Raw genomic sequence first — 72,089 nt, 5'->3', positions numbered from 1 at the left:
TATAATCGTTCTTTCTTATTGTTAGCGCTTGGAAATGTATAAATGTTCCCTGTATGAATGCAATTTGAATTCTGATGTCAGTGGCAGCGGCGGTGGGCAAATCATCCCCCTCTTCTTTGAAGATTTTGACTTCAGAGAGACACATTTTGGAGCACATCTCATCAGGCTTTATGGTATTTAGATAAGTGAGTTTGCATTCACGTTGGACCCCCCCCCCCCCCCCCGATGATATCTGAGTTGGACACTTTGATTTGCACCAGTGTCTTTCACTCCCTTCAAACCATGACAAACAGATGCATTAGCTCCCTTAATTGCTGAGATTACCAATGAGATGCCTTATGAGTTACCAGGGTTGCCTCCCTAGAAATGAAAGCCCCGACCAATTTGCATGGGAGGTAATTGAATCGCCTGGAGTATGTAGGGAGAAGAGGGGGACGTGCTACGCATTACAGCCCAATTGGATTCTCTAAAAAGGTGGCATGAAAAGCCATTTTCAAGCACCGAATGCCAAGGGTTTGCTCTCTCATTCATGTAAAGTCCACTTCTCATAGCCTTTCCCATCCACTCCAGCTCCAGTTTGTCCAGGGCCCAGTTGATGGTTTGCTGAATGGGGTGGGTGGATGGATGCTAGGGGGAACTATGGGGTTCCTCGTACTTATGGGGAAATGAACAATCAGTTCTTCGTGTGGAAATCCTGAGAACAGTCGACGAAGAAGAGATGGAAGTCTGGGTGGCCTGCGTGTGTGTGAATATATAATTAAAGTAGCCCGCACAGTGGTGAAATGTGGATGTCACATGTTATTTACATGTGCAAATTGAATAATGATGAGGTAAGCAGACTGCTTACAGCTTCACACAGCCACTGCGGACATTTGTATCCCCTATAATGCACCTGTCATACAGGGATCTCTGCACCCTGAAAATATATAAATCCTTTACCTCATAGCATCATGTTTCCTGCTTGTCTCTATGGCAACAGACTATACATTTGGAATAAAACCTAATATTTGCAATCTATATTAAAAATGGCTTTAATCTGACTCGGTAATCTGACTCAAATCAGTCTGTATTTTAGCACCCTTTAAAGGAGCAATTTGTAAAGTCTGTATAAAATGTATAGTACCCTCCTCCAGGAGAGGGCACTGTTGTTTTGGTAAAGTAGTTGTGAGATCCTTAAACTTTTATTATCATGTTCTGTGCTATATTTGTATTTGTATATTTGATTTTGTTTCAATCAAAAGAGAAATATAAACTGTGAAGACACCAGCAAAAGAAGCAAGCTCTGTGTGTTTTGACTGCATGATCTCATGAGGCGACAAATCGCACATCAATATTTCCTCTAACCAGAAAAGAGGAAGGTAGTATCTATGTAGTGCATGTAAAAAAAAATGTGTTGTTTAGGGGGAGACTCGTCGCCGTGGTAGCTGAAATGACAGACAGAGATTAAAAAATTTGGATTGTAAAATGTGTTTAACATAGTGAAAGCAACTGTTTAACCCAAACCACAATCTTTACCTTAACCTAACCAAGTCGTTTAATCCCAAATCCTAACTTTTTAGTTCTGCTGTCTCAATCTAACTGAGAATTTTGGATATCCAATTGTGAAGAGCCTGCAACATGGCCAGATGCGTCATTGTTGCCAGGCAACAACATCTCTAGAAGGCGAAAAGTGACCAAATGAACTGTTCATGTGTGAGGGTGTGTTGTGTTAACCACTTAGCACAGAGCCTCAGTCAGGAAGTATTAACCCAGCTGTAGGTCGGAAGAAACAAATTATATTACCTCCCTCTATTTTAACTGAGTTAAGTATGAAATAATGATGTTAATCCGAATTGATAACTGTAGTCTGAGTGACTAAATTTCAGCAGATTAATTTATGTATCTTTGCTCTGCTTGTTTGTGAAATCATCTTGAAAATGTTTACTTGTACTAAAGTCAAAATTTCGTAAACATAATAGTTCTCCTTTATTTTTAACCCCAGCTGCAGTCCAAACACAACTGGAGAAGCTCAGCCTCTCCCAACACACACACTGTTGGTGTCAGGCTTCAGGGATTCTTGAACAACTTGTTGTTGTTTCACTTCCTGCCTTGTCAGACTGTCAAAAATATCTTCCTAAATCCTTTCCTATCCACTCTTTCTTAACCTCAATGGAAAACAAAAGACACACATGTTGGAGGATTAGCAAAGGACAGTGTCATTCACACCTACCTAATAATAAAGGAAGCACTGCAGCTCCTTTCCTTAGTATTTCGAAAATTCAACCAGCTCTCTCTCATTATAAAAAAAGAGAAACCAAAATGATCTAAATGGTCTTAAAAAATAGTAACACTATAATCCAGATTATTGAATGGACAGAATGGACAACCAGCTGTCAAAAGTTCATCTTCTGGTCATATATGGACAGGCCCTCACATGTTACAGCTTGCTGAGGTATCCACATACTTTTTGCGAACATACTCTTCTCATTGATGTTCTGCTTGTACATGTGTCTATGGTGAAGATAGGATGTCAAATGAAATAAATGAAGAGATATCTCATAGGCTTCTGAGCAAAAGAAGTAATGTGAGAGTAAGAACAATATTCATTTCCAGCACTCCGTGCATCATCCTGATTCCTGTCAGCATGGACGGACCACAGATGAGAGTCTTTATCCCTTCCATTTGTTGTCTCTGCATTTCTTTTGTCAACAGACCAACAAAAAAAGAGAGAAACACACCCCTCTCTTATTTATTTTTAGTCCTGGGCCTCAAATGGGAATGAGGCCGATTACACTTCCAAGATTGACAATTTTATGCTGCCAAATTAAAAGAACCCTCTGAATTAGCGAGATAATTGCATGCAATCTCCCTTTAATGGGGCTGTCAGTGATTACTGGCTGCCTCGACCAACCCTATCAGTGGCAGGGGAGGGGAGTGTGCTGAAATGAAATGTCAATCATATTAGCATAAATGAGTAAATTAGCGCGAGTGGCTCATTGTCAGAGCAAATCAATGCTGACGTGCAACCCTCCGACCCGCAGTGAGGACTGACACTGCGAGGAAGCTGAGGGAAAGAAAGAAAAAAAAGCAGAGGTAGAGAAAGGGAGGAGTAACAGAGACAAAGAAATTACATGTGAGCACATGGTGCTGACAGTTTATGAGATGTACAATTATTATCTTCAACTAGTGAAGCACATCGACGTGGCAAAGAGCAGTTCACAATCATTTCTCCTCATCTGCTCCTGCAGCTGCAGACCAAGCTGAAACATTCACAGAAGTCCTGAGCTAAATGCACTTTACTTAAGATTATCCTCTCCTATATGGTCCCTATTTGTTTCTTAATGCAAGTCTTACTTTATAATATCAGTGTAAGATTAAGATTAGGATTAAGAAAACCTTTATTAGTGCATAAACATGAATAAAAGGCTACACAGGGTGGAATTATTATGTATTAATAAGGTACATAGACACACAAAGGGCACCAAATGTCCTCAAATCACAGTGGTAAATTGACACATCTTACAAAGACAGAACCAAACAGTGACATCAGGGGCTGAAAGTGAAAATTTGTAAGTCTCAAAATCTGTAGTTCCCCCTATGACCACTTGAGGGTGGATTATTGACAGTTAATAATTATTATGAAATTACGCATAATTATTAATTATGCGTAATTTCAAGTCTAAATATAATTTAAAAAATTAACCCCCCGTACAATTGACACTAGAAGAGAACTTATAAGACCAGAATGTTTTTTGTACCAGGCTGTAAACATGTTCATTTCTGCTGTGAAGTGGGCCATTTTAACATGGGAGTCTATGGGAGTCTATGAGTCGCTTCTGGAGCCAGCCCTCAGTGGTTGTGGTGTGAACTACAAGTTTTGACACTTCCACATGAGCTTTAAGTCTGAGCCCTGAAGGTTGCCGCTTGGGGTGGATCTAAAAGTTACCCTATAGCTCCTACCTCAATTCTTAAAAGTACAATCTTACAAAAGAAATAAATATTAATTTATTAATATTAGTATTAATAAATATTAGGATTGACTCACTTTTGAAGCCAACCTCAAGTGGTGATTAGAGGAACTGCAGATTGGATCATATGTCAGGTTGCTGTTGATCATGTCCTGAGTCCCAGCACCACCACCAGTTACCTAAGCAAATTATTCTGGTAGTGAGAACTACAACCATCTCCAATTATGTGAGAAAGAGCAGTTAATGGTTTATTAAAGGCTTTCAGTCGGACCTTATACAATTTTCTTTAACAGTTGAGTATTGACTCATAGTGTGTGTGTGTGTGTGTGTGTGTAATGTTGATGCAGTTTTACAGCGATACAACATAATAAGATTTGATGCTTTTCTTTTGGTTTACAAATTATCTGCCTAAGTTCTATCACTCAAAGATCATCTGCACACACACACACACACACACACACTGAGCTCCTTTCCTACGATTTCCCACAGGCACTGGGAACTGAGTGTAAATCAAGGCAAAATTCCTCTGGTTCGACAATTCATTTGTCCACAGGCTTGTTAGGCAGGAAGAAGGAGGAGAGGGAGCGCGTGTCAATAAATCATCTGACGCCTGGCTATATTTATGCCCACAGCAATGAGTTTAACAAGGAGAGCAGTCCTTGAAGCAATATCCTAAGTGGCACTTCATCCCTGTCTCCTTCTTCTATACACCCTCCTCTTTCCTTTCCTATTCCTCCTCCTCCTCCTCCTCCTCCTCCTCCTCCTCCTCCTCCTCCCTTAGGAGACTTCTGATTGTGAAGTGGCAGAGGATGCTTCATCGTGCAGACGGAGGAGAGGAGAAAGACAGAGACACCCGCCTCACGTCTCTCTGCTAAAATTATCCCATGAGCCAGAGATTTGGAGAACTTCATTTCCTTGTTCATAATTAAACTCCTCAACCTTAATCTGACCCAGTCATTCTCCTGCTGGAGCCGAGCTGGGAGCTTCCTGCGGCACTTATTGAGCTCTACTTATTACAGGGATCAGAATCCATCCTCCACTTCAGCTGCCAAGTGCGGGTCACCCTATATTTTTTTTCACGATAGATCTCAAAGGTGATGCGTTCAAGTACTGGGAAAAACTTCAAAATTTCTGAAAGTGGTTTAATTCACACAGTATCTGCAAAGAAGCATCAAAAGCTGTTTTTTCCATGTCACGCCATGCACTGCTTAAGCATCACCACTAGGTGGCAGTCCTCAACCAGCCCTTCTCTATCCACCCTGACTCTTTCCCACACTATTCCACCCACTGCTGCTTCAATTACTGCCATAAAAAAGGGAGCTGTTTGTTCACCTAGCTCCTCTCAGACTCTTCTCAAATTGAGATAGACACTTTTCTAGTTTTGCTGTCAAAGCAGTTTTCAAATCAAGAATAGCCTGGCTATATCATTTTTTTAATACTTTGAAAAAATAGCAGCTGCACGTCTCCCCCTGACCCTGTTAATCTTGTAAATATTGTAAAAGCTATTAAGCTCTGCTCCTTTTCCCACAGTCAAACATGCAGGTGAACATAGGTGTCATAACCGCCGCCACCGCACCTTATGACCTGCTAGACAACATCCGAGAACATGCGGGTTATCAGGTAGGCACTTTCACCAGCTGTGACAGAGAGATAGCCTGGAAGTGTGTCTGACACGTTGGCAGTATTAGTAGATTTGTCAGTGTCAAAGCCGCGGTCCCTCAGCTTCAGTTTAATTTCAGAGAGAAAGACAGAAAGGAAGTTAACCCCTTAAAACTGTTAGCAGCCAGTCTTCACACCCTCAGCGCAGACGTGTGTCTTGATTTGGGTGGAGAATGGGATACAAGCTACAAAGAAAGCCCAGTCAGGGTCGTGGTGTTAAGCCTCTGACCTCTTCCTCTCAATGGGTATTGTGAGGGGCCGTGGATTGAGGGGGCCTAAAACAATCCATATAGGTTTAACAGGCATGAAGAAGGGAAGGATGAGGCTGCTGTCTGAGCCAAAGGGCCTTGCCCTCGGCATGCTGCAGGTCAAGGGCGGTGGGGTATTCTGCAGGGTGGGGGGGGTGTCACAGGATGAAGCACAGACACACACCTGTCTAGCATTCTCACTTCATACACACTATTTAAACAAAAGTACGTATGTGCAGCTTTAGCTGTTTTTAGCTCTAAAGGTGGGAAAACTTATTGACAGACTGCCGTCAATCAATGTATTCTGACACTGTATGAATAAAACTGTGGAGTATGTGGTGGTGTGGAAGAACTTGCCTGTCCTCTCATCACCCTTCATCAGACAAATCAGAAAAAGGAAGCACAGCAACCACAGACTATGATTGCTCAAGGCTCCACCTGCAATATACAGTACAGAGCCAGACAAGGGGATTAGCCTGATGTGACCTGCTTTATTGTGTTCATTCATTATTTCAAAGATCTCTTTTTTGTGAAGAAAATATCAGCTATATATTGTTTTGATCTAAAAAAAAATCAACCTACTGCAGGATTTGGCCCTATGTCAAATGAATTCAGTTTATACTGGGCTTTTGGAACAGATGGCTGTTTCATTCAGGACTTGGGCTATAGTTTTGTTGCCTGGCAATTTCCAGCCAAACCAAATCAAAGACCATAAATTGTCACTTAGGGGACAGCGGAATCTGGTTTTTGAACGTGGTCTTACTAGCAGCCTGCAACATGGACTCAGAAATTAATTGATGCTGGGGATGCGAGGCCCGATAAGGAGCAGCAAAGCACTAAATTTAGGATCACATAGAGCTGATAGGAGATAAGACAAAGGGGCCACAAAGGGATTATAAACCACCCTATACTGATCAGGAGTTAAAGCACCAAAAACTATAATTAAGCTTTAAATGTCAGTTTAAGAAAATGTGCTTTTTTTATTTATGCACATCTTATTTATAATTGTGGACAATTTTCGTGTATATTCATATTTTATTATTCTATAGTGTGATTACTGTGTTCATTAAACCCAGCAAACTTGATGTCTATTATGGAATGAACTCCAGAGAGGGTGCTGCTGTGGGCCTGCTTGTTTTATAGGGCTTTTCCACTCTCTCTCTCTCTCTCTCTCTCTCCCCTCTCTCTCCCAGTGTCTGTCTACCTCTCTCGCTCATCGAGTCAAGGCGGGAGTTTACAGGAACAGCAGGCAGGCAGGGCCTTGTCACACCGCGGAGCAACACTGGAATGTATTGTATGCGTTAGAAAGACAGGACAACTGGGACGAAATAGTGCGCTAAGTTCCCCAAACCCGTTCTTGGAATGTTTTAATGCCTTATATTAACTATTCTGTGAAAATACAATCAAAAGGATCTATTTGTGTTTGTTTTTTGCGCCGTACCGTGTAGATATTTTTACCGTTTCTGCGTTGTAAAACAAGAGTCACATACACGCACACACAAGTGAGCCGCGGAGGAATCCTTAAGGTTGCCAGTGAGTGCTACGGCACTGAAAGCACACACAGTAAATTGAGGCTCTGGCTACGCGGAAAACACGGACTGGATTTTGATTTTAATCTCAAACAAAAACACATTTTAAAAGAAATTAAAGTGCAGCAGAGGACTACATAGTCTCACAGGTTTATTCTACCACAATATAATAGTACGATGTGTCATTTTCAATCACGTTTCTGCTGTCTTTAGCCTGTGTGCGCTAATGAAGTGGCTGCTGGAGGGAGGGAGCGGTTGCTGTACTATGACCTCTATCTAGACTTGACAATCTTTAGCTCAACGGTGAGAGCGGCAGACAGCACACACACAGGCAGTGGAAGTAGGTATACAGCAGGAACATCGTGTATTAAAAACGACACACACAAAAAATAAGGCATAAATGTGTGTTCTTCTATGAGGTAAACACAATTTAATAGTAGATAAGTGTTTGCTAGCTGTGACGCTAAATTCTTGGACTACTAACTTTCTGTACTAGCATGCCAAGCTGCATTAGTGTATGTAATTCTCAATAAATCACTGAACAATCATATTTTTTTGATCATAGACTGCATAAATTATAGCTCAGCTTCCATGATAGTTGCTGGGACCAAACTACAAACTAGTACTTCTCAAATCATTTTTCAGAGCTAGTTTATAGCGTGTTAGCTAGTTCTTATCACACTAAAATGTGTTCAAATGCTAATGCTAATGGAGCAGCCAAGCTATGCACAATGTTGTGCGTGTTTTTAAAGTGTAAGGCTTCACCTCTCCATCTTTTATCTTGCACTCTGGTTCCAAGATGGTGTCTGTTTCAAAAATAGTCTACTTTTGTACAATGAGTCACATGGTCCATCTTTATATACAGTCTATATTACTGACTCTTAGTCTCAGCTGCATGCTTTCACGAATTCCACTGAGGAGTAATCACTTATTGTGGAGCACTTGTAGTCGCATTCAGTTTGGCTAAAGAGCACGCCGAAGGCCAGGTCTGTGTGACCACAGACATGTTTTAGATCTCCGCTATCTAGACGCCGGCCCTCATCCCGCGCAATCTCTCCTGGAATGCCGACACTGACAGTGACTCTCTTCCCTGGGACAACAGGGAATTATTTTTGAAAGGGTGGCAAAACCAACACACCGTCTGTCCATTATCCTTCCCCCACCCCACCCATCCCACCCCATCCTTTTGGCTCTGCCTTGTGTTCAGAGAATCAAAGCCCATCCATGGGCCCAAAGAGAGGTGATGCACAGTTTAATCAAACGTTTGGATACCTCTGTTTTTGGGTGTCATTTGCTACTATTTCAAAGAAATGACATATTGAGAGAAACAAAGGGCAGAATTCACCTTCTTTGGAGTGAGGAGAGTTCATGTGTGCTCCTTGTAGAATCTGAGATTTATATATATATATATATATCGCAACGTGGCTCAGCACTTGTTATCACACAGACACAGCACATTACATGACATTTGATAAAGGATCTAGAGCCAATGCTGTTGTGATTGTGGACTCCATTGCTCCCTGCGTTGTGACTGTATGTACCTCTGCCTGGCCTGATAATACCTTTTCCCTTACCCAGGGCCTTTTCTTAACTGTCACGTCTGGTTGACACAAAGTGCTGCCACACACGGATGGGGGATTCACCCCCTCCCCTTATGAAAGCCCAGCTGTCAGTGGTTACATAATAGCGGAGCCTTGTTGGGCTCGTCGGACGGCTTTGTGCTCCTGTCACTGAATGTGATTGTGGGTAAGATTAAGCGGCGGGTGAGAAGCCACAGTTAAGGGGTTCCTACCTGGTCTCCAGCAGAGATGACAGAGAGAAACAGAATCAGAGGTTTTTTGGAGAGCTCTTCACCATGTGTAGATCACACATGGTGCATTGTATTGACGAACAGCGTTGCTTGCTTACATGCTTGATGTTTTATGTATTGCCTGAGTAAAGACCTCCGAGGGAGAAGCTCAAGGCTTCAGGGGGCGACCGATGAACTGAGCATCCAGCGGTCATATATTTGAACAAATGGCATTAACCAAATGCCATTTTTCAACATGGATTTAAAGCTGTAATACAGTTCCTGCATTCCAAAAGCAGAGGCTGCATGTGCTGGATTCTCTGCCCACAGCCACAATCAATAAGTGCTTATGAAATATCATGTAATGAACATAAAATATTTGAACCCAATATCATCACAGCTAGGACCAAGGCCTGCGCATGATTCCAGTAAACATGATTTAATAATAACTAGCTTGAAACCATAAAAATCATGGTTTAATGCAGGGGTAAGGTGGGCGGGGGGGATTGCCAATTTTAAGGCAGAGGCCTGATTTCCCCAGGGCTTGTGTTGTTAATTCAGCACACTGTTGAGGCTTCAGATAGGGTGCTGTCCCTCTCTCTTGAGAAGTGGCTCCCAAAGAGCCAGTCGGGGCCCCCACAAATGGGGTCCAAGATCAAATCTTTTTCTCCTTTCACCTTTTTTAGGAGAAAGTCCCGCTTTTCCTCCCTCCCTGCCAGTCCAGACCAGCTTTTTCCTCTCTCCTCCCTGCTTATAACAGGAGAGCCAAGCCTTACATTAAATCTGTGTTTCTGCATAACCGGCCTTGTATGTGTGTGTGTGTGTGTGTGTGTTTTCCTCAGTCTGCTGGGCCCTCTTCTGTCTCTCTTTTTCTCTTGCAGTGGAAATAGTCACTGCCAAGCTTCACAAGGTGCTTCGCTATCTGTGCAACCTGAATTCTTCCAACACATAAACAGCCATGCTGATGGGTGTGTGTGTGTGTTGGGGGGGGGGTGCCATTTAAAACTGTGGCTATGGAAACCCCTCTGTCTTCCCTCTTAATATGTGTTTACGTTGCCGGGTTTGACTGACAGATAAAGGCACACTGGTGGAAAGAGCCTTCTTTAAAATGCATTGTCTTCAGCACCTCCTCCCTCTTTTTTTTTCTCTTAAAATAGGCCTCTCCGGCAGGTTAAAATGAGGCAGAATAAATTACTCCAGCTATGTTTTTGCCCTTTCTCTCCCTGTACTATCTTGATTTGTACAGTTGCAGGACAGAAATTGCTCTCCTCTGTGCCTCAAATTAAACATTGCTGTTGTCCCTGAATGTGTTCCTAGAGCTCTTCTTTTTTTTTTATTGTAACAGTGTCTCAGTGAGGATTGCGTATGTGGCGCCTGCTGCTATCAAACGAGGGATATCAAAATCTCTTGGAGAGGCATTCAGCCAAATCCTCCAGTAAAGAAGGTTCATGGTAAAGACACTGTCACTCTGGCTTTATTAATTGAAGAGATCTTTAGCTTTAGTTCTGCTCACCTGCGCTGTAAAGAGAATATTTTTTCATTTTAGCAAATCCATAAAACTTTATATTTTCATTGATTTTTTTCTTATTAAACCTGATCCAGCCAGTCGAGGACAAACACAGAGCCTGTGTCCATAACATTTAGCACCTTTGCTGTTATTTATTGATCCTCACCTCCTGCAGAGACTGGGAGCTTTTTTTAATAAATCGCTTTCAATGCTTCTGTAACCTAATGCTAAGTTGTGTTCGGGCCAGTTGTCTGGAGGAAGACAAGCCATACTACAGAGACACATGCCAAACAAAAAACCCTTGGTTGGCACTATGATGTGGGCATCATGCCTCTGCCAGCCTTCACTCCACAGGGCCTGTGCCAACCTTTTATAAATGCCCTATTTGGCAAGAGCCGTGCCCAGCAGTGTCTCTTAAGGTTCTAGTTCAAATACCCTCTTCAAATGTGAACCTGATCCAAATCCTAAATGATCCAAATGATGCGTTCCAAATTGTAAGCTCTTATATCGCATTCAGAGGAAAAACCGTGGATTATGTTTTATCAACTCCGCTGGCAACAGATGGAGAAAAACTGGAAAGTCATATGCACGGCCCCGTTTTTTTTACTTTATTGTCACACATTTTAGTGCACTTTATTTGGTAATCTCAGCGTCCTACTCCTGCGTGGAGGGGGGGGTGGCAGCTGCACCATGTTGATGGTATGTTTTTTCTCAGCATTCAACCTTGGAGGTGTGTCACCCAGAATTACAGCAAAAGAGCAATTACAGCTGAAAGTGCTGTCTTTCATCAGCATTTCAATGCAAAGATTTGAGATCTGGCCCCCCCAGCCTTCCAGCCTCCCCCTGCAGGCCCATAATCAGCAACAAAGAATGGTTTCTCCTCCCTCCCTCAAAAGCCCTGCAGTGCTCTATCTTTGCAGCCTCCCCACAGAGTCCAGATAAAGTTTTGTTTTCACAGTTGACTGGTGGTGGCCCCTCCACTACTCCCCCCTACTGATGCAAAAGGTCACTCCTGAAGTGTGCCGTCACACATGGGGGCCATGTTTTATTGCACCGGATAGAGGCCTGTCAATCCATACAATGAGACTTGGAAGTTTGTAAAAAACAAACCCAGAAGTATGACCCAAAGTATCAGCTGCTTGTCAAACAATTGCAAGGTAGACAAAAATGAAAACACAAACAATCAAATAAAATACTTACTTACATACTTTGTCATTTAAAGAAAGTAGACCAATACTCAGACTCATAAAGTTGGTTTATTCCGATGTGTTTTCCTAGGAGAACCACCAGGAGTGGTCTATCAACACAGACCCCGTTCACACTGGGGAAATCAATCCGGCTAGAGCGGGATTCAGGCCGTATCTGGATATATCCAGATTGTTTTTTTCTGAATCTGAACAACGCAAATCTGAATATATCCGGATTGTTTTCAATCCACCTCTCGGAGGTGGATCTATCCGGATTGGACTACATCTGGCTTAGGTCTGAACGCAAATGCACCTAGCGAACCCCGCTAGCGACGTGATACTTCCAAATTCACAGGGACAGTGTCCCGGCCTTTCGACAGGGCTGCCTTTTGACAGGGCTACAAAGGAATAAACTGCTTTTTGAATAGAAAAAAATGAAAAAACGAGTGACACTCGGCTCTAGCACAGCCTGAACGGACTCTGAATTTTACGAGGTGCCACCTAGCAGTTTTGAGGACAATAAAGAAGCCGGATTAAGCTGGATTGAGCGTGGACACATGTGTGTGTGTAATTTGAAAATAGGTCTGAACCTATCCAGCTTAAATGCTATCCAGATTCAATCCCACTGTAGCTGGATTGACTTTCTCCAGTGTGAACGGGGCCAAAGACAACTCCTATCCCATCTCCGAGGCATGGTGTTGGTAGCATCATGGTTTGAGCCTGCTTTTGCTGCATCTGAACCAGAAAGACCTGCCAGCATTGATGGAACAATGAATGCTGAATAACATCAGTGATTTGACAAGGAAATGTTGGACATCTGTCTGACAAAGTGGGTCATACAGCAAGACAACCCCAAGCATACAAGTCATTGTTCAAAAGAACAAAGTTACTATTGTGGAATGACCAAGTCAAAGTCTGCTGATGTTTTGGATCATATTTTTGCAGAAATATTTTTCTATTCAATTTTCTAAAGGCCTTACAAACATTTAAGTGCCACGGTATGTATGTTTTAGGTGCCTTTTTTGTATTTACTTTCTCTATAACAAAACACTCTCTTGCTGTTTCATCACCTATCTCATACCAAACACCTATGCTAATGGATTTTCATTTGTTTTTCCTGTTTCACTTCATCCTTACCCTTTGTAAGTTAAGGTAATCATGCTTGAAAAAAGCACAAACATAAGCCCCCATAAGAGGCAAAGAGTTCAGGCACAACAAAAGGCGCATCTGTAAACAATAGGCTAAAAGAGTGGGACAAGAAAATGATTCAGCTGCTAACAGCTGAAATACATCCAATTTCAATATATGGGAAGATTGGTCTCATGTGCATCTCGGGGGCCCTGGGAGTGAATAACATCAGCCGTTTTTCAATATAATGTCTTGTATCAACATGCTGATATTACACGCTGAAAATGGTTTCTCCATAAAATGCTCCTTTGGTTTCTACATAGACTCTATTTTCTGTGCTGGATAAGTACAGCAGCTTGCAATTCTTTTTTTTTCCACATCCATTCATTCGCATCCAATTCATCTCTCAGCCTGCCACAGTTCATATTGATATATGCTCAGGGGCTGTTCTGTAACAGGTAACTTAATCACTCCGTCTTCAACATGTCAATTTCACCCATCTCTCTCTCTCTCAGCCCACTCCGCTCTTCATCATGTCTGCATTACAGTGAGCTATTTCACCTCAAAAACTGACGCAGGTCCCTCGACTGCTGCCATTGATTGCAAACGTATGGTTTCTGAATCCCTAATTCAAACATGCATATTTAGTTCAATTAAAGTTTTAAATATTCATAACATTACTTTCTATCATGAATGGACTGCATCCGTAGAATGTGAACTGCACTCTATTATCCGCACAAAAGGGCAGAAATGCAAACATTAAAACATGGCATTTTCAACAGTAAATGAAGTGTTGAAATTGTAGAAACAATAAATAATCACATAACAATATGTAAAGTATCCAATTATTTAAAAAAAAACATAATTAATTACATTCTTCTACTGCCCTTTATTTGCACAACACAAATTTCTGAACATTTCTATAGCCACACAATGAGTGATGTAAGTACATGCGTTTTGATGACAATGAACTGAATTTTAAATGTAAATAATGACTTTAAAAAAAACACAGACATTTATAGTATTTTATAGTCCAAACACAGCTAGTATTTACAGGTATAGGGAGCTTAAGTACCTGCTAACGGTAGCTAGGTTAACTAGGCTGTAGAGCAGGGGTCTCAAGCTCAACTTACCTTGGGGGCCGCTGGGGGTAGAGTCTGGGTGAGGCTGGGTATTCCACAAAAAAGGGTTTCAAATATTCCAAAAAAAGTACAACTGGTCCAATCTTCTCAATCTTTATTAATAACAGGGGGCCGCAAGTTTGAGACCCATGCTGTAGAGTGTCAATGAGGTAAATACAAACAAATCTTCCATTCCTTCAGCTCCATTGTTTAGAATACATACACTGCAGCACATGTAGCAGTGTTAGCATCATAGCTGAGCAGATGGTGGTGCGGTGAGACCTTCAAAGTGAATTGCCTGTAGTAGGCTGTAAGGTACATGTATGTAATGTAATGTAAATTGCACATATGCATTTTTGGCTCTCTGAGTCTGTGTGCTAGGATTCATGGCTTTCCACTCAACAGTGATGAATTACGATTGACAGGCCAATGAAAAAATACACAGCACGAAGTCTTTCTGACTGCATCTGATTAGACGATTGCACTTTTACCATGGGCTGTCTACCAATTGGATTTCAAACTGGACCAACATGGTGGCTCGTTTTAAAACTTTCTTGTGTTCACCAACACGATGTCTTCCAGTTTGATCCAAAACATCTGTTTATAACTATTTGGCTGGTATCTAGTTGCACTAAACATTATAGCTGACCCTGAATTTTATGCAAATTAATTTGATAGCTCATCTCTAAACTTGTAACACATGGAAGACATTCCATAGCATTTCACATATACAGTGAATTGGAAGTATGAAAACATCAGATTCCTGGTTAGGTAGTAGGGTCACATATTTTTGCATCATATTTAGAGTCTTTCCTTTCTGTTTATTTTAGGCCTTCCTCACAGTCAAAACATAGAACATGCAGTGTGATGTACAGAGATGGGACTGTTATCCAGGTGAAGCTCACACACTGGGCTCCGTGACCCACAATGGGACATCTCCCAGTATGCTGACCGTGATGAGTTTCCTCACTACAGAGATGATTCCCCACATGGTTTCTTTTTTATCCCAGCTGAAAAGAGAGGGAGCACTTTTTCTGTCTCCGTGGGGTGGACACTATCATTTTGAGTGCTCTTAACCTTACCTGGCTTTGTTGAAACCAGTGGTCTTTCCTCCAGTTACTGTTGAACATGCTGCTGTGTGTGAATGGAGTGTTTCAAATTCTTCATGAATTCAGAGAGTTAAAATAAAATGCCCACCAGCAAATTACCATCCCGCACACACACACACACAAAATAGTGAATAAAAGTCCTCCAGTGTAACCTGAATATGTCCTATCAGCTTTGATTTGAAAGCCCGTGGTGGGGCGCAGAGGTCCCTTAGTCTATTTTCACCTAAGGAACAGAGAGGATTTCACTGCTTGGGGAAGAATAATGCAAGAAGAGAGAGAAACTGATTGAATGTCTGCTGAGCAGTTGATGGTGAGCTGTGAAAGTTTGATCCCATTTGATCAAATCAGGTAAGAACAATGGCTATCAGATTAATATGAAATATGACCTTATAAAGCAGTGGAATAATTCCCCAAGTGCTTTTTAATATCCATAAACTGTATGTTTGGATTAAACGTCTACTGTGATGAGAATATATTTTTTAAAAAAACACATCTATAAAGGAATCCATCTATTGGACATTCCTTCCTCCTTCACTGTTTACAAAGCGGTAGGTGTGTGTTTGTCAGGTGTATGTTTAACCAGCAGGTTCTACACACACACACACACACACATAAAGTGTCTGGGAATGAGCCGGATGCACTTCGCAAAGTGGCACTTCCTTCCTCTACACACTCCAGACTATGCGTTGAACTGCTGCCTGGCAACCATCTGGACAAGACCAAACAGTTTTGATTGTGTGTGTGTGTGGCCAGGACAGTCTCACACACTCACGTTTTGGTGCAAGCAAGCGTTAATGACGGACTTTTGACGGCCATAAATTCTCAGTTGTGTACATTATTGTCAGGTACGGGTCGTGTCTGGCTTATTGTACGCGTGGGTGTGCTCCGCTGATGTGTGTCTGAATTCAACTCCAGTCTTGTTAGGAGATTCCACGCCACATTATTGTGTTGTCTTGGTGATTGTATGGCTTCATTCCCAGACTGGATCCCAAGGGATTAAAATAATAGAAAAACTCCAGAATGATCAGTCACCAGTTAACTCAGCAGAAGTGACACTTTCACTGTCCAAAGATTGAGATTAATAGAAAGTTGCTACATTAAAAATGCATATTAAATAATATCAAAGGCTTGAAGAATTGAACAGAAATAGAATATTTTTTGGCATGGGTTGAGTTTAGTAAAATATTTATGGTATTAGAAATTTCTGTTTTGCATTTATAACCAGATTTGATGACATGAATAATGAATCTGTAGAGGCTTCCATTGTTACTTTTCTTCTAATCAACCCCTGATAATCAATTTAAAGTGATTACAGAGGGGAAAAAGAAGGCCGCTGGATGAAGTCCAAGCCTGCTGCCTTGGTGACGGCCGGGGAAAGCCGCGGCACCGTGGCCAAAGGTGATGCATCATGGTCACCCTCGCAGGGAGGCGGTGGCGGGGCGCAAGTAAACACTCTTAAATCATCATCCTGGGACAGATTTGGGGGGGGGGGGGGGGGTTGAGGAGGAGGATGGAGGGGGGGATGAGGGACTTCAGTGCTCCCCTTAACACACACACACACACACACCTACCATCAACGGTCTGAGACAAATGTGACAACATTTGTGCAACAACTTGTAAATTCTGACTTTCTTTGTTTGAATGATTGCGACATAGACAAAAGACAGACACTTGTGGGAAGTGTGAATCTTCTCCTACACGGGCCAGACAGGATTATGACAAGAGAATTCATTTTTTATGGCAACAGTTGGAAGCATGATGTCTGTAAATCAATGCTAAACTGCAGTAGGTGGCTGATTTCTGATTCAGTTTTTTCAAAATAAAAGCCTCTCCTTTCCAAGTCCATGTGTATCACTTTCATAATGTCCCTATTAATTTGGCTCTGCTGTTTTGCTGCTTGTCCGAACAGGCGCCGTGGCATTTCAGAGAACACCATATCCTTGTAAAACAAGAATCACATAAATAAATGCATGACACTCTTCGAGCTGCACGGGAGGTCTTTAGCATCATGTTGTTGCTCTCCCACAGAGATTTTAACATGTGATCTTTTATGCCACTTTGCAGCTACACACAGGCGCATGGAAAACACATAAATATTTTTCAAGGTGAGTGCTGAAAACACAGCACATATTTTTTTTTGAAGAATTCTTCTAAAATAAGACAGCGTAGAAAGCAGAATGTGGAAGAGAGACTGCACCCCATGATAATAAACAGCAAGTTTATGCTAAAAGGAAAAAGAAGCTCCCTACCCCCTCCTCCCTTTCAGCCTTCTATCTGCGCTTTCTGCTAACACACACACACACATGCACACACTCCTCCCTTAGCCTATATAAGCAGACAGCAGCTGAGCTGACCCCCTCCACCCTGCATTCTCTCCCTTATTAAACACACAAAGAGCTGTCTTTGCAGCTTTGAAATACATATGGATAATTTTGTTGTTTTCTAAGTTAAACTTGGTGTAAAAGACGACCTGTTTTCCACAGACAGAGTGAACAATATGAGCAGAAAGGCCCGCATTGTAGAGAGAAAGGGGCTGAGTAGAGCAGGGCGCTGCTGCTGCTTCCCATCCCCCACATTCACATAGCAAAGTTCTGCTGCTTTTGCAAGCGGCGGTGCTGCGTTCACGGACTACGACAGAGGCTCGTGAATCTGCAACGTTAGAAGATTCAAGCGCAATAAACTTAAATCCTGCATCTCAGACTACCGCACACAGGGAAATCACAACTATAATGGGATGTAGCTGAACTGTCAGTCATTTCAAGTTTATATTAGCCCAATACCACATAAAACTTTTATTTATGTTTCAATAATCTAACAAATGATGTGTTTACATCTACTTTATTTAACAGATTTTTCTTGGTACGTCACCATAACCCCATAAAGCACCTTAAATTAGATTTTCTTGTCAAATTTAGCTGCATATTTTTTTCCGCAGAAGATGCTCTGTGTTTGAATCTGCAAAATCCCGACGACACTGGAAGGGAGCACGAGGGCTGCTGCTGCTGCTGCTGCTAGGAGAGCGCGAGGCAGGCAGGCAGAGAACACGAAGAAAGGGGGTGGGGGAGAGAGAGAGAGAGCGGTGAAGAGACATAGGGTGTCTGTTCCGATTAATTGTATAGGGCGACTTTACACTTTCTCCAAATACAGCGTGAGATTTGAGTGTCAACGCATCACATGTGATGCGTTCAATTTCACTGACCTATACACTGTCACTTTTACCAGCACTGCTTCTCTTTTTCTATCTTCACTTCCTGCTCTGTGACGGGCTCTGTCCATCCCCCATCCTTCTTCCTTCTCTCTCTCTCTCTCTCTTATACACACACACACACACACACACACACTACACAGACATGCACAGGTTGTAATTTCATGCTTTCCCTCCACTTTCCTCCTCTCATTTGCTGCTGCAGACACATGGAAGCAGTCACTTCCACCCATTAGCAGTCGTACAGAAGGTGACAGTGTGGCCTGTTTTGTTCCCCTCCTGATAAGATAGTCAGAATAACACGAGTGCCAAAATGACTGTTGCAAAGAGGTCACATGGTCCATGATGCATTCGTGCAAGGATAACTAACTTTTAAGGCACAATATATGGCACTATAAAGTCTAGGTAGGCTACTTGGATGGGAAGGTTTGTGGATATGAATATTAAGGCTTGGTGTGGGATGGATAAACACCATAATATGTAATTTTAGAAAGTAATATTGTGATGAAGCACGTGAATTTTGCAGAATTTGTTGAGGTAAGTAACTTATTTCTGAAATAAACAAACAAATAAATAAATACGAACTAACTGTATAGTTCAAAAACCTAATAAAATGATATTATGTTGTTATATAATACACATTTAATGATGAACATTTTATAATAATTTAAGTTTTCAACACCCATGTTGTAAATGTTGACAAATTTATTTGCTTCTCTTCGCTTTCATTTGTGACAGCTCACCTGTCTGAAGTGAAGAAAAGTTTGGTAACATTTGCTGATTAATCCATCTCATGGATAATTCATTATAAGTGGCCTAATTAATTAAATCTCTGCTTTTGCGCGCATCTCTCTCTTATTTTAAGTAAACTAATATATTGGCATTGACAATTCAGTGGTTGCCATACACATTGGTAGGGGACACGTCCCTCCCGTCCCCTGCCCTGCTCTCTGCGCCCTTGGTTACATGCGAACCAGCGCAGGTCCCGATCCAGTTTCACGGTAGATTCCAGTCCGTGTTTTCGTTTTCTCGCGACAGGTCGGTAAGATGGCTGTGTCTCGCGGAGCCTCGTGCTGGTTTGGTTGATTTCTAGCTCGCGCTCTCGTTCTGTAACAGAAGCCCCCCCTCCTACACACACACATACACACACTCACTTGTGTCGGTGAAATTCATTCCCTGGCTCTGTATTTATATATTTTTTCTTCCACAAACTTTCCCCTCTCTGTTTTAACTTTAAACGGAGTCGCGGTGGATTACCGGATACCGGTCCGGGCGGAGGGCAAAGGGGGGAATGAACCGGGACAACGGGTACGTTGTTATAAATATAATTGTATTTATATTCAATGGTTATTCGGAGTTTGCTTGTGAGTGAGTCGCCGTGCTGAGAGAGAGAGGTAGAGAAAGAGAGGGGGAGAGAGAGAGGGATATCATGGCCGCTCAGGTCGCCAGCGTCGCCACTCTCAACACTAGCCCGCCATCCGAACTCAAAAAGCCGGATCGGGACACACAGGAGGAGTCGGTACCGGGAGAGAAACAGCATGAAAATAAGGAACCGGGACCTGACGGTGGATCTCCTGGCCAGAAGGAGCTGCAGGACGGGACCGATGCTGGAAATGCTGGGGGAGGAGGGGATCCTGACATGAAGAACGGCAACGGGAATTTACCCAGGGTAAATAATAATAGCAGTAATCAGAATGATACCGGCGGGCCCGAAGGGAATAATCATCCCGGGATGGGACACCACCATCCGGGCCCCTATCCTCCACCTCCTTACGGTTACAACCAACCCTACAGCCGGGCCCCTTTTCATCAACATGGCGGACAACAAAGCCCTGGCATGGCAGCTGCATCGGGGCCGGGCATGATAGACCCTTACCCCCCTAATTCACACGAACACGGCTACCCCAACCATTACAACAACTACAGCCCGTACCAGAGCAGGACTTCTTATCAGGGCCAAGGATACGGGGCCATGAATTCCCCGCGTAATAACCAGCCTCCGGCGGCTGGGGGGCAGCCAGGCAAGCAACAGCCAGCAGGAGGAACCACAGCTATGGCTGCCTCTTATAATAATCAGAGGTATAACATGGGAAACCAACAACCTACGTCTACGCCAACTTTAAACCAGCTTCTGACGTCCCCCAGCTCTGCCAGGAGCTATCCGAATTACCCCCAAGGAGACTATAACAATCAGGAAGGGGCCAACAAGGGACCAGGAGATATGGGCAGCAGTCAGTATGGTGGGGTCCATCCGGGTTGGCAACAAAGGACCCACCACCCGCCTCCCATGAGCCCGGGAAACACTGGACAGCCTCCAAACAGAAATCAGGTAAACTCCACTTACTGCACTGACACACTTTGACTGAGTTTAAGTCACTCTGTAGCTGAGAAAAAGCCCTGTAGAGTTGCATATTGCATTGGACCAGCCATTGTCTATGTAGCAAGAGCTCTAAAATGGCTGCCTCTCTCTTTCTCCCAATACCACCCCTGCAATAGTGTTTAGACAGAGAAAGAAGCAACATATCCCGTTAGAAATAACTTTCTGAGTTGTGGGCGTTAGTGTGTGTGTCCCTGCATGGTACAGGGCAAGAGTTTGACTAAGTAGAGCAAGAGTTAGTGAGGAGAAAGTGTGTGTATGTGTGTGCATTTGTGTGTATGTGCGTGCAGAGAGAGATAATTTCTTCGCAGTGCTTCTTCTGCTTCGTTGTTAGCTTCCAGTGCAGCCAGCTAAGTTATCTTCTGCTAGCTTCCATTCTATCAAAGTTGTGTCAATCGCTGTCAAGGAGATAAACAAGATGCAAATGACAGCGCTAGCCGTTAAATAACATTTGCATAATCATTAAGAAACGGGCTGTGTGTCGGTTAAAGCTGCGTGTGTGTCTCTAACAAGTGTTGTGTTGTTGAATGGCAACAATTGCAAAGTGTTTACTTAGGATCAAAAGTGTGATTGTGACCGCGATTGATTCACCCTGACGGGAAGGCTTTTCATTCATTGCGGCTCGGTTCGGCTCGGTTCTCTTGTGTTTCTGCGGCGCTTTGCTCCGTGTCAACACGGCCACGCTTAGATCGGAGTTGGCAAAGTGCAGATTGCCTTTGCTTTGGGATTTGAATTATGGAGGTAAAATCCTGCTGTCAGAGCCAGGAGACAGTTGGTCTTAGGTTGACATGCGAGCCGAGATCTGATTGGCTCCCCCATCCCTCTGCTCTCGGCCATTTATAATTGCATCTAATGGAAGGCTGCAGAAAAACAGCCCCCTCTGCTCAGCGATGTGTTCTTCCACCTTTTAAAGACAATATAGTCCCACTATATTTTTATGTTTTTATTCATTTTTTCAACGCTGCTTTTTTATAGCTTTAATATTTATATATATGTATATTTATATAACATCCCTTTTTTACATTTAAACCGAAATATAAACAGAAATAACATGCAGGCATGTTAACTTTGTTTTTGTATTTATAGAAAGCATTCTGAGAGCACACTGACTTTGCTCAGTTCCTCCCACTGCAGTAATTTGCATGATGACTGTACCGTTGTAGCTCCACCATTGTTTTGATTTTGTTTGATGAAACCCCCGGCTCACATGTGCTTAGTCACATCTCTGCTGTCATTTTCAGCCACTGACCTGAAGTTTGTTTTAGTACCGAGGTGCCACCAAACCCACCAGCTCCTGTTCAGCAGATAGAGTAGGTGTGGTCACGTAGCACCCCCCCTCCCTCTTCTCCCCAATCCTGTTGTAGCCGTAGCAGTGTTTTCCACTATCCACATCAGGATTTGAGGAGGCTCAGAACGTCCCACGGCCACGTGAGACGCTGGCTGCAGTTGTGTTTACAAGCATCTAAGGTGTCAGCCAAGTGTCACACCGCCTTTTTTTCCTACAGGTTTACAATAGCCTAATTTACTTGCACTGGCAGACTGTAACCATGTCAGCAGTGCTTACCTACATCTCTCTCTTTAGAGATAAGAGCCAGCGTAATGTTTTTACTATACAGTTATGTGTCATAGACAAGGTAGGTGGAGTGTGGTGCCACGAAAAGATTTATTGCAGGATTTTGTTTACTAATTGAAATTACAACAGGTCTGAAAACGATGTATCGCTTTAAAACATCCAGCATTGTCACAGGGGAGGGATTCCTTTCACACAGCAAGAGACATTTAATTACTTGACTTCTACATTTAAATGAATTGACCTCTTTGTGTTTAATTTAAGTGTTTTTAGTACTGTCATCTGTACACTGCTTTTTGCCTTAAGGTGACAGTGGATTGTTCCAAAAAGGCAGACTGTGGACCCTTAAAGCTGCACCGTGTAGTTTTGCATGAGTGGTGGCAAAAAGTGTGTAGCCTTGTTTGTTAAATGGGCTGTGAATATAAACAAAAATATATCTACCAGAAAGGATGAGTGTTGTTACTCTTCAGTATTGTGAATAAAGTTTGGATTTCCTGTTTTGCTCGAGTCATCATATGGACATGCAGAGATGTGTCTGGGGTCAAATATTTGCTTTAAATGCTGGAGAGCTGCCCTTACTTCTCCTAATATTAGATGTCATGTGTTTTTATGGTTATGTGCTCATGTTGCATATGCTCTGTATCGATGTGTAGCACACATTTGAAGCCAACTTACTGTCAATAGAATTTAGTTTTAGGGTATGTAGTGTTATTTCTATGGATCTATAAAGGCAGAAAGTGAATTTGTTAACACCCTGATCTGGATGAAGACTAATCCAACAAGTGAATCAGTGTCAAGTTGAGTATGGATGCACCATGTTATTGGCAGATTTCGGCTAATGTAAGATGAAGATATCGGCAGATGAATTGACACTGACAAAGAGTACAATTACATTAAGTATGTCAGTACTGTAAACACTTTTGAGTGTCAGGAATTGCTCAGATGTTTGCTTTCTGCTGCTGGTGGCTTAGCATTGGAATTCCTTCAACACTGCAAGTTTATCTGCCCAGTTTATCAAGTTATTTACACTACAGGAAAACCTTGATCCCTGTAATTAAGTGGGAAAAAATATGTAAATGCATCTCCAATCTGCCAAAAATTGTTGATCAGTATTGGCCAAATTTCAATGTCCCTAAATCTTTTTCAATGATATCTATTTTTTATCTTGTTCAGCCACTTTTTCCTCATTTTATGGGTTGACATACATTCATACCGGTGTCTGTGATTGTAACGGAATCTGATTGGTTTGGCAGATATGTTCATGATTCTGGAGGACAGATAAACATTTTCGGCACATAAACTTGAAGTCATCACTCTGAAATGTCACATGACGCCACAGCTACATGCACGTAATGTTTAGTCAGGGAACTCACATGTTTGTTGTGGAGGCCAGCAGAGCAAAGTTCAGCTTTTTCACAGGCTATCCTCGACACGCTGTGAAGTCTGAGTTTATTAAATGCTGCAGCTTTTCATTCATCAGCAGCACATCGATTGTTTTTTAATTGGCGGATACGTCTCCACTGATAATTCTGCAGATGATTGTTTTTTTATGGAGCCTTTCACCTGCCTCGGGCCACCTGCTCAAGTTGAATTAATACCCTAATTGAGTGCTGGATGTTACAAGCATTATCACATCTCACACACAAACACTCTGAATTGGATTGTTGCGGGGTTGTTTTCGATGGTGTGAGCCAGGTGTGTGCCCCCCCCCCCTTCCTCTTCACCTATGGGAGTGAGACATCAGAGATGCTCAGCAGCACTCACTTCCCACATTGAGTCTGAATGAATTCACAATCAGACACTTGATGAATATTTCTTTGAAGAAGTCCCACAGTTGAAAACATAATGGGAAAAAAAAATGAAGGTGTAATATTGCCTGCTGCTACTGCACACACAGCTCTGCAGCTGATGTACAGAGGAGGCCCTGCTCAGTGTAACAGATCACTGACAGCTTTAAACTTACAAGAAATCAAGGTGGAATATATTTAGTATTTAACTTAGATAAGGCAGTTTTCAACAATTATTTATTTAGGTCATACTTAAAAAAAAAATAAAAAAAAACTTACCAGAGGGTAAGCAGCCCCTCCTTACATGATGCCATTCAGCCTGCTCGTTTTGTAATGTTTTACGAGTTGTTTGAACAGATATGCAAGAATTTGACAAATTATTAGTAAAAAATAAAGTCTCCATATTATTACAAGCTTATTTACAGTGGTCTTTTTCAGCGCAATATCTGGATTTTGCATATAGCCGTGATCGATGTGGTGCCATTTCCTTTGTAGATATTGCAAGTAGCTGTTGAACTTGCCATGTTGTTCATATGTTTGTTTGTGTGCTTGTGATACATGGTGTAGAATTGACTAGATCTGGCCAGTTATTCATTCCATTATCCAATATCTACTCTCAATATCTTGTCAAAATCGGGCCAGATATCCAATTAATATTGAACAGGTGGAGTATGACGACAGTTCGATTTACAACAGCAGTTGACAGTCACATGAGTATGTGAATGGTCAAATAGTTAGGAATTTTGTGCTGTTATTGTTGTGCTGAAACAACACATCAATGGGAGTTAAGAGTATTCAGATACCATTTAATACAGCTGTAAAGGGACACATCAAGTGTCACCGAAGAGCCTTACAATTATTCACAGTGTTCCTGCACCTTAAACACAACAGGCAGTACCATGAAAACATACACAGCAACTTCCAGCGACTGTGCCGTTCGGTGCCATGGTGAAGAGGAAGGCTGAGCATTCAAAAAGGAAGTTCGCTCTCGCCTCTTTAGTCTACACTGCTGAGTAATGATTCTCCACAGGCCACATGGACAGCATGCTGCCTCCTGGCAACTGTGTGTGAGTGTGTGTGTGTGTGTGAGGGAGAAACGGTGTCAGTGATACCCAGGGGAGGAGGAGGAGGAGGAGAAGGGGGGGGTGTTTTGTGAATGATCTTCGTCTGCCCCTGACAGCTGTGTGTATTTGTGTATAATGTGCGGCAGTTACTTGGTGCTGGTTGTATGCGTGTGTGTGTGTGTGTCTGCCGTTGCCTCAGGAGTCTCTCTGACCTGCTCTTACTCCACGTGTCACCAGCCATCCGTCTTTCTTTACCAACATCAGCCCTGCTGAAGAAGAAAGGCATGCGCTTTCCAGTTTACAAGTTTGTTTTCAGTAACATTATCCACAAAACACCCCTAATCTAAACTTTTTATTTTTATTTTTTTCAAAACAAATCATCTCTAGATTTATTTGTCAGGTTCATTGACTACCACAGACCTTTGCACGCTATCTGTCCAACTGATACTGTTTAAATCTTACACACACCCCACCTGTGAAAGCGACTTGATCTGAATAATTGTATGTCCTCTGTTGCAATTGAAAACACACAGAGTAAAAAAAAAAAACAAGCTCCATGTGGACAAATGTCAGGCTTAGGCTATTGCATAGGGGCATGCTGGAATGTAAAGGTAATTCATTTCTTTTGACATTTACCTTATAAAATGCTCCAGATTAGCATAGTAATATCCTTCTCTGAGCCTGTGTGAGACTACGGAGTTCATTTACATGACGTATGGTGTGTGTGTTTTTATGGAATAAAGTGGTTAACCTTTAAATGGGTGCAGTTGTTGATACTCAAAGGTAGAGAATGATGCTTTCTCCCAGCTCTCATACAGTACTCTTCACCTTTGATCTCCACAAAAGGCTCATATTTAAAGCTTAAAAAAGGAACACAAGCACACAAGAAGCACCTAATTTTCTGCCTTTATGTCTTTTGTGGTACTCAGTTGTGATGTGTGTTGTTTGGGGATTGTGCCCTCTAGTCATAGCCTCGCTTGCTATTTGCCTTTTGTGGGGTTGACAATTACATTTAATAAAACTAAAGCTGTGGCACTGGTGGAAAACTCAGATGTAGACTTTATTAATCAGATTAAACCAGTGAGGGATCAACGATTAAATCAAGGATGCAATGAAAATCATAAATTGTAGACATGTGAAACATTAATCAGAAATGCATGAAAAACATTATTATAATTTGATATTTGTTTTCAGCAAAAATGCCAAATTTTTTCTTATATTTTGTACCCTGTTAATCATCTGTTATACAAGCATACAACTAACCTTTAAGGCAGACTTTTTTCAGTCATTGTGAATTTTTCCACTCCAGTATAAAGTCAGTAACAGCACAAACATGGTGAGAAGCAGAGAACTCCAACATGTCTTTGTGCTGTTATAACAAGCCATAAGTAATAAAAAGTTAAATATCTTTCAATATTGTTTTTACAAAAAAGTAATTAAACTAGATTCCCTGCATACAACGTTACAAGTGCACACAGCTTTTATAAAAAATAGTTGAAAGACTATGCTCCTCTTGCTGCAGATATTTAAGTCTTTGCATTTAAATACCCCCTTTCTCTCCACTCTGCACATGAAATGAAGAAAACCTTTAGATCATTTAGATATTTACTGAATTTTTGTCATGTGACAGCTTGTCAAACAGTTCCTAGTTAGGCAGAGGACAGCAGAATTGTTTGTTTTTATTACAGAATCAAGTTTATTTTTGGATAATTTATGATTATAGAAATGACGAAATATTGCAGTTCTTAGCTTAAATTTGCCACATTCACTTTCACATGTTATTAACTCTACAACTTTGTTTTTTTCATATATATATTGATTAGTGCACTTTTGGGTACTATCAAAGACCTTTTTTACAATAATTTTGTGCGTGTTTGGTTTTGGTGTGATCGGCTAACGGTTAGAAAAAACAACAAAAAGAGCAGGCGATGGTCAGCAGGGACAACGTTGCACAGACAAAAGCATGTTTAGAGTGTGTTTTTTTTGCTGGCTTGCGTGACAGCTGGCAATAATTTATGCTCCAAAGACACATTTGAACTGTAATTGAGTCCCGCCTGATGCTAAGATTAGGCTTTTTTTTGTGCGTGTCACTTGAAAGTGTTGTTTTGTGGCTGTAGAAAAAGCTGTAGTGGGTGTTGGCATGCTTCTCTGTCGACCAGAACATTTGCATGTGTGTGAGCAGCTGCCTTTTCAACGGGACAGCGCAAAATAACAGTCCAGTTCACCCTGTCCCTCATTTGAGTTTAACCATACAGGATACAGAGCTTCCCTGTAGTCTAAATAAGTTAATTTTCAACACTTAAGTTGGTAATAAAATTGGATGTCCTCCTGTATTTCGTCTGTGATTCACATCCATGAGCATGCTTGTTTTCTTCAGATCCTGTGTGTGTGTCTGACGTCAGAGTTGTGACTCTAACCATGAGGCAGCCAGTGACCCAGCCAGGTCCTTAAGTGGCTTCGTCTCATTCAGTAGCCAGGATATTTTTGGCATGGTAGTGAGTGACACACTTATCGTAATGGGTCGTCCAGGGTGCCAATGGTCAGCCTGAATAAGCATCCTTCTCGGCAGCAGCCGCCGAGCCTCGGCAGCGTGATGTAACTGATCACTGTCTCGATGCCCGCATCAAGTGGCCTTATCTCTTGAGGAGAGCACTTTTTCTTCCATGAGCTCTTCTGGTGAAGTGCTCATGTGGCCACTTTTAAACTGTACTCAAAATATTGATTTAGATTTCAGCTTTGAGGTGTAGACATCTTTAATATGTTGTATTTGTGGAGCATTCATCATTTTGCCTCTGCTAGTGCACTATTTATCACTTGGACATGCCCATTATACCACCTTTAAATGATGAACATCTGTTTTGCCACATACCGTTTGTCACTACTAAGTGCACTCTACCCACCGGCCCTGCTCTCAGCCCTCCTCCATTCGCCCCTCTCGTCTCGTCTCACTCCCTGGAATCAGCCTCTGTCACCTGGAAATATAAGTTTGGCCTGACAGGTTGACAGCCGGCAGTCAGGGCGAATGTTCACTCTCTTGTACCTACCAACCTTAACATCACCCTGACAGGCCTGGCAGCAGTCAGCCCCCTTTTATTTTTTACTGGATGGTCTCCACAAGCTGTTCTGATCTACATCACGGCTGACTGTTTCTTTTTTTCATGCTGATCAGCACAGCATGGAAACCAGTTAGCAACTAGCAGCTATGGTACTATTCATCAGTAAACTATCAGTCTCATGGGCTTTTATATTAATGGTATATTTCAGCAATTTAATCCTCAGAACCACAAGTACTTTACAGGCGTTGGCTCATTTTTGACTGTTTCTTTTTGAAATGTTAATTAATAAAGTAAGTCTTAATTTTAAACTGTGTTTTTCACTCTGCATTGCACATTAACCGCAGAAAGTGTGCAGATCACCTACAAACCCGCTGAATTTTTCCCACGTGACTGCTGGTCACAAGTGAGTCCCTCAGGGCTTCCTCATTATGCCAAAGAGTGCAGATTTATTTTAAGAGAATCATCTTATTTCAAGCAGATTAAAGTAGTTTTGCTGATGAAATATCTCAATTTTAACTGTAGATTTGTAACTTCACAGCACAAATGTTGCATTCAGGGACCATACGCAGGCAGTTCAATTTGAAAATTTTGAATTAGTGGTCAATATATTCAGTTTTTTAGTTCCAAACGGTGCAGTTTTTTTTATCAAGAAGTCTTTATTTGAATATAATGTACCCCATGTAATGGTGTTTTAATGAGCTCCACTGTTACACCTTTTTCACAATACAAACCACTTCTGAAACCAACAAATTAAAAACATTTACAGTATACAGTAGACCGTTAACAAATCTTGTGACATTTCTCATGTATACAGTTTGGCAGTTTGGTCTTCCTCAGAAGATGGAGCTTCCTCTTTTCTTGTTGTAGTAGTTCACACGTATTGAGTATTTGAACTCTGCTGTGGGATGCAGTTTGAAGCTCAAAAGCTTGTAAGTGCACCTCTTCTTTTTTTTTTTTTTTTTGTCAAACTACATCGCCATTAACTGAGTCAGCAGCCTGTGTAGACAGTGCACGGTTTATTTCTCCCTGCGTGATTGTTAAATGTCAGAGTAAAGTGGAAACTACAGAAAGAATCCACTACTTTTTACCTTCCTGCAAAGGTTCCACTATAAAACCAAATTTTATCAGACTTAGAAATATAGATAATATCCATATTTATCTTCATTTGCCTGCTTTTTAATGGGAAGAAAGGCTCTCAAAATGCAACTGACCCTGTCAGTGACAATTTTTTGATTGTCTTTGATCTGTCTCTTTATCTGCGCTAATTCACGTCGGAGCAGTGCCTTAGTTGTTTTTTTTGTTGGGAATATTCTCAGCTCTTAGATGTTGTTTCTGTTTATTAACCTTAAATAGACCTTGAAGAGCTTTGCCTTTTCCCTCATCTGCCTGAGATGTGAAAGCAGTTCTTTCCTGTTCTACCTCGCCTCCCTGAACATCTTTAGAATTAAGCTTTAGAAAACATCTTTAGAAAACAGCTGGGTGAACATCTGGGTGAGTAGGGTGCCGTTGCCTCTCCTCAGAGTGGATGATGGCACCAGCAGGCGCGGGATAACGCCGCCCTTGGCACAGCTAGTCCCTTACACTGGCTTAAAGTCAGGGTCAAACTCTTTGCCATAGCTCACAGGTATAGATTTGTCTAGCATACTTTTCTATAAAAGCTCATTTAACAAATGTCCCAATTGTTATTCTCACTGCTGCTGGGTCTTTGCTGTTTTCTGTACTCCCTGAGGAGAGATTTAAAAGTTCTAATTAAATTAAAAGGAAATAATGATGTGAAGTGTTGTGCGTTGTATGTAACAGGACTTAATAAAAATAATATTTCCTAGTGTCAGAATGTAATTAGTCTTTTTGATATCATCGGTATATAAAGTCTAAGATTGCAGCTTAGAGCTGGCCCTGGCCTTCAGTTATTCAGTTAATTTAAATTGTTGGTAAAAAATCTTGGTTGCACACAGTTGTGTTAAAGTTTTTCAATGGTCAGATAATGGTTTGTGCTGATGTGCATCAGACAAATATACATGTTTTGAAGCTTTTATCATCATAGTAACAGTATCAAAACATCCAAAAGGTTGATAAGTTGAAATAAAGTTTTTAGTCCAAAACTGGAAAATCTTTGTGTGTTTATAAATGAAAATAGATGGAGCAAAAGCCATTTAAATGCCGTTAAAGGCCAGAAACTCAAACAATGGTATGATGTAAAAATAAGTAAGAAGAGTACAAGACCACAGAATGTGTTGTGAATCTTTTAAAAAGGCTTCTATGTTTTAAAAAGTTGTCTGCCCCATTATTAAATTGGGCTTGTTTCAAAAATTGCAAAACGTTTTCTAGTTGGCCCTAATTATATGGGAACTTAAAGTCTTTTAGTCTTGATACAGATGCAGCAGATAAGGAACACTGTCTCTTGTTTTGGAGAAGAGTATTAACCCTTGACTCCTTCAGTGGAAGTGCTCAGGGCTTAAACAGTGAAAGACTGGTCACACTGGGCAGCGCCCACTGTGCTACCACTCAGAAGGATTCTTGGAAAACAAATCTCAGACTTGACATTGATGATAAAGATGAGGATATCCTGTCTGTCTCTGGTGTTATGTGTGTGTGAGACTCCACCACCATATGAGGGCGGCCTTAGCCGGTGTGTGTTACCGCTGGTGTGATGTTGCGTGTCGAAGGGCTTTAAGGCAGAACAATGGTGTGTGTGCCGAGCCGAGGCCATGTGGCCGTGTGGCGGATTAAATTAGCAGCAGTTGTTTATCGTTTGTCCCCCCCGGTCCATCTGCTATACTCAGCCCTGTAGACTCCAGCTCTGTTCTCAAGAACACCCCCCCCCCCCCCCCCCCAAACCAAACCTACCACGCAAACCTATTCCACCCTCCACAACCCCTTACAAATCCTCGTCCCCCATGCCACACACACAGTGATTTTGAATAGTTGCAATATCCACCAGCAGCCTAGCCATGACACAATATACTCAGTGCAACCTCTTCTGCCAAGAGTGCTCTGGCTTTCCTCTATGCAGATTAGCCATGTGCTAATTGCGGTTTATTTATTTTTTTTTATGGAAGAGAGAAAAAAAGGGGGGGGGGGGTTTCTTCCAGAATTGATTAGATGACTGAGCAAAAAAAAGAAGAGACAGTACAGTGGTGTGGGTTGAGATGTCCTCTAGCTTAGATGTTTGTGGAAATTTCTTTTCAACTTTGAAGTCCTGCTGAGAAGGGAACAGCATGTCAGGAATATTTAAGCCTGAGGTAGAAATCAATTTAAGTAAATAAGCACTCAGCCTTGAACCGATGAGAGGCTCTTAATAGGCAATGAGTACATTTCTAACCTTGGTTAGAAGGAGTATTTTAGTGATCCAAGTCCACTCTAATGTTATTGAGGAAATACCACATAACAAGTTTTTAGAAATGGAAACATACCATGTTAATAGCAAAGATGATTTTTCAAGCATGAAGTGTGACATTTACCAGCATCATGTAATAGCGTCAGGCTAGCTGCTAAGTTGAGACTATAGACCTAACAGTCTGCTCGATATCAGTGGACTTCAGCTAGGCATGAATGACCCTGAAGTTTTGCTGCTACCTGATGTGCCGATATTGTTGCACTCCTTTTGGCTGATTTTGGATACCAAAAACTGCACATACTTGCACATATTCCTTGTGTTGGGACAGCAACTATGCTAACAGTTTGGACACTGAAAACGTCCACACTGCAGACATATTTGTCATTTTTGATGCCTCCACTGGAGGCACACCTATCCTCATATCTAATTGGTGTGGCTGATCGATAGGTTTAAGGCTAATATGACATCTAGCTTATAACATTGTGCATACATCATACAAGGTTTTGTGTCGTCCTCTAGTTCATGCTGTTGCTTTAACATTGAATCGACATGTAATCTTGTTTTGTTGTGCCTGGCAAAGATCATGATTGGCTATTTCATGGCAAATATTTTGGACAAACCATAACATTTGAATTTTTCACCAGTTTGATTGTGGAGAATTGTAACAGGTGTTTCTCATTATTTGATGGACTAACCGGAATGGAAGGCATTTAAGGCAAGCTGCCTATTTATCAGACTAGTTCATTCAAAATCAGTTTGTTTTCCAAGAAAACAGATTCTTGTGTGAGACCTTGGTTGTAATCTTTTATCTTTCTAAGGTCAAGATCTTACAATGCTCAGTGGTATTGCATGCCTTATCGTTTTTCCACTGTGCCCATCTTGCCATCACCCCATTTACTGTTTAGCATTCATTAACATGTTGTCTATGCTTTTCAATGCGACCCTTTTTTAAATTACAGAAGAAGACTTGGTGCCTTTAATTGCCTTTAGTATTAATGCCATATAATACTTAATATGATACTACTGGTAATTGTATCTTTGTGGCTGTGATTAAAGTCTCTATTCCAATTTTAAAGCATGGTAACATAAATTCAGCTGCTCAAGGTGTTCAGTCGACAGCAGCAGTGCTTAGGTCTCAGTATTACCTTTCTAAAGAGCAGAGCTAGTTATTCTGTGAATAAGAGGAAAAGGAACAGAGCTGTGTATAGCTGTTCCTGACCTCTAGATGCTGTAGATTTACACACACACTCGCACACACTCGCAATGGCCTCAGCCAAAGCTGGAAAATGTGTAACAGTGTGTCAGATGTGAACAACTTAAGCAATGCAAGGAAAATACTGGTAAACAGATCAATGAAGACCTGAACAGCACGCTGGCCGGAGCTATCTCCTGGCTTGCAGCATGTGATGAAATGGTCCTGAGGTGTCAAAAACAAAAACAAAACAAAACAAAGCCTCCACATTTGTGCAGGGCTGCAGACCATATCACATTTAAAACCACCAGGACATGTAATGAATCCTCTTAGTTTATATATAGCATGAACCATATGCTGTGTTCACGTTGGCATTTTATTGAATACTGAGTGCCAGTTATGATGATTCAGTGATGAAGCAGGCATGCCTTTAATGATAAATCAGGTTTATTAGCACTACATACTAATGATTGATGATTGCATTGTATCAAGAGCTGTGACTAATTTTTAATTTCAATATTGATTAACCTGTTGGTAATTTTGATGATTAATAAAATGTTAGGAAATAAAGAAAATAATATTCAGTCATATTCATCTTCAGTTAATTAGTAAACATTTGAAATCTGTGTTTTTGTTGTTGTTTTCTTTTTTGATGTAAAAGTGGTCTTTGTTTATTAATTCAGATTATGAATTATGCAATTACTCAGTTAGCTCTGCTTTCGTTATCAGCTTTTACATGTAGCTCGGTTGTTTTAGGAATGTGCTAACTGACAATAATGAGAAATACTAATCAAAAGTATGCCATCTACTCAAACTTTGTTTTGGTTGCTATCACACACGAATAGGCCTGTCGCGATAAACAATAAATCAATTAATTGCACGATAAATTAAATGGGCTCGATAAGTTTTTCGGCCGCGATAAATTACATTTGCTCTCTCTCCCTGCCAAAGAGGCTGGATGACAAAAGGCGTCACTCCAGTGCGTCGTAGCATATAAAGTGTGCAAAGTCCGGCCGGCGGACTTTATATGGCCCACGGCTTCTGTCTTAAAATGTGTCAAATCAACAGGTAGTTCTTATTTTTTAACTCATTGTGTAACGTTTACGTGATGTTCTCAGCAGACCACGGTCAGCTCGCTGTCTGCGTCACCACGGTGCGTCACAGCGCTGCAGGGCTTGGACACTGGTTACAGCAACACAGAGAGCTCTGAAGCTGCACAACACCGGTTCAACAATTCGACACAATTCACCACAAGACTAAACTAAAAATGTTTATGTATACAACCTGCTATCAGAGAGAGTCCGCGTTGTACGAGTGAATCCCTCTGCCTTCTCACTGGCTGCAGCACCACCCAGTCTAGTTCCCTTGGCCAGTCCTCTTGTGCCATCTCTGCTATTTTATGTGTTTCTGTCTACATGGTGGCGTTTTTAAAATTCACTGCAGCTGTCTGCAGCGGCCTGATGCGCATAGACACACGTAAACGCGTGCGCACACAAACACATGTGCACAAACATGTGAGCCCACTCCCACCAGCAGGTAGAGAGTGCGTGCTGTTTGGCTCTGTTGCTCATGACGTGCTAGTTGGTTTGACTTAACTCCATTGACTATGCTCAGATAAGCCATGGTAATAGGCCTACCGCTACTCATAATAATAATATCATGACTGCCCATATGCCTTAATTGCCGTAATTTCAATTTTAGGATCTTGGATAATACCATATTAAATATCAGGGAATATGTCACTATTGTACTAGCGATAGCTGGTTTAACGCTGTACAGTACACACTTACCTTTGCTGTCTAAACACCTGGTCAAATGATCATCATGACCATTAAATGAGCCACGAGGATGAGATGAGCTGTTATTTTGGGTGGCAGTTTTTCTCCACGTGGCTCTGAGAGCTGGAAACCCCTGATGTAGTCGAACTGTAATGACCCAGGTTGCCAAACTGTCAGGCTACTTAATAGGAAAGTGAGCACGCAAGCTGGTGTAGAAATAGTCAATGACAGCAAAATATCTACTGGAATTGGTAAGAGGGATGAAAAAAAGTTGATTGTTTTATAGTCCCCTCGTTGCTGTGAGATTTTGTCTAAAAGAGAAATAGGTTTTACCTTTACTGTGGCTGTGCTGTAGTTTGTTAGCATACTAGTCATTTTTCACGTGGCTTGGAGGATGTTACCGAGTGAATCAGGCCTCAGCGGCACACTTTACAGATGACACAGGAGACTCTGACTGCTTAAGCAGCTAATTAGGAGAGAACTATAGCATATTTCTATCCAAAGTAAGAACTCACTCCTGCTTTGTGTGTTTAATTTTTTTCTTCTTGCCATAATTGGATAAATACACCTGTCTGAAATGGATTGAAAACCAGCAACAAGATGCCATGTGCTGCCAAATCCTTCCTTCAGACATGGGTTAAAAGTGCATTAGAGGTCACAGGAGATCGTCTACCGGGGCCTGTTACCTCTTCCCCCCTATGGTGCGGTCAGTAATGACCCAAGGGACTGTAGTAACACCCCACCACCACTCCATACACACACACACACACTTCTACACATGCAATGTAACACCCACACATACACACACACTCCTGTAACCTGGAGGAGCTGAGGAGAGAGTGGCCAGGGGGAGGCTAAAGGGAAAATCTGGAGTGGAATATGTTATCTTGGATAATGCTGGTTGACCATACTGACAGCTTGTTGATTCACTTACACCCCCCCAACACCTACAGTCTTCCCCGATACACACACTTGCATGTCTTCGCACACGCATTGGCCTCCTGCTGAGGTGCCCCCTGCCCCGACCTCTTCTCTCTCTCTTTTTCTCTCTCTCTCTCTCTCTCATTGCAGCACTGTCATTCATAGAGTGCCAAAGCCTGCTGCTTTATTAAAGCCCAGGAAGAGCAAGGCCTGGCCCTGGTTCAAACAGCAGTGCAGCTGGGACCTGTTACATTTTCGGCAGACTGCCCTCTCCGTCTCACTGGCTATAAATAGCCCCGGTGGTTGTCTCCCTTAACCAAGGAAAAGAGGTTTTTGGGGGAGGAAAAAAAACACACACACAGATTAATAACCGTGGGAAGCAATGAAAGCTTTGTGTCTGCTGCCCGAGGTCAGCAGGCCAGGAGGTGTTGCTACTTCAAAGCCTTCATTGTGGCTCATACTTTGCGCTGCATTGGGTTTGATGGGAACATGCAGGGGCTGCCAGCGGTGTGATGGCATCAGACAGCGGCGACCGAGCAACCTCCTACATGGCCCTGCTGTCATTTTTATTTTTAGATTTCTGGTTGATGGCCAGTTCATAACACTGAAAAGGAACATTTGTTTAGTCCTTGTTGTGTTTTGTGGGGGGATTCCACCAAGCTCATCTCTTATGTACACACACAGCATCAGACACTTTATGACCTTGGCTCCAGCTGTTGACAGACTCATTATAACCCCCCCATCTCCGCTTTCCTCCCTGGTTCTTGAGCCAGAGAATGCTGTCTGGCCTAGTAACACTGCCTGGTCGGGCCATGTGGATCTCTTGGAGTCCACGCTGGCCAAGGTCAGCCCTCACCACCACCACCACCACTACAACCCTGCCTCCCATCCTGACGTGGCTCCACCAAAGGGGTGGGCCCAGCTCCAGCCACCGCAGACACTTCCACTTCCTTAAGCTTATTTTCATAGAAACCCTCCCCGACGTCTCCGCCGTAACAGTATCCACCCACTGGCTCAATGATCTCCTGGGCAGGGAAACGCTCCTGGCGGATGTAGTGGGCTCATTCATTCATTCATGGCCAATTTTTTCCCTTTCTAGTGGGAAAATATATTCACTACTGTTTTTTTCCTCCCCCTTATGCTTGTAGTTCTGTATTTACTTGATTGTAGTATGTCTGATTTATGAGATGTTACTTGCAGGACAAGAATAACCATCTACAACTTGTTGCCCTGCTGACTTCACAGCCTAAGTTTGACATCTGAGCTCATTATCTATCCTTTATCTGTGCCCTGCAGCCTCCTAGCCCTATGGACCACGTAGGGAAGATGCGCGGCCAGCCATACGGAGGACCCAACCCCTACTCACAGCAGCAGCAGCAAGGGCCTCCTGGAGGTACTGGACCCCAACAGGGAGGCTCTTATCCTGGGCAGGGCTACGGACCTCCAGGCCCTCAGAGGTATCCTATGGGGATGCAAAGCCGGACACCAGGGGCGATGGCTGGCATGCAGTATGGGCAGCAGGTCAGTGATTTAATGACTCTGTTCTTCATTGCAGCTCTGTACAGCCAATACGTACACTTAGCCAGCAGACATAATTCTTGATTCTGTCAGAAAATACTCTATACCTCTTGTAATACTAAGTCCTCTATCGGCACACTTCGATAATGCACTACTACTCATCTAAAACAGTATTTCCAGTAGTAAGAGAGTGTCTGAAAATAGTTAAATAGCCCTTTAAACTGGAGGTGGTGCACCGTTGCTAAGCTCAGGTCCAGTCTAATCCAGAAGGGTTCCTTCCTGCCTGCTTTTTTGTCATCATCTGTCCAATAATCCAGACAAAATGACTGCCATGTTTATCGACGATGCACACTAATTTACATACTGATCATATCAGATCACAAGCAAAAGGTGCAGTCTAAAGTGATCATGCAGAAAATGTATTATATTAGGAACAGAGGAATAGTACAGGTGCTGGTAGGTTGCCACTGGTGGCCCAGTCTGGCTGGGCTTCAGGCCACAGTGTAATCTGAAGCATTTCAGAAGCTGAGCAAGGTCTGTCTGGTTGAATTTATTATGAATTTACCCACAACTTACGGTAGAACGTCGAACAAATTAAATGCGTCTTTGCCTCTAAATGTAATTGTAGTAGTGTGATGTTCAAGCCAAAATGAGTGCATGATGTTTTATTGCGAAAATCAGACTTGTGACTTTCTGCCTGCCCGATCAGCTTGGTGGAAACTGACAATACTCAAGTGCAGGTAAACGCCAAAATAGACTCAGCCTGTAATGCAGCATATCTGGTGGGATCTCACATGTTGACTACCACCTCCTAGCCAAATTGTGGCACACCAGCACCCTGTGTGACCTGGGTTTCACACAGACCCAAGCTAACGCAAAGTTAAACTAGCCAGCTGCTCACTGTAGCTTTACATAATTATGCAGACATCAGTACATACAGTATTCAGAGCTGGCCCCAGCAGGGTAAAGAAAAGCCCAGCATAAACTGAAATTCAGCATCCCTTTTTCACCTTAATCCTCAAAGACACTAAAGAGGGCCCTTCTAGGAACCGACCCAAAGAGAGCAGTCTATCAATTTTTCACCGTCTGGTTTATTTTCATGCCTGAAAGCAAAAAGATGGGGAAAATTCAAGCTGTGTCAACGGGCACAGTGGGCAGCACCTTCTGACAGTGTCATCCAATTGAAAACTGCAAACATCCAGTGTGCCGCAGCTACTTACTCATAGTGAGGAATAAGCCTCTTCTTGAACTCTCTCAGTCAGACAGTCCATCTTCACAGAGAAATGCGTGCAGGGAATCCCATAGAGTGAAGCCTTTTCTTCTACGTCCGCTGCCTGTGGTCTTGTGCCCATTGTGTGGTGTGATTATCTCATACTGGCCTGCCTGGTGTCTGACCATGGACTCGATAAGTGCCCTGCCGAGAAGAAAACAGCTTCCCTGCCTTTGTCAGACAGATACAATACAGCCACTTCATGTTGTTTTAAACGTGCACCAGTTTTTGACTATCCTGTGTTTTCTTTGAATTCTTGAGAAGCAACCCCCACCCCCAAAAAGGCTTTTTTTCTTTCTTTCTTTCTTTTTTATTTTATTTTTTTTACAGTGCTCACAAGGTCAGCGCTTTCTCCTTCTATGCTCCTTGAGTGTAATGAAATGAAAACACCGTATTGAAAGGCATGCTGCTCACAGGATCGTGCAGAATATGAAAAGGCTCATATTGAAGTTCAAGGAGATGGAACTCAAAACTCAATTCTTGTTTTCATGGCGGTAATTTAAAGCGCTACGTGGCTGAATTCCCTCACTTGGATGTTTTTTTTCTATGTGTTTTGACTGATTAGTTTATAGTGAGGAGCGCACCTCTCTGACAGAGAGTCGTCTTTCCCTTTTATTTTGCGATGGAGATGAAGAGCTGCTCTGATACAGATACTTCGCTCAGAGTGAATGGTAAAAATAGGTGACTATGAATACTAGGCTTTTTTTTTCAAGAAATCTTGTCAGTACACTTAATTCAGGTCAGGATTGTATACCTCACAAACTCACAGATTCTCACTCTCAGGCATGTTTTGAAATGCTGGTTTCTTTTTTTTAATCACTAAAATGAGAGTTTGGAACTTGAACACATCATGTGTGACATACTCTTCATTTAGAGAATGTAGCCAAATCTTAGCTTAGATTTTATCACCACTAAACTTTATTCTTCATCTTAACTAGGTAGTAAAAACTATGTGGTAGAAAAAAATGTAAATATTCAAAAAATTCTGTGCTTCTAAGTGCAGCAATGAACACACGAATGATTTACTTGCAACAATTACTCATGTGTAGAGGGTGTCAAAATGTCTTTCTAACCACACAAAGACATATTTGAGTCCTCTCACGATTGTGCCATTTCCAACAGAGTTGGTGGATTTTATGTTGCAGTGCAAAACTAGTCACAAAAATATGACTGGGGTGAAAACACTCAGACCTTGCCTGGAGTTTAGAGGTTTAAGGTAAACTGCTGCTAATATTATTCTTCTTTTTCCAGATGTCAGGCTATGGACAACAAGGCCCGGGTACCTATGGCCAACAAAGCCAAGGTTACTATGGTCAGCATGGCCCACCTTCTCACCCTGGCCAGCAACAACCTCCGTACTCCGGCCAGCCGCAGGGCAGCTCTGGACCTCCATTTCCCCAGCAGGGCCACCCTTCACAGCCTTCTGGCCCACATGGGCAGCCAGGACCCCCATACCAACAATCACAGGGTTCTCATGGCGCTCCTCCAGGTCAGCCTCCCTATAGCCAGCCCCCACAATCTCAGCCAGGACAGCCACCCTATGTCCCTCCCCAGCAGCAGCAGCAGCAGCAACAGCAGCAGCAACAGCAGCAGCAGCAGCAACAACAGCAGCAACAGGGTCCTGGTCCTCAAAGTCAGCAGGGCCCTCAGGGCCAGCCTGGGTACCCACAACAACCTGGACCAGGGCAACAACCACAGCAGCAAACCCAACAGCAACAGCAAGGGCCCCCACAACAGCAGCAGCAGCAGCAGCAGCAGCAACCAGGCGGTCCACCTCCTCAAGCCCAGCAACCTCCAGGTCATGGCCAGCAGGGTCAACCATCCCCTTACTCCCAGACACCACCTCTGCAACAACAGCAGCAGCAGCAACCACCACCACCACAACAACAACAACAACAACAACAGCAGCAGCAGCAACAGTCGCCATATCAGAGGTTCCCACCTCCTCCACAGGTAAAGTCCACTTTAAACTCTTTGTAGCAGTGCGCATATGCTTCATATTAATTTATTTTTTTCTATGACCCAACAATCCAAAAGTGTGGCTGAACCAGGTGTAGACATAAGCAGGGATGTCTTGTTGCTTAAATAAAGTTTAATTAAAATTAAATTGATAGTAAGGGCAACTGGATTTAAAACACACTACATTACAATGGAGTAAAGCTTTTATTTATTTTACAATCAGGAACTCTCCCAGGATTCCTTTAGCTCCCAGTCCAGTGCTCCTCCTTCCAACCAGCCCAACAAGAGCGGTCAAGAAGACAGCATGCAGGGGAGGCCATCTAGTCTGCCGGTGAGCTTTTCATCTTATTTACTATTATCTGATAAGTAAATGCTGACTTCCCACAGTGTGACTTCATTATACATGTGTATTTACCTCACACATAAAACACCATGTTTAAGCCATTGGTGTAAGACTGAAGTTTTGTAGCCTGGCCAGTGCACTTAGAGTGAGAACACCTAACAATGTGGAGTATATGTGGCCTGTGGAGCCTGCTGTGCAATTGATTGCCATCCCTGGATTGAGCTGCAATATGCTGGACATATAAGATACTTTTTTTACAATTATGTAGGTATTCTAATCTTTACTAGAATATAGTCAATATTCTGCTGTTTTCATGGCTGGAAAAACTTTTTCCCAGTATTTTTCTTCCTCTGCTGTTTCCAACTTCACAACAACAACAAGCTGATGTCATGAGCGTTAAGCTGGTTAAGCAGCAGTCGTTTCTGCTCTGTGAGCAAGTGGGGAAAAATGTTTCTGCCAGGAAAAGGATTGTTGAAAGTGAAGTAAATCTGGCGTCTGATAGCCCTCTGGCTAAGATAAAGGTGAGAGAACTCCCCCCTACCCCCACTACCTCTCCCTACCCCATCCTCCCCGTTAAAGAGGTGTCTCACTGTAACACGTTGCAGTTTCCATGGCAGTGTTTATAGGTCAGACTGCGGAGCTAACCTCATTCTGGGCCTCAGGGAAGGAGAGTGAGAAATGAGATCATTAATGAGAGAGAATGAAAGTGAGGGAGCAGAGTCGGCGATGGGAGAAAGGGGGGTGGGGGGTGTGAGGGAGTGCAATCAAATAACTTCAAATAGTGTGAGTGATTGGTTGGAGTGGGAGATGCTGAGAGGCAGGAATGAGAAGCAGTGTTGTCTATGCCAGAAGGGGATGCCCTCAGGATGTGTTTCCCCTCTTCTTTTATTTATTTCTCTTATTTATTTATACATCTTTCTATGGGCCCAGCCATTGGCCGAACAGGCCAAGCCGGGGCTATTTTTATTTATTTATTTTTTTCTGTCTGACTTCTCAGGGATTCCCTATTGGGGCTCTGTGATTGGCTGAGAGAGAGCCATTAATCTGGCTAAGGTAGATGCAAACCAAACTTCGTTCTCCTCCTCTCCATCCCTGCACATGGTACCGATAACCTGATGGCTCAAGTCAACTCCTCTAGAAGTCTAGAAATAAAAGATTTTACTGATCTTTTTTGTTAAGAATAAAAGTTCAAAACTCTCAGACTTAAAATTATCTGTTAGAATGTTCGGAATTAGGCTAAAAACGTCAATCAATTGAGATTACAGCCAAAATACAACATCGGCAAAGATAAAAAACAGCTACGTCACCTCATATTCAAATATGTTGTGTGTCATTAAGCCCAAGAATGCTGCAGATGTGTCTCTGTTTACACCAGTCCATGTGTCCTGTTACAGCACAGCTTTAGATGAAAAGATAAACAAACTGACACTAGGATCCAGTGGACTGTACAATTTTCAGGTTAGACCTGCATACTTTACCTTGTGTGTACATATGCCCACACATTTCCACGATTAGCGTACTATTTTTATCCTCTTTTGACAAAAAAACTCACTAAGACCCACTAACATCTGGCTGCAATGGGAAAGGGTAGAATCGGCACACAATCCTGACTAGAGCCAGACTAATATACTTTTTGTGCAGTAAAATATGCACATCCTTATACAGTATATGTACCTATATCAACTATTATTCTATATATATATATATATATATATATATATATATATATATATATATATATATATATATATATATATATATATATATATATATATATATATATATATATATATATATATATATATATATATTAGGGGTGTGCGATTTGACGATAAATGATCGTGAAGGATTTGAACGTATCGGCGATCTACCACAACGGAGAGATCGTTTTATCGTCCATAGAGCACCTTCTATTAATTGCAGTTCTATGTTCGCGCAGAAGCATGAGTTTTTTCACTCGTCCAACTCTCAGTGCGCTTAATGTGAACATGACCAACAAATGACAGCCTCCCTGTTAGGAAGCTACGGCTGAAAACGAAAAGAGAACGGAGGAACTGGACCCTAAAACGAACTCCACCTTTATGTTCAGCAGCAGTGGCGCGTCTTCTAACCCTGTGTCTGTGTGCGCGCGACGTGTGTCGCAGTGGAAGGGCCGCGTGTGTCCAAATGTACGCGCCCACCTCTCTGAACAATACCAGCTCGTTATATTCAGGTTCGCTGCTGTTCTGCCGTCAGCAGCTCTTCTACACCTGTGTGTGTGTGTGTAGTGGGAGGGCCGCGTGTGTACATCAGATGCAGACAGAGGCAACAGCTAATGACGTCACCAAAACAATAAGGCATTTGATGAAGTGGCTCCATATGAGGACTCTGGTAAACGGTGGACAGAGCTGACAGCAGCAGCTCCGTTTGTCCTTAGATATGATTCCCATTAAAGTTTGATCATTTGTTCTAAATCACATTAAACTTTAGGAGTTAGTCTCAATACTGTATTTACTGTTTAACCTTAGGAGGCACACTTCAGTCTGTTTCAATGACTGTTGAATAATACTTTACAGAATTGTATCTAATTAGTCTTCCTTTTAACCTATTTGAAATAAAACTTTATTTTGTTCTGTAATTGTTATTTAAATTTTCATGTTTATTGAAAACTAATACTGAGTGCACGTTGTTTGCCTTTAAGATCTACTGATAGTTTTTGAGAGGTGACAGAGTAGGCTACCTTAAGTCATTTACACAGAAACATGCAAATTAGTGTCAATGTAAAAACAAATCGTGATAAAATCGAGATCGTGATTTTATCATTAAAGAATCGTGATATAAAATTTTTGCCATATCGCCCACCCCTAATATATATATATATATTTTTGTCAGTAAGGAAAAAACAAACTGCTAGCAACTTTGTGAGGTGACACCATTATCTATGATGTTCTATATATAAGTAATTTTAAATAGAATTGTGTTAATTCTATTTAAAAGAATAGAATTGTATTGTGTTTCACTTGTGTTGTATCAGCTCTATTGACAATTAAGGAACCAATAGGTTAAAGACCAGTAGATGTCTGTGCGGCTGATTCACAGGACATTTAGTTTTACCCATCAAGCCATGCTGGTTAAAGTCTAGAAGTAATATGCATGTATGGAAAGGGCTAAACAGGAATGTTTATCAACTCCAGCTCCACTTGGCAACAATGTAAATATACAACTAGGGCAAAGACACTCATTTCTGCACACTTTTCCAGCGTGTCTCCTAAGCTAAAGTCAGTTTGGCGTCAGAGCCACATTTTGTCACCATTAAATCAGCAATCACGCATCACTATCGCAGGGCAGGATTGCTAGCAGATGAAGTCATGCTCTTGCAGAGTTATGATAAATAGATAAAAATGTGGGAAGCACTATGTCCAACAAAGCACGGGCAACTTTAAGTAAGGCATCAACAACTTTATTGATCTAGGATTTTACAGTAGTAAACTGTTTATAATGAACCCATTAGTAGGTTTGTCCAGATACATGATAATGTGGCATTAACTGCATGTATCTAATCTTGCATTTAGTACCATTTTCTATGTGAAATTGCACTGACAAATTGTTGTTTACATTTTAATTTGTGTTTCAATATTATTGCGAGACCAAGCAGTGATTTGTATGGATGCATTCCTTCTAGTCTGCCTCAAATCCTGTCTGAATCCTCATCCAATAGCGGCTGAGAAGTAAACGCCATTTAGCTACTTGAGTAGCATTGCCGCACAGAGCCAGCCAGACATCACCTCATCCAGAGCACAGATGGGTCTGTTTGAGCCAGGTGCTTAAAAACCTCGGCGTCTGTTAGGCCGCTGCTGAGGTGGGAATAAAGGTATACAGGAGGCACGGCTGGAAGGCGCAGGTAGGAAAGCAACAGTCAGCTCAAGAAAAAGGCTGTGGAGGAGGGAGACGGGAGAAAACGAGCAGTGATAGTGGAACTAGCTGAGCAGGTCGGACTGGTTCCTGGTTTTTCACTCCAGGAAACACACACACAGTTTAACTGCACTGCTAATTTGGAACATCTTGCAGTGAAAGCAACACAAAAGACAATTGTAAAAATAGTGGTCTACAAATATTCCACTAACCTTTAACATTAATGACATTTCTTGCAAAGGGAATTAAGGGTTTTGGAAAGGAAAAGAGAGGGCAGTTTTTACTTAACTGGATAAAATGAGTCATATTGTTGACTTAAATGAATAACCATAGTTGATGATTAAATGTTTAGTTCACAACCTGTGAAACATAATGCCTTTTAAGGTGCAGGAGGAAGCTGTGCAAAGTTCCACTGACCAAATTATCTGTTCACATTCACCAGGTTTCTCAGTCTTGTTTTGTGATGCTGTATGAGCCCACCTCCTCCTGGCGTCTTTACTGTCACCCACAGGCTTTCACACTGGAAGTGACACTTCCTCTCCTTGGAAAGGGAGGAATAGCTCCTCAAACCACCACGGACCTCTGTCCCTCCCTCCTACCTTGCTTCTTCTCTGTTCTTTTTTTTAATCTCCTTCCTTGTCCTCTCCCAGATCTTTTGTACACCCTTTCTCCACTTTGGGACTAATCCCACTCAGGACCGCCCACTGCTTGTGGTCTCTCCTCTTTTCTGATGTGTCTGAATGTGCTCCAGACTTGAGAGGAAGGTCACATGTTGGTCACACACTAACACTCGAGTGTGTTTTTCTGTCCTCCATCCTCCCTTTTCTTTGGTTTTCTCATGCTATTACCTTAATCTAGAGGGCCTTTATTTTAAAAATGTAGGTTGTTTGTGACAACAAATGATGTAGTCATGCTTTTCTTTCATTTTATATGATAGATGGTATTCTGGCTTCTATTTTTTTGTCTTTCTTACCTTTCCAGAGCAAAGCTAAAGGACCACCCACATCACAACAACATTCCCCCCTCGTCCACCCCTCCCTTAATGACCTTTAATGTTATGTGCCAAGCCTCCTGATCTGGAACCAAGGGATCTTCCACTCTTGCTGATCAACTCTTGCGTCTCTCTCCTCCCCCCTGCAATCCCTGTTCCCTGCTCAGCCCAGCCCAGCTCTGCTCTCCTGCGGCAGCTAAGCTTGTTTTTGCGACATAGCTTTGGAGCAATCAGCCTGACAAGGCCGGCCCACTTTTTTTTTCTCCCTTCTCTCCTACTCAGCCCAACCCCCTCTGTGCCTTTTTCAATATTACACTCTGTTGTTTTTGCTGCATTTTTTTCTGCCTTTTTATATATATATATATTTATCTATTTCTCCTCTCCTCTCCTGCCTGCCTCTCTCCTGTTCCTCTTTCTGTCTAAATTCTCGTTTTCTCTTTCCATCGCCTGTGCCCCCCCCCCTTCCATTCCTCGTTCTCTCTCTTCTCTCAGTAAATCAGCTTTCATAACGCTGTGCAGCGCAGCCTTGTTTTGCGAGGCTCTGACGCTGACGGTATTCAGATTCCGGGGCCAGTTTCCTGTTGCTATTCTGGGGCCCTTGCTTCCTGTGTTGGATGTGTCTTATTCAGATTCCAGGGCGCCTCTCACTAGCTCTCACCCCCCCTCCCCTCCCTTCCAGCAGCTCGTCTGTTCCTCTCCCCTGCTCTCTATGTGTCTCACCCCTTTTTCTTTCCTCTATATGATTTTTAATTAATGTACTTGAGAAAATTCAATTTGCTGACAAAGAGTGTTGTTTTGCATTTGCTTCAGTAATTTGTGCAAAAAAAAACAAACCCTGTTTTGCTCTTATGAGCTTGTTCACTCTCTCTCTCTCTCTCTCTCTCTCACACACACACAGGCAGAACACTCTTCCTCTCCCTTTTGCGCTCTCTGCTCACTCTCACACACACACAAACTCACTCTCCCATGCCCCTCCCCTCTGCCTCCATTTCTGCTGGGCTGAGCTAGTTTTGCAGCACAAAGACTGTGGCTGACTGCAGCACTGTCTGTCCTCTTGCTTTCTCCTGCTCTCGCTGGAACGAGCCACTGAGCCCGTATGGATGAAACCCACCTCACAATGAAATTAACTCTCACTCTTTGACATATCCTTCATATTATTATGTTTTTCTCCTTGCCTCACTTAATTTGCTGATGGTTGCTTAGGTAGCGCCCTCTAGACACACACTGTGTATGTGAGTGTGTGTGTCAGTAGGAGGGGAGGGGCGTTGTTGGTCTGAAAGCAAGCAGACTGGGTATAGGGGTCTGGAGCCTCCCCACCCATCCAGCCCCACACCCCACCCACCTCACCCCGCGGCCCCTTCCAAACCCCCTCGGCCCTCCGTTTCCCAGCACCCTAACCTCGGGCTGGGCAGCTGCTTGCCTCACTTGGGCATCTGTGTGCTGCCCTGGGACTCCCCGCTACTATTGTGATCTCTACAAAAGGCCCCCCCACGCACACACCATCTCCCCATTATTCACAGCAATCAGAGCCCCCATATCCTCCTCCCCCTCTCCACCACCCTCTATCTACTCTGTGTTAGCTACACACAGACTGCTGCAGTGTTTGTGTGCACACCTCCTTTTTTGTTACCCCCACAGTGAAGCTCAATTAGGCAAATGTGGAGCATTTAAAAGAGACCTCCCTACTTATTGATTAAGATTCATAGTTGGCCTTGATTTTCTTTTTGACTGCGAGCCTGTGTCACACAGGAATAGAAAGCAGATCAGCATTCTAAATTGCATTTAGCTGACTGTTTCTTTTTTTTTTTTGTAAATTCTGCTGCTTCACTCTTTCATCTCGCACTATTTGGTCCATGTTATTATCCTTCCCACGTGGCTGCTGGTGATAAAGTAGCAGGGTAATGGTGATCTCCCGGGAGTTGGAGCTACCTCATCTGTCTGTGGCACCGATATTACAAGCAAAGTTATCTGTGCCCAGCAGGGAACATTGTGTCACCCTGCTGCTGTTGTTTTCCTACATTTTGGTGGAACTGTTGTGTTACATTCAGACACTGACTATAGTTTTTTAAGCATCGGCTCAGCGGTGCACATCATGGTACGAATGAAGCAAGGGTTGCGTGGCACACCTTTGGGGTGCTCTGATGGTGCCTAGAGAGTTTTTATTTCGTCAGCTTGGTGCTGTGTGTGAAACCCTGTAATGGCTGCTGCTGCTGCTGCTGTTTGAGGCAGGGGCCTGCCTTGCTTCTCCTCCTTTCTCCAGTTCTTCCCTTCATAGTGGGATGGGAGTGCCCCCTTATGGTTGAGCTCAGCCCTGCAAAACTTGAGCCAGGGCTGGAGCAACATCTCTCTACACCATGTAGTGGACTTTCCAAAAGCCTCAAGTACTTAAGGTGGAGATGGGACACCTGCCTATGTGTCACCTTATTTTAGTATTTCCTGCTGGAAATTCATAGAGCCACCACAGGTGTTTGACAGGCGATCTGGGGGTAATGTGCTTGTTGGCTCAGTTATGTCAAGCCAAAAAGAAAGGTGAAGAAAGAAAAAAAGGGACCCCTCAGAAACTCAGGAGAAAATTCCACTTGATCTTAAAGAGATTCCAGTCCGATATTAAAAGCCTGCTGTGTGTGAGCGTAAACACAGAGACTACACACATCAGAAACTACTAAACAAAAAGTTTCTGCTGACTTGTGTGGTTGTCCACTCTCTATGTCTCTGTGTGTAATCAAAGCGATGATGTTGGTGGCGGCATAGGAGCAGGAGTGTAGGAGTTTGAAGGGGGGGAAGGCGGTGGCAGCGGGGTGTGGGGGGGGGGGGGGGGGGGGGGGGGCACACAGCTTTGGTGCGTCTGCGTTTCCTGTAACAATGACGGGCTTCTTCTTTTGTAGTAGCTGACTGCACCGTGACCCTGCCAGGCACGCAGGGAGGCTGCTGAGAGAGAGAGAGAGAGAGAGAGGAATGGCAGCAACAGGGGGGAGGGACTGTGTCTGCTCTAATGTGTCAACCACGTGGATCACGGTAACCATGGCAGCCCTTGAGATGCAGCCAGTTTTTAGCCCCCTCCTCCCCTCTCCACACACACACTCCGTCTTTACTTTGTGTACCATGTGTCTACTCTGGACTTTTTGTTTGTATTTTGTGATTAGCATCTGGATCCCTGAGAACCCTGGATGAGGTCTGAGAATGACAAGAGGAGAAGAGTGGGTCAGGGAAAGTGTGTGACTGAGGGGTGAACTCTGCCCCGCCCTCCTTTTTTCCTCTCCTCACCACCGCCAACCAGATCTGGTTACACTACTGGCCAGGGTCACACATTCCAGATATGTTTCATTATCTCACGGCCACTACGCTACCTCACTTCTCCCACTTTTTGTTTCTGCAGAAGTGTGTGGGGGGTGGGGGGGGGGCTTGGCAGACTAATGGCTCTGGTCGGGCTTGATTGATTCAGTGAAGTAATCTGCAAATGGAATACATTAGGATGGCTGAGAGCATAGCAGATGACTCAGAGACAGCACACGCACACTCAGAAGAGCAGTGGAGAATATGGGAACAGTAAAGCCTGTCTGCCATTTTTAACATTCATGTATAATAATTCAGTTTATTTAATGAAGTTTCATTATATAAATATGTAAATATGTTATTGTGCCTCTGATTAAACCCCCAAACATTATGGAAACTGCTCTGTAGTTCTCATTTCTGAAGTTCCATGTTAGGCAGTGCTGGGAAAAACACAAAATGGCTGCCACAGAGAGAGGCTTCTACAGCTCTCTCTTTCTCTCTCCACAGCACAGCTCTCACACATCCACATTCTCCCCTTTCCCACTGCTTGTAGGAAAAATAAACGTCTTCCTGTGTACTCTCATGTCATCACCTCTTAGGCTGGCTATAGATAATATCGCTATGACCCATCCTCCAAGCTTATAAACCCCCCAAACATACACGCATAACTCCAACTTAGCCATGCTGCCGCCCCATCTCCTCCCCATGCCTGATCCACACCCTTCTCATCATTTGCCTTCTAATAATAATAATGAGTGAATAGCAGAGCCTCAGCAGCATCAGTATCACCAGCCGATAAGCCCACCTCCCCCTCCCCTTCCTCCGCCTCCTCCTCCTCTCCTCTCGCTGGTCCAGCTTGTGCAGTCAGCAGAACAGGCTGGTGCTGTGCAGTATTGAGCCGGGAAAAATCAATGACTGCAGAGTGGGAGTAGGTTGGAGCTTGTGTGTTTGTGAAATTATTCTGCCTATCCAGGCCGAGGAATCAGAACTGTCAGTTGTCAGATATTTGCAAGATATTAAAGAGCTTGGCCTGTATGCAGCATGTGTGCCACTAGAGTATTATTATTGGGTTTTTTGTTGCTGCTGACGACACTGTTGTTGATGAACCCCAGTAAAGAGTATTTCTATATTTTATTGTTTTAAAAATAATTTATGGTGCAGTGTCGGGTGTTGGCAGTGTTGAAATCCATGCTTTAAAAGGAAAAAAACACAAAAAATCATAGAGACAAATCATAAAAACTGGCAAAATGAGACTATACAATGGTCCTTGAATGCACCGTGTAAAGTACAGTTTTATGGGGGGGGGGGAAGCTTTAGGTTGTGATCTTCATGTCTATACAAAACAAATAGAATAAAATAAATAATTTGTTCAAACAATATTGTGTAAAAAAACAAAAAGTTGTGCAGTACTTAGCAGAATTTTAAGCTAATCTACAGTTCTGTAGGATGTAAAATTTCTTTAAAGAATTAGCTCATGGCTAATGAAAATGTGATGAGAGTTTCAAAAATTGCATCCATTTGATCTTGCGGCACTTTATCAAATCAGATTTGTTTTCATATCAGACCTTCTTAGTTGTATAGTTTGAGATATGGGAACATGTCGATTGCTCCTTAGCAGGTTGCCCATGCTTATTCTTGCAAAGGTAAAAAGAACACGGTGGGAAATATAGTAATTCCTTTTCATCAATCCAGTAATTTAAACCTACTAAATCTCCTCTTAACAACAGCAGAAGGTGTGGTTGTTGCATAATCTGACAGGTTGCAGAATACACTGTAAAACTGACTATTCTAAGGTGAATTTTCTTGCTGGTCAGGATCCAGAGGTGGTCATTGTGATGGCCCTTCAGACCGAGCCCTCTGTCAGATGACTAGTCTTGTGATGTCTGCTTGGAGGTGGGGTGGGAGGGGAAGGGGGTGTGTGTGTGAATGCAGGTCATCTGACAATGCTGCTAGAAAAAGAATCCCGTCGTGCTTGTTTAAGCAAGGAATGTCACGCTGTTTGATCTCTGCTCTCTATTCCAAAGCATTAAGATCCCAGTGCTCCGTGTCTTCCACACAGCGTGGCTCTGTCTTGTCCTGACCTGTTTTTACATTTGTGAACATTAATTGGATGTTCAGCCAGTGAAACACTTTGGAGGGTGATACTTGTGCACAGAAAGCCCTCCCGCCGCGTTTTGGTGCACATCCCCTGTGCAGGTCAGAAAGTCTTTGCCGAAGTGAGAGAGGAAGAGATGGGGGGGGGGGGGGGATTCTGAATCAGCGTTCTCCTCCTGTCACTCCCTCTGGGGTTCCTCCATCAGGTCACATCCCAAAAATAGCAACGGGCGCCGTTTCAAGTGCAAAACCGCCGGCTTCGGGGCAGTAGCCAACCTGCGAGTGTGAGATTTCTATGGGAATAGTTGGCCACCTTCCAATGAGTACTTTTTTTCCCTCCCTCCCTCCTCTCCGCCTCCTCCTCTTCCCTCCTCTTGCCCCCCCTCCTCCTCCGATGTGACTGGCAGATGAGCTTGCATTTCTGAGCAAGCACATGGACTCCACGTGAGCGGGGCCAGTGTGTAAACATTCACCTTCCCACAAACATAATCATCGCCGGCTGCCTTCCTACCTTCCTGCAGGCCTGCCTGTCTTTGTGTCGCAGCCAGCGAGGCTCAATAACAACACCACATGGCACCAGAGCCTGTGCCCAGCACCAATTATTTCAACTGCCTCCCGAGATGACTTGCTTCAAACGTGTTTTTTTTTTTCTTCTTCTTCCCTTTTGCAAGGCACACAAACAGTTCTCCTTGCCAAGATGGATCATTATCAGCAATGGAAGTGATGTGGATTATTTTTATAAAAGAAGCCATTAATGAATGTTTGCGGCCTTTTATGAGAGAATAGAAAGGCAAAGATTGATGTAACGCATCACTGACTCTTTGGATTGCCACTCACTTCACACCTGACATTGACATGACTCTGAGATAAAACGCTCCCACCGTCATCATGCAAATATGTGCAAGAAAATCCTTTTTTTTTATCATGATCCTACTTTTTAGAAGCTTTAAGCCACCTTATTTATAAGTCTGATAAGTCTTTCAGATCATTTGTCTGTTTATCCACTCTTTACTCGCTCACTCCCAATTGTACTTATTTTTTTATCAGGTACTAAACGTCTTGAAATAGTGCTTAAAATCATAACCTCTTTTCTGTTTCCTCTTCTCCTTCCAGGATCTTTCTGGCTCCATCGACGACCTGCCCACAGGTACGGAGGGCGCCTTGAGCCCGGGCGTCAGCACTTCAGGTGTGTCCAGCAGTCAGGGTGAGCAGAGCAACCCCGCACAGTCACCCTTCTCCCCACACACTTCGCCACACCTCCCAGGCATACGCGGGCCCTCCCCGTCCCCTGTGGGCTCACCTGCAAGTGTCACTCCATCACGCACCGGCCCACTATCCCCTGCTGCAGTGCCAGGTAAGCCTCATTTTTTTAAGTATTTATATATCTTAGAAAACTACGGTCTTGTCACATCTTTAGTCACTGATGACTCCTTTTTTTTATTGCAATATAAAAACCTGCAGTGTAATAAAGTCCATAAAAAGGCTTTTAAAAAGAAGCTTATATTTTTGATTATTGGTTTTACAAAAGTAAAACTAAATATTTTATTAGCACAGCAGTTTTCCAAGTGCCTAAGTGTTGCCAATGAAGGGGAAAAAATTGACAGCTCCACATATTATAGATAGTTAACTTTTTTCACTCTTCTTCTAAGCTGCAAAAACTTTGCTGATCAGCCAAAAAAAATTTTGTCACATGAATGTTTGTCAAAACTGGGTCACACATGGCGTTCTAAAATGCAACATGACCTACATGGTTGAATTTTGTTGTAACAATTGGAGAGGGAAGTGCAGTCTGAAAGTATTATTTAGGTGTGCAGAAATGGCAGAAACTGGAATATTTATTCAAGAACATGTGGCACTATAAAATAACCGAAAAAAATTTGGTCCAATTCCTTTTTTGTCACCTGTTCAGTACGTTGAGCCAGAATGCCATCTGAAACATGGAGTAAACAAACAGAAGACAGATTTAGAGCTTTAATTCAAAACTCAATACAACAGATCGCATTTGGAATTTATGAAGCCACTTGCCAGATGGGGGACATTAAGTTCCTCCTCACACGATGAAAAACGGAAGCAAAGATAGCAGCACAGTATCACAGTCTTCTTTTGATTCTTTTATATCCTCAGCATGTCAGAGTTTAAGAAAAGTTCCCTGAGTCTAAATATTACTGCTGTCCTTGCAGGTAATCAGATGCCACCCCGGCCGCCCAGCGTCCAATCGGACAGCATCATGCACTCTTCCATGAACCAGTCAGGCATGGGCCAGGACAGGGGTGAGTGCACCCACGCTTTTAAGAAATATTCAGAAATAAGCTTCACTAAGTAGCCAGCAGTAGCGCAAGAATGTGTTTTACATCCTCAGCAGCCTTGAGGTGTAATTGTTTGCATTTATATGCCTCCTGTAAACACTCCCTCAGGCTGCACCTTTAAATAAGAATGTGTTTGTAGTCTACTTGTCAGGTCAAATGAGGGTCACATACACTGTACAGACAGACACATTGTATTCACGTGTTAGGAAGCGAAAAGATGCTTTTAACACAAAGCCACAATGTGTTATGTAACCGTATGTCTAAGCAGATGCAGTGTGTTTATATTTCCATTAAGTGTTTACAAATGTGCATGTCATTATATTACTTTTTTCTACAAAGTAGTTCCTGAATGATGTTGGCTCCCTTTTCTCTCCAGTGTACATGCGTAACCCTCAGATGCCTCCTTACGGGTCCCCTGGACAACCTGGCTCTGCCTTATCTCCACGCCAGTCTTCGGGAGGTCAGATGCATAGTGGGATGGGACCTTATCCCCAGAACAATACCATGGGAAACTACGGCCCCCAGGGGGGTCAGTATGGCCCACAAGGTAAAACATCTATCATTAGTGGTTATGAAACTAACTGTAATTATGCAGTTGCTTGCATGCCTGTACTTCCCATGTGCTCAAGCATTGTTTACTGTTGTGTCACATGCTTTGTTGCACCACAATGGAGATACTTGGCTTTTGACACATTTAGCGAAGCTACAGCTAGATGGTTGTAAGGGGTCATCACAAGCAAAACGGCAATGCATCAAGGTAAATTGTCAAGCATGCGCATTATTAGCTTTAAGATGCTAAGTAAGAGCTAGCTGGTTAACTATTGATTTTGCAGGGCTAGTAGGAATCAATCATTGGTTTTTAATGTGGTGTCCACACGTATATTAGCGTGTGATTCATATAGACTGCAGTGATTTGCCACCATTTACAGATTGGAGTATTGCCAGGTACAGTAGTATGCAAAAAGAAGAAGCCTAACCCTGATGAATCATGCTAATGATAGTATTAAGTAAGCAAGCTAAACTGTTTTTATCATGTGTTAGCAGCTTATAAAAGTAACATGCATATAACAGAATGCTAATAATGATACTACAGAGCAAGCAAGCAGTAAAGCAGCCATGTTGCATTTATCTTGCATTGTTAGAATTAACCTGTAAAGAACAAGCTAATCAATTTAGAAGCCAAATCAGGCATAGCAGATGAGACGGAATGATAACCTATGTTTAGCCAGCCTATAGAATGTAGCTACATTTATCTAGCATTTGCGGTATGAAAATAATTTACAAATGGCAAACCAAATTCTTACATATGGAACCTTTAACAGAATATTAAAGAAGTGAGAGCGCTCCGTCATATCATGCAGGATTTTTTTTAAATGCTAAAAATATTATGAATGAGTTTACAGTAGATGTCCCACGACCATCACAGTATTATAGATAGCCTGGATTTTTCAAAGTGCTTTGAAGTTTCCTCTCACTTCATATATTAATGAAATTATACCACTTCACTTTGAAGTCTCAGATGGTTTCTGTGGGCTTTGAAGAAGTTCTGCCATGAGTCATAGCAGCGAGCAGCGGGGGCCAGATAATGCCCGCTTCATCAGGCTGCTTGTCAGAACAGGCAGCGCAGAGGTAAATTTAGAGCCGGACTACATCGTCAGGGAGAAATGAGCAGAATACTTCTCTGTTTTTCACTGAAACACAAGTGTGATACTTTACTTACTGTATTAAGCTAAATGTTGATCTGTAACACTTCCAGGTTACCCCAGGCAGCCAGGTTACACAGGGATGCCCAACACAAACTACCCCAGCGGCCCTGCCATGAGCGGCTCCATGAACCCCATGCCTGGTCAGGGCAGCGGAGCTCCCTATGGTAGCATGGCGCCTGGAAGAATAGGTTCTGGGCAGATTGGCGCACGACCCTACGGCCCTGGCATGACCTCCAACATGGCTGGCATGCCTCCTCAGGTGGGGTCTGGCATGTGTCCACCTCCAGGCATGAACAGGAAAGACGGAGGCCCCACCATGCACCATGGACCCACAAACTCTATACACAACAGGTGGGTGCAGTTGAGGGCTAGCACAACTCATTATATTGTAACAGTCTCCGCCGGTTTGGAGAGTTTTTTCCCCCTCTTTTATAGCCAAGGGTTTATGGGTCCTTACTGGTTGTGTGACGATGTAAGATGATTGGTACTTCCCACATGCAAGCCGGTCTGTGTTGGTGGCAGTAGACCAAACACTTATCTTTGAGAGGAAAAGAAACCCAAGGATTGATAGAGGAGATGGTCTCAGTGAATCACATTCATCCCAAGCAAGGATGCCAGCTCAGCCTACAGAACAGCAGCTTGTGGGCTCGGCAGTTGATATATAATCATATGACGTGTATTGATGGAGAACAAAAACATACACAGACAGATTTTTCTCCTTGTAATTATAATGTACTTTTATTAGCTAGTAGTGTCTTAGTTTCAGCTGCTAAACAAACATTCTCTTCTCTAGGCCACCTGGCTATCCTAACATGTCCCAGGGCATGATGGGAGCAGGCTCTCCATACGGCCCAGGCATGAACAGCATGCATGGTATGATGAACCAGGGAGGACCAGGGCCTTATCCGATGGGAGGAAACATGGCCAATAACACCCCAGGTAAGTTACACTAAAGGTGTAGGCTGTAGTTTGGCCCCTGAATAGAGATAGTTTTGAATGATCATATTTGGTTTTTACACTCAGGAATGGCTCCCAGTTCGGAGTTTAACATGGACAAAATGAACCCTGCCCAGAAGGTGAACAACAAAGTGGAAGGGACTCCCAAGCCTGATTCCAAAAAGGTACAAATGCAGAGGATGAAGTTTGTGTTTGTTTAACAAGCTTCGTTTTTAATTTTTTCAATTTCTTTCACTATTCTACCAACAGAAGTCGAGCTCTTCCACCATCACCAATGAGAAGATCACTCGTTTGTATGAGCTTGGCCCCGAGCCAGAGAGGAAGGTGTGGGTGGACCGATACCTGGCCTTTGCAGAGGAGAAGGCCATGGGCATGAACAACCTGCCCGCCGTGGGTCGCAAGCCCCTGGATCTTTTTAGACTTTATGTGTCCGTCAAAGAGATCGGTGGCCTAACCCAGGTGTGATGATAATGACGATGTGGTGAATATCTCATCTGGGAAATTGTTGTGTACAGCTCTCTGATCCTCCTCCTTCGTCCTCTCCCGCCCACCAGGTGAACAAGAACAAGAAGTGGAGGGAGCTGGCCACCAACCTGAACGTGGGCACGTCCAGCAGTGCGGCCAGCTCACTCAAGAAACAGTACATCCAGTGTTTGTACGCCTTCGAGTGCAAGATAGAGCGCGGCGAGGACCCGCCCCCAGACTTCTTCAACACAGACACCAAAAAGAACCAGCCCAAGATCCAACCTCCTAGCCCAGGTGAGCACTGAATGAATTATTTCAGATTACTTTTCCTTCCTTTATGTCACATCATCTGCCTATGAACAAGTGTTTTTGTTGTATTCTCTTAATGGCAATGTAAACAGCCAGTCACAGACTTCCCATCCTCAATAAATCAGGACTGTTTTGGCATGTGTGACATCATCCTCTGGACAGTCCCACAAAAGCGTGCCTCAAGTGAAGCACTCCCTGGCATTTACACAGGACTTAACCAAAGACTTTCCGACATACTGCATCACATTTTATCACTAACAGCAACACTGCCAGCATGCTAAAAAACCAGCGCATGAACTGGCAGTCAATCGTATCAGTGGTTAAGAGAAGGGGGGCCGGGCCGTCTCAGGAACCATGTCGTCCCTTGGAAGCTGCTTGTTTTGGAGGAACTCCTGTTGTTGCTGCCAGGAGCAACAACCGCACCAGGAGCAACCACGTGCTGCTCCAGTCTGGCCGAGACCCAACCTGTCAGACACGGGGCACTGAGTCAGCGTCGGGGTGTTGTTACAGGAGACATCAGGGTGCTTGTCAGCTGGCATCAGCCCTCTAGTTAGGAAGAAGGAAAAGCTGGGGAGGGGGGATGGGTGGATGGGGGAGCAGGGAGGTGATTTGGCGATAGCGATGCTTCGTCAGTGGTGTGTCCTCCCTGCCTGGTGCCTGGCCCAGGGCTACAGCGGCAAGGCAACACTCCCTGGAGATTAGTACCGAGCCAGAAATGATGAATGGGGGGGATAGAGTGTGTGTGTGTGTTAAAAGTCACACAATTCTCTCTCTCTGACTCTGTTTCATACCATGCTATTTTTTCCCATCCTTATGAGATCTTCCCCCTCCCCTTTCCTCCCTTCATCTTTAGTAAGAGGGAAATCCCTGCCCAGAGGGAGGTGGTGGTGGTGGGGGGAAGGAAGGGAGGGGAGGGGGAGTCAGTTAATGTGTGTGTGTGTGTGTCTTTGAGAGAGGCAAGTGAGAAAATGTGTAGAAATGTGACCTGTCAGTGACCCCTCTGTTGTGTGTGTGCCAGTTTAATGAATGGGAACCTGTGACTCATCAGGCTGGCGTGCTAATAGTGAGAAGTCCTGAGCTGAAGTTAAGGATGAGCGCTACTATATCACACATACACACTCACATGCACACGCAACACAAACAAATTTGCACTCACTCGCTCACACATACACACGCATGCAGATGGCTGTCTCCTGTCTCTACAGGCCAGGCAGTAATCTGTCAAGAGTCAGGGCTTAGATCATTGTTTCCCGGTGACTCCCAGCGCCACCATGGCCGGTAATGGTGGCGGAGGGCAATGAAATATGGGGGGTGGGCGAGGGGGCTGGCATGCTGTGATGAGCTAGAGGATTCAACATTTTCGCTGGCTGTGCACTCAGAAGCCAGTCAGCTTGACACAATCTCTGTGCAGCGCTCAGGAATTTCTTAATGGGATTTAGTATTGCCAAAAGCAGCATGTGTTCCTGAAAGCCTCCAGCAGCGTTTAGCCCATCCACAAGACTTCCCCGCTTCACTATCAGCCATCAGCTCTCGCCTTTATTCCTGGAGCACACAGAGACGAGAAGAAGGAATAGAGAGATGTTCTTTGAGAGCCGTGCAATCTTTTCAGTGTTTCCACTCACTGTCCTTGTTTTGCAGCTGGATCTGGATCCCTGCAAGGACCTCAAACTCCTCAGTCCACCAGTAGTTCAATGGCAGAAGGGGGAGATCTAAAGCCCCCAACCCCAGCTTCCACCCCACATACACAAATGCCTCCAATGCCGGGCGTCAGGTATGAAACCTTGGACAAAGTCCTGGACAGATTGTAAAACAATAAATGAACTGAAGAAAAAAGTTTAAAAATATTTTATTAACACGCCACCCCGCCTCTATCCTATAGGAGTAGTGTTAATCTGCAGGACCCATTTGCTGATGGCGGGGACCCGGCCTTTTCTAGACGGAATGCAATGACCCCTAACTCTCAAGGCTACCAGCCTGGGATGGGTGGCCCAGACATGATGGGTCGTATGGGTCCCTACGAGTCCAACAAAGACCCCTTTGGAGGCATGAGGAAAGGTGAGCATCAGATAAATCTAGATGCTGTGAGAGTTCTGTTACAAACAAAAACTAAAATATTCTCTTGTTATTTTTAAAGCGGGAGAACAGTTTATGTCACCAGTCCCCAACAGTGGAATAGGTGAGCAGTACAACAGAGGCCCACCAGGCCCAATGGGCAACATGCAGATAGGGCAGAGGCAACAGTACCCATATGGATATGATAGAAGGTAAATATCAGTCCTTCACATTTAATAGTAAAACATGGATTTCCTCTTGATATCCGCTTATGGATGTTATTCTATTGCCTTTACAGACAGGAGCCAGGCATGGGCCCTGAAGGAAACATGGGACCAGGAGCTCCTCAGCCTAACATGATGCCTTCTGGTGCAGACACGGGGATGTACTCGCCCAGCCGTCCTCCACCACAGCAGCGGTCAGTACAGATCAGAGTCTGTATGATGGTGTGATCATAATAGACAGTTTATTAAGGGAACTCGTAACGGTGAAGTAGAAATGTAATGATTTTAAAGTTAAATGATTTTAACTTTTGTGTTTTTAGGCATGAGTCCTATACAAGCCAATACCCTGGTCAAGGAGCTCCCCCTGGTGGCCCATACCCAAATCAACAGCCAGGAATGTATCCACAGCAACAACCGGTTAGAACATTCTGTCCTCTGCATCTTTTTTATACATTTTGCCTTTATTTTATTTCATGTTACCCTAACTACAAGTATTAACTGTTATTAAAAGTATTTTATAAAAAATTTTCTGTATTGACAGAACTATAAGCGCCCTGTTGATGGAGGGTATGGTCCCCCAGCCAAGCGCCATGAGGGAGAGATGTACAACGTTCCTTACAGTGGTCAGCAGCAGCCAGGTCCCCAGTCCTCAGGACCCCAAGGCCAGCAAGACATGTATAACCAATATAACGCTTACCCTGGTGGCGACCGCAGGCCACCAGGCCCACAAAACCAGTTCCCCTTCCCCTTCGGTCGGGAACGAGGGCAGGCTTCTGCAGGCCCCAACTCCCAGTCACCAATGCCTCCCCAGATGATGACAAGTCCAATGCCTTCGGGTCCTGATGGCCCCCAAGGACCAATGTGGCAGGGCCGCAATGAGATGGGCTATGCCAACTACCCCAACCGACAGGGACCTCCGGTACCAGGCCAGGGCCCTGGCTACCATGGTATGAACCGCTCAGAGGAGATGATGCCATCAGACCAGCGCATTAATCATGAGGGACAGTGGCCCGGCCATGTGAACCAGCGGCAGCCACCGTTCGGCCCTGCCGGCTCCGGACCGCCCATGACCAGGCCTTTGCCCTCCACCTACCAGACTTCCCAGAACCACATTCCTCAGGTGTCGAGCCCAGCACCCATGCCCCGACCTTTGGAAAGCAGGACGTCGCCCAGCAAGTCCCCCTACATGCATCCTGGCATTAAGGTGCAGAAAGCTGGACCCCCAGTGCCCGCTTCACACATTGGCCAGGCGCCTGTGCAGCAGCCCATGATCCGGCGAGATGTGGCCTTCCCTCCTGGCTCTGTGGAGGCTTCCCAACCCCATCTTAAACCCCGCAGGCGGCTGACCATGAAAGACATTGGTATGAAAATCTCCTTTATACAGGGACTTGGAAAAAGATGCGTTACTTATGTGAGAATTACTCCTTCATTTTGGCTCATTCTCTTTTTTGTCTCCATAGGCACTCCTGAAGCTTGGAGAGTAATGATGTCATTAAAGTCTGGCCTATTAGCTGAAAGCACCTGGGCCTTGGATACCATTAATATTCTACTGTATGATGATGGTAGCATTTCTACATTTAACCTATGTCAGGTGAGTTAGCATCAACATGTCAAGAAGTCATTTGTAGACATTTGTTATTTTAGAACTGCTTTGCTCACTGCCTTCTTTGGTTTCTCAGCTACCTGGATTTCTAGAGCTGATAGTGGAGTACTTCAGACGCTGCCTCATCGAGATCTTTGGTATCTTAAAGGAGTACGAAGTAGGAGACCCTGGCCAGCGAACCCTAATAGACCCTAATGCAGCCGAGGACTCTGATGATGAAATTCCCATGCCTGAGGGTGATGATATGGACACGGATGAGGAGGACGATGACGATGAGGAGGTAGAGAATGCAAAGACTAATCCAGACACCTCCTCGTTGGTTCGGGTGAAAGAAGAGGAGGATGAGGAGGAAGAGGAAAGCTCCCAGAAAGACAGGTCTTCAGAGGATGAGGATGAGCAGAAGGGAAGGGAGTCTTCTATCAAGGAAACTAATACCTCTACCTCAGGGTCCTCCCAGGACCCCAGCATCCACTCGGAAAAGCCCAGGCAAGCTAGCAAGTTCGACAAACTCCCCATCAAGGTGGTGCGAAAGAAGAATCCCTTCCTGTTGAACCACTTGTCCAAGCTTGGGCAGCGACAGAGCTTTGACAGTGGTCTGATACACTGGAGCATTGGTGGTGGTGACACTACTGAGCACATCCAGACCCACTTCGAGAGCCAGACGGACATTTTTAAGCTGCGGAAACGCACGACAGGAAGCAGTGAGAGCCGCAAGAAGGTCCAGAGGGCTGGGTCAGCATCAGAAAACACAGAGAAATCCAAGTCCAGTGGAGAGGATAAGGCCCGACAACAGCAGCCCCAGTCTTCTGAACCTCACAAGTCTCCAACAGAGAAGGTCCCTCCTCTTCTTCCCCTTGGTGCTCCAGTCACTGCCACTATTGACGATGTACTATCTGCCCGCCCAGGGTCAGTCACGGAGGAAGTGGTTCGTGGAGGTGCTGAGGAGCTGAAGGAGAATGGCAAGTATCTGTTCAGCATCAACCCTGATCTCCAGAGCCGCCGCAACATCAAGATCCTGGAGGACGAGCCTCACAGCAAGGATGAAACGCCACTCAGCACTCTGTCGGACTGGCAGGACTCGTTGGCTCGGCGCTGTATCTGTGTTTCCAACATAGTGCGGAGTCTCTCCTTCATTCCTGGGAATGACCAGGAGATGTCAAAACACCCAGGCCTCCTATTGCTGTTAGGCCGCCTGGTGCTGCTCCACCACAGGCACCCCGAACGCAAGCAGGCACCAGTCACCTATGAGAAGGAGGAGGAGGAAGATGAAGGCGTGAGCTGCGAGAGAGACGAGTGGTGGTGGGACTGCCTGGAGGTGTTAAGAGAGAACTGCTTGGTCACTCTCGCAAACATCTCAGGCCAGTTGGACCTTTCTATCTACCCAGAAAGTATATGCCTGCCGCTGCTGGATGGCCTCCTCCACTGGGCTGTCTGCCCTTCAGCAGAGGCCCTGGATCCCTTCCCCACACTGGGACCTCATGGCTCCCTTTCACCCCAGAGACTGGTCCTCGAGACCCTCAGCAAGCTCAGCATCCAGGACAACAATGTCGACCTCATTCTGGCAACACCACCGTTCAGCCGCTTGGAGAAGCTATACGGCTCGCTCGTGCGTCTGGTCGGTGAGCGCAAGGTGGCCGTCTGCCGGGAAATGGCAGTTGTCCTGCTAGCTAACTTGGCTCAGGGCGACAGCCTGGCAGCACGGGCTATCGCTGTGCAGAAGAGTAGCGTGGGTAACCTATTGGGCTTCCTGGAGGACAGCCTAGCAGCCACGCAGTATCAGCAAAGCCAGAGCTCCCTGCTACAAATGCAGGGCGGGCCCCCGTTTGAGCCCGCTAGTGTGGACATGATGCGGCGGGCCGCCCGGGCGCTGCACGCTCTTGCTAAGGTAGAAGAAAACCACTCTGAGTTCACTTTGTACGAGTCACGGCTACTGGACATCTCCGTGTCCCCACTTATGAACTCCTTGGTGTCCCAAGTAATCTGTGACGTACTGTTTCTGATCGGCCAGTCATGACAGCCGTGGGGAGGTTTCAGCCCCGCCTCCTCTTTCCGTAACCCCCACCTCCTCGACCTCCTTTTTTTTTGTCGTGTGCGTGTGTCTGTTGCGCGTGAGTGAAAAAGAGCAAAACTGACTTTTTTTTTTAATTTATGCAAAATCACCTCGGATTCCACTGTCTTTCTACCCTCCCCCCCTCCCTGCTTCTCACTAAAGGAAGGAATATCATGAAGTAGCTGTGGATTTTTAAAAACAGATAGATTCTGGCGACGACAAGCAGATTGGGACCCAAGCATAGGACAGGAGTGTGCTGTGGGGGAAAAAAATGACTTTTGTTTTTTTTAATGAAAAGAAAAAAAATCTCCAGAAAAAAAAGAAAAAACTGTAACCAAAGTTGCTGTCTCGTTTACAGTGAGTTTGGGGGATACATGTGCTCACTTTTCTCCCTTGTAGGGGGGAGGGAGGGAGGGGGTCGACAGAGAGAGAGAGAGGGGTGGGGTGGGGGGGCAGGGCACAGACTAAACAATATTATGGTTCTTGTCTGGAGGCTACTTCAACTCGCGGACGGTGTAATTTCTGTAACTCTGGATGCTACTCAGCCCCTACAGGAACCACATTATTGGCTGTGAACAGAACATGTGTCATGGGAGGCCTGTGCAGTAGATTGTAGGACTTTTTTTCTGTACTGTACACCTTAAAAACTGTAAACATACTGTAATAATACTGTTTCACACTGAGATACGCTGGCTTGGCAGCAAACTGTAGTTTTTAAAAACAGTTTTAGTTAAACGTCGAGAGAGAAAAAAACGGCTTTCCCCCCAAAGTATGGTGAACCTACAACACCCCGACCTCTATCTCTTTGTCCCTTGATTGTATGACTTGACCCTTATATTAAAAAGTCACTCTTTAGGACTGGTCCTCAACTCTAGATGCAGTCCAAGCTGCAGTGTATATATGATGTTGTACATTACACTTTCTCTCTCTATCTTTCTCAACTTCTGTTGCTCTTCACCGTTTTTAAAATCCTTTGAGCATCCCCCTCCACCCTCACCCCCCCTACCCCCTTCACCCCATGCAACTCGCATCAAGTACGCCACGTGATTACTTGACGCCCCGGCCCCTTTCTCCTCTGTTACTTCGGCGCCTCGCCCCGCTCTCTACAGGAGTTTGGGGAGGCGGGTGTGTGTTCAGCTGCTGTCCTACGCCGCCACTCCCCCTACCCCACCACTCACCCCCTCCCTCACCTCTCCTTCCCCCTTACACGAAACTTCAAGTTTCTCTCCGGGCTGGGTGTAAAGAGAATATTAACAAGAATCATGTCTGCGGTTCCATTTGAGCTCCTTCATAAACTAGACCTTGATGAAGAAACCAGTTTTAATTTTGTTTATTTTTTTTTTTTGTTTTTTTTTTCCAGTGATGCGGATTCTGCATATTTGTATTTCAGATGATGTAGCTAAAAACTTGATGTAAATTCCTCTTTTTTCCTTTTTTTTGGCTTAATGAATATCATTTATTCAGTATGAAATCTTTATACTATATGTTCCACGTGTTAAGAATAAATGTACATTAAATCTTCGTAAGACGTTTGCTGTGGATTTATTTATTTTTAAAAATTGGATCTCTTTGTGTTTTTGCTGATATTTACATCAGTGTGGGACCTAAATTTTACATCATGGTGCAAAACTGTTTCTATTCAGAATATCATCCTTGATACTGATGTTTATTTTGGAAGGCAAGAATCCTTTTTAATGAAGCCTCAGCAGACAGCACAGTGGAGTTTAGAAACAGTTCCATTGTAGTCCTCAAAAGACAAAATAGCATCCATAAAAACAGAACAGTCGGCGTGAGCTAAATGTGGCACAAAGGCGACGGCTGCTGCTGCTTCTTGATGTGGTTTCACATTTAGGAAGAGAGACATGAAGCCCTTCCATCAAGACCTTAAATGCTCCCAGACACTGCGCAACATAGAAGCAGTGCAGATTTTATAGGTGTACTGGACCCTTGTAGTCCACAGGTTGAAATGTGTACATTTCCCATGACAACTCTGTGCCTGCTTTGTCCGCACATGGTCTAAGGTAGTGTAAACAACTGAAACATTTCCTGGGTTACCATCAGATTACCTGAACTGACAGGCTACAATAAGCTAAAGGCTAATACAACCAACAGGACCAGCACTGGTTAAGGCTCCCTCGTGCCATTTGCAGACTGTATTTTGTCTTGTTGTGTTTGGAGTGTGTCTGTTCTCTTCATTTGCCTGTGTTTTGTCTATTTGCATGTGTGCTGTTTTTGTGTGCTGAGCCATTCTGCTTTTTTCTCCCCTTTATCACATGAGTACAAATCTCCATAGATCTCCATCTGAAGCATAAACGCTATAGCCATGCTGGCCAATCAGAGATGGAATTGCTCAATAAATTGTAATAATTGGCAGAGTGCCTGTCAATCATTGATGACAGTGTTTGCTTAGCATGTTGACATTAAGAGGATAATAGATGAGCTAAAAGACTCCATTTGTTGAACTGAACAACTTGCTTAAAGTCTTGACAGTCCCACTGCATGCAGAGCTTGGCTTTCAAGTCACACCTGTAGCTCCTGTGCTGTCATTGGTTGTCCTATTGCGCCCTCTTGAGCTCGTTTGCTGGTAATAGAACAGTGGTTGCCAACCTCCCTTCTGTAAAATGAAATATTTTTTCTGTTGGTTCACCCCCTTGTAGTTATATGTATGTATAAATAGGTTGTAAAATTAGAAGAGATTTTATTTAATGTGCAGATCTAGCTTTGATAAACTCTCAGCAGATGATGCTCCGCGCTCCACCTGTTATCTCTGGCGTAAAAACAGAAAACACAGATTCAGTATGTTTCTAGGGACACTATGAGATGATGGACTCGGCTTGGACGCCAGTAATGGAGAGAAAACTCATAAAAAAATGCTGCCAGGATGTAAATAAATTCTCGATCTCATTTCCAACAGTACTGAAGAGTAGCAGATTTTTAGCAAGCACGTCCCAACCGTGCGTCAGCGTTTAAGGCTCATGGAAACATGTCGGTTGTGTTGGGTCTATTTACAGCGAATCAGCTGTTTTTTATGTTGTTCCGTCTGTGCATTGAACTCGCTCAGCTAGAAGAAAAATGATTTAAACCATCTTACCCGCAGCATTAAACAGAAGGGCGATCCACAGAACGTCTCCAAATAAAAGTGCGCGTAATTACGCACATCAGCGGTATCCTTATTAATTATACCGAACATGTAAACAGCACGGATCAGGATCTGATTAAAACCACTCAACCACCATTTTTGTATTCAAACAGCTCTGCTATCACACAATTCCAGTTTATTAACTGTAAGGTGTCAGAGGCTTGGAGACTGTAAGTGATGAAATTCTAGATCTTAGAGGGAGGACTCTCATTCTGTTTAAACTTGAGGGTAGAGCCTTGTAAAGATAAGATATTGACAAGGCTTGGAAGAGGATGAGTAGTTCCTTAAAAAGAAAAAAACTGGTGAAAATACAAAGAATTAGCATGAATGTGAGTTATGGAATACTACAGATGAGATTAAATTAGATTTGCACATTATAGGTTTGTAATTTTAGCTTTTTTTGTTTGTTTGTAGTGGGTTTCAGTCTACTACCTGGAATTTTTAGGCTACGTTCAGAGCTGTCTGAGTGTTGTGTCTCAGAATGTTTGTGAATACGGCCTCAGATTATGAATTACCTTAACTCCACAACTCTCATTTACAAACCCATGACTCCCCTTTCAGTTCCATTCATAACACCTGATGCTTACAGAGGCCTAAAGACATCTGTCATGGATTTATCAAAGAGCTGTGACAAACAATCATGACAGCCAGCAGCAAACACACACTGCCAAAGATTTTCCAGGCTTCTAAAGAGACACTAGAGCCGTTATAATCACATCAACATAGCACCTAACAAATCTCCCAAAGCCCCATCCCACTCATCTACACATACCTTCCAACTTCCTGTAGTCCTGGCAGCATCAATTACACAGGCTGTTGTGTCAAGGATTCACTGGAACATTACCAACACACACACACTCTCACAAAGTGATTTCAGTCAGCTGTTGAGGGCCTACACTTACACTTAAGTGGTTGTAAATGACTATTGTGTCGCTGATGTGAACCGTTTCAGCTCTGAAGGCATGGCACCCTCATCTGGATGGAAGTAAAGCATGTAGGTGCTTGTGAAGTATGTCTAATGGGAAAATTCATTTGGCGGGAAGTGATTCATCACCGCACATCCTGTTTCTGATTAAAGATGGAGCTTCAGCAGCAAAGTCACATCTTAATGTTTTAAAATGAGCCATTTTAATCAAATAAAACATTACTCACAGAAGGACTGAATTCAAGCCACTGGATCCTACATTACCCATAATGCAACTTTCACAAGATTAACTGTTATAAACTGACATTTTTGGATTTTTTTTAGGTCTCCGACACAGAAGATGTTTTTATAGTTCCATTTGGGATGATCAGAGAGATCCTGCACACCACACAGGAGAAAACAAGACACGTAGGTCACAACACACAACTGTCCCCACACTGTGTGGTGATGATGAAGCTGATGTTGTCCTCCATTCCCTGCTTTACTCGCACAATAAAGAGTGAAGTGGTACATTCAATTTTCTACTACAGTATGTAACGATGCAGAAGGTAATGTTTGTCTATTTACCTTTTCCTTTTAATATGTTTAAGGTCATTTACACTGTTATACTTATGAAACAGCTGATGGACCAAAACACCCTGCAAGACCCGATGGGAGACTGTTCCTGCTGTACATCCAGGGTTTCTATAACAGGAAGTAGGAAGTGTGTAAATTTGAGACTTGCAAAGTCACGATAAGCCATCACAGCGTGTGCTTTAATGTTAAACCATTACATAATTTTAACTAATGAAATGAGACTTCTGTGTAGCTGTTCTTTATAAATTATCCTCCACGATCAATGTTCATAATGGTCTCATTTTGCTGTTAAAAAAAAAAAATCCAAATGCAAGAATTTAAATGAAGATTACATACACCAAAAATCTGCTGATTTGTCTGTCGTTCTGTGTACAAAGAACATTTTTGTCCACATTAGTCTAATCCTGGAATTTAACACTTTAGTCCTCAGTCATGTGCAGATGCTCCATGGTTAGTCACTTAATGTGTAACCAACTTCAGCATCTGCAATGTGTGCAGCACTTGCTCAACAAACCATCATGCAGTGCATCCTTTACACACTAGATGGCACCAGAGCATTTCCACAAACTTTGTCCAGCTCCTACAACTAGAGATTGAAGTAAACACAAGGCAAGATTTTAAATGTAATACTTTTATTTCAAAACACCGTCATCGTGGACTGCTGCTGCTCCTGTTGAGAGAAAACAGTAAAAAGCAGTTCGAGCACACAGGACAGCAGTAAGTAAAGATGCTCACCTGTTAGTGTCCTGGGTGTGGCTTGAACCTCCTCCACGTGACACCCTGATGGACACTCGGGCCTTGTGTCAAGTATGTTGGCCCCTGCTGCGGAGGAGGAGATATGGGTGTCTGGCACTGCTGGACAGCGGGCTCCTTCAGCCGTCTGATGTCGTAGCCGCCAAAGCGTTGGGGGATCCTGTAGATCTGGGTTGGGGCGAACATCTGACTGGAGGTTCCTGCTGCGATTCTCACTGAGGCAGGGAAGTGATGGGTTCCCTGTGCTGAGTATCTAGTCCTGGGTGTTTGGTGGTTGGAGTTGGCAGGAATGAAGCTGGGAAACAGGGTGCTTATGTGTGGTTTTCTGGCATCAGTAAGGGTATATGTGGTCCGAGTAGAGGGTTCAGATGCATGGTGGGTAGACACTCTTCTGGCAGGGGCGCTAGCTGATGTTTGCATCTGTGCAGGAGGCCTGTCTGGTACTGGAGGACCTATTTGGCTGAAAAGTCTGGAGGAACCCGTTTGACTATAGTACGCAGGTGCATCAGCGGTGGGAGGTTTCGGAGCTACATGCTGATTAGAATGAAATCCTTCCCTAAAAGGACTCTGAACAGACGATAGAAGATACTTGGTAGAACTCGGTGTACCCTGCATCACATGAGTAACACCATTGCATTTAATCAAAGAACTCCCACTTGCCAGGTCAGAAAAAAGGCCAGGAAACGGCTTCCTTTGAGAACCGCTAATAAATTTCGTTATACGCCAGTTATGATTTGACAGAGGGTTGCTATGTGCTATTTTAACTGAGCTCTGGTGGGGCCGCGAGTACATTTTGGTGGGATAATAACCACCGTTAGCTGCATTCCCCACACTGAGGCTCTGGTCCAAGGCCTGTCTGAATTCATTCTGGGGATAGGTGCCACCATATCTGCCATCCTGTTGTGAGAAGCCAACATATGCGTTGCCGTTTTGAATCTGGGAGCTTTGTGCTGCAAGGTAAACACAGGTAGTAGGAAAAAAAAAAAAAAAAAAAAAAATGACTACGAACACTCTGCTTACCGTCTCTAGCCCATAAACAGCATACATGCTCTGCTTGAACCAAACAAATCAGCACGATCCTGCTCAATGAAACATGCAAAAAAATAATCAATGCATGCATAAATCAACACATTACCAAAATGGCTACATCAGACACCCAACTTACCCCAAACAAAGTCCACAAGCCATTTGTGTGCTAAAGAGTGCGGCCTAATCTAAGCCACAGTAGCCCTCAAGCCTCCGAGCTACTTGCTCTGCATGTTGGCCCATACCACACTCACTGCTCTTTATTGCAGGCTGCATGCAATCGCTGCTTAATGAGGCTGAGTGTCCACAGGTGCTGCTGGTGTTCACACTGAGGAGAGGACTCAAAGCTCTGTGTGGGGGTGAGGACAGGGCCGGCTGTCTTTAAACTCACCGTCGGAGTTGGTTATAAACTCTCTGTCAGTGCAGCTTTCTGCTTCAGGCTCTCACATCACAGATGGGAGATAATACTTTGTTTAAGGACGGCTCTGTTTATTCAGCACAAAGTAAAAGATAGCAGCACACAGTAATAAAGAAGTCTTTTGAATATTTCAGGATGGCCTAAGTTAAACAGGCATTATTGCAATATTTTAGACTGGTAGTGTAAATTGACAAATTAAAGTATATTACATTACACAGGATATATGGGTGCTTGATGCATCATTGGACTCTTTTACAACAAACTTTCATAAAAATAAAGAAACAACACAGCTGCAGGAAATTAGACCGAAGAGCTATGAAAGAAAAAAAAAACATTACATACATATACATTTTACCATTTAATTCTTCCGAATTGATGATATTTAGGAAGAAATCTTTTTAGATTTGTGGATAAATTATGGACATATCAATTGTACATAATTATATATTAGGCTGTGATCGATATGTCACTAATTAATTGTGATTGGTCACATTCTTTACTCATGTTTCTGAGTTTTTTATAAATATAGTTTTGTATATTTGTTTTTTTTTGTTTTACATGCAATTTCAAATTCAGTAATACTCCGTCATAGGTCAGCATAGGTCATAGGTGCCCCCCCCCCCCACCCATTTCCATAGGATTTAATTTAGCTGCAGCAGGTGCTTGATCATCAGCAGGTGTGCGGACCTCTATAAAAACAGATGTTTGACAGTTTTCTGCTCTGGAACAATCTATCCAACCTATGGGCCTATGTATGAATCTAATGTGAAGCTGCAGCAGTGTTTTAGCAGAAATGTCTCATACACACTGTCGAGCACAGCGGTGGAGGGGTGATGATCTGGGCTTGTTTTACAGACACAGGACCTGGACACCTTGCAGCTCATCTGTATTCTAGAGGCACATGTGAGGTCATCTGTTTAAATCTTGATCCATACTGGCTTCATGCAACAGGAACTTTTGAACTAACTTTATGTTACTTGTGATCCAGTTAGGTTCCAGTGAGCTGCCCTTCATGATCCCGGTAACTCTGCCTCCACCTCCCTTCATCTTGCTCTCACCTGCTCTGTTTTGATTCCTCCTGACCCCGAGAAACGTTAGGTCAGCCTTGATGGCCTTGTTAACATTATTAATGATGCCTCCTGCTATACCCCCCCAACGCTGAGGCGGTAATGATGCAGTCTACCCTAACCGTGACAAACAGCACCATGGCAGTATAAATCACAAACTGCAGCACGAACACCGCCATCTCCACCTCTTTTTCTCTGGTATGTTAGATATATTTAATACAGTGCGTGGTCGTCCTGTGATCTGATCTGTGACCGTGTGGGGTGCTCCACATGAAAATGACCCTGTCAGTGCAGAGGACACAGGCACTGAGGACGCCTTGACAGGTGTGAGTCTTCACCTCTGACTGTGCTTGGTCAAATAGTGCTCAATAATGACAATCCCCTGCTGCCAGAGGAAGCATGATGCACGACAAGCGTGAGACAAACGATCCCGTCCTACTTTCCCCCGACTTCACTTCATAAGCCTGGATTTATTCATATTTACTGTTTTATTTTTCATCTTCCTGTGCTTGGCATCCTGTATGAGCCAGAGTGGTAGTGGTGGTGGTGGGGGAGGAAGATAGCAAATTTCCTCTTCTCCGCCGAAGGAAAGTGTGACACCTCACATGCAATGACCAGATGAGAACGGTGGCTTAGATCAAAGACACAATTTCCTGTCAAAGGAAATAGCGCAAAGGATTTTTTTTTTATTTTCAGGAGCAGTTTCCTCCTTTCTGAATTCTTTCCATTTACGCCTATCAACATTCATGTGACAGTCCTCCGCTTCAATCCTTTCCCTGATGACACAGCCGTCCTTTAAAAAAAAGACCCCCCCCCCCAACATAAACTGTAAATGAGATCTATACATCAATGACTCTTTTCTCCTCTTATTCTGATTCACAGTCTGCCTCCATCACGTCTCACAGGGTGCATATTATCACAGAGCGGCCTGCTGATCTGACAAAAGAATGACATTGTTCCATGTGTGCAGACTGCTGACCCGCAGACGAGCTGCAGGCACGCTCATTTGAGGAGCCTCTCTCTTGTAAAAAGGTTACGCTGTGTCAGGTTCCACTCCGCCCGTGAGCTTCCTGTGTGCTGAAACCGATTCGTCTCTGTACCAGCAGGGACCACAATGGTGTGTGTGTGTGTGTGTGTGTGTGTGTGTGAGAGAGAGAGAGAGAGAGAGAGAGAGCGAGCTGGAGGAAAGGGCTAACACAGCACCGTCATCTGATTTATGTGCAGAGGCATGCAGGACATGGGGACATTTGAGAGAAGGGTCAGCTGAATCTGGAAATGCAGTTTTTATTTGTAAAAAAAGATGATGCTTGAAAAATGAAACTCAAATAGAAAAGATGTGTTTATTTCAAAAGGCTAGTAGAATGATGACATCTCATTTAAAGCTACGTTACCTGTTCTTGCACAACATAGTTTAATTATATTTCATAGCTGAAGTTGCACTTGTATTTGACTACTACACGTCAGTGTTAAAACTAGAAATTAGATGGTTTTATACACTTATTTATTTAAGACTATTTGCATCATAAACATCCTTTTTAGATGCTGGCACCTCGTCGATAAATAGACTACAATTCTTGCACACATAATACTACTTCTAATTTACATTTTGAATGTATCATTTTGCATATTTTCTGAATTATCTACCTACTTATCTATTTGTAGG

General features: G+C 43.5%; 2 protein-coding genes across 3 annotated transcripts; one reads left to right on the top strand and one right to left on the bottom strand.

The window, feature by feature from the left end:
• The first annotated feature begins 19,465 nt into the window (after positions 1-19,465).
• On the top strand, positions 19,466-63,904 carry arid1ab (AT-rich interactive domain 1Ab). Of its 2 annotated transcripts, none has more exons than XM_028422027.1 (20): positions 19,466-19,737; positions 36,808-37,032; positions 39,551-40,252; positions 40,482-40,589; positions 51,964-52,204; positions 53,031-53,120; positions 53,533-53,703; positions 54,913-55,213; positions 55,656-55,801; positions 55,886-55,983; positions 56,069-56,278; positions 56,374-56,578; positions 58,232-58,364; positions 58,473-58,648; positions 58,728-58,857; positions 58,944-59,063; positions 59,190-59,286; positions 59,411-60,230; positions 60,330-60,460; positions 60,549-62,486. In XM_028422027.1, the coding sequence occupies exons 2-20, from the start codon at positions 36,820-36,822 to the stop codon at positions 62,484-62,486; spliced, it is 6,030 nt and encodes a 2,009-aa protein (XP_028277828.1). In that variant the 5' UTR covers positions 19,466-19,737; positions 36,808-36,819. The 2 variants fall into 2 exon arrangements, with proteins under 2 accessions (XP_028277828.1, XP_028277817.1); XM_028422016.1 differs by lacking the exon at positions 19,466-19,737 and adding an exon at positions 19,859-20,758 and having other exon boundaries at positions 60,549-63,904.
• A 3,996-nt stretch (positions 63,905-67,900) lies between these two features.
• LOC114432318 (uncharacterized) lies at positions 67,901-69,197 on the bottom strand. Its single transcript, XM_028400247.1, has 3 exons — positions 69,081-69,197; positions 68,936-68,994; positions 67,901-68,865 (listed from the first exon to the last, which is right to left on the bottom strand). Exons 1-3 carry the CDS (start codon positions 69,101-69,103, stop codon positions 67,901-67,903), a joined length of 1,047 nt encoding a protein of 348 aa, XP_028256048.1. The 5' UTR covers positions 69,104-69,197.
• Positions 69,198-72,089: the final 2,892 nt, after the last annotated feature.

Source organism: Parambassis ranga, chromosome 2 (genome assembly GCF_900634625.1).
Source record: "Parambassis ranga chromosome 2, fParRan2.1, whole genome shotgun sequence".
Taxonomy (NCBI): domain Eukaryota; kingdom Metazoa; phylum Chordata; class Actinopteri; family Ambassidae; genus Parambassis; species Parambassis ranga.
The sequence above is the reverse complement of the archived record's forward strand: the minus strand, read 5'-3'. Positions and strand labels throughout refer to the sequence as shown.

Coding starts and splice junctions, on each gene's coding strand:
- arid1ab (XM_028422016.1), top strand. CDS start 19,859: ATGGCCGCTCAGGTCGCCAGCGTCGCCACTCTCAACACTAGCCCGCCA. Junction 56,579..58,231: donor GATCCAACCTCCTAGCCCAG/GTGAGCACTGAA, acceptor CTTGTTTTGCAG/CTGGATCTGGATCCCTGCAA. Junction 59,064..59,189: donor CGTCCTCCACCACAGCAGCG/GTCAGTACAGAT, acceptor TTGTGTTTTTAG/GCATGAGTCCTATACAAGCC.
- LOC114432318 (XM_028400247.1), bottom strand. CDS start 69,103: ATGGCTTGTGGACTTTGTTTGGG. Junction 68,995..69,080: donor GCTTGTGGACTTTGTTTGGG/GTAAGTTGGGTG, acceptor TTCATTGAGCAG/GATCGTGCTGATTTGTTTGG. Junction 68,866..68,935: donor CTGTTTATGGGCTAGAGACG/GTAAGCAGAGTG, acceptor TTTACCTTGCAG/CACAAAGCTCCCAGATTCAA.